This window comes from Martes martes (assembly GCF_963455335.1).
Source record: "Martes martes genome assembly, chromosome: 17".
Taxonomy (NCBI): Eukaryota; Metazoa; Chordata; class Mammalia; order Carnivora; family Mustelidae; genus Martes; species Martes martes.
The window spans coordinates 46,755,138-46,827,071 of NC_137905.1; the positions used below are offsets into that span (position 1 = coordinate 46,755,138).

A 71,934-nucleotide genomic window follows, 5' to 3' on the forward strand; every position below is an offset into this window, starting at 1 on the left:
TGTGGCAGTGAAAACACTTGCATTTGTCTCAGGATATGGGAAAGGGGGATCTGGGTTCAGGGAGGAGTGTGAGTGCCCTCTAGTGGATTGCTCCTGCTGAGGGAAGAGCAAAGAGGGCCTGGAGAAGAGACAGTAGGGATCAGCCGGGGCAAAGGGCATGGTCAGGTTCCGAAGGAGGCGTATTTAAGGGAGATTAATTTATGAGTGCCTGTGGCTCACCAGCTGGACGACTGGTTTTGCAAAGAGTGTAACCACAAATCAGAAGAACACCCACTGGGTTATACTGCCAAGTCAGCTGAAGGAAAACTAGACATCGGGATGCAAAAATATAACATGAACACAAATCTATCCGCAATGTCATTAGACCGTGTTCTCTGATGTTCTCACCATTTGAGAGGCATCTTAGCAAAGTCATACTATCATTTGGAAGGAATAACAAGAACATTAGGGGCACCTGGGTGCCTCCCGTGGTTAAGGGGCGGACTCTTGATTTCCACTCAGGTCATGATCTCAGGGTTGAGACTGAGCCCCCAGTGGGCTCCACGATGGGCATGGAGCTTGCTTAAGATTCTCTCTCTCCCTCTGACTCTCCCCCTTCCCCTCACGTCCCAGGTGTACTCTCTCTCTCAAAAAAAAAAAGTACATTATATCATAGGAGTGTCTCTTTATCTTCAGAATCATATACCTTGGCATCATTCCTTAAGTACGAATCTACACCCCACAAAATGGACTTTAGTCAGGGACTGGCCAGTATGGGTCTGGTTCCCAGCACCCGTGCACTGACAGTGCCCTACCCTCCAACCTGGGCCGATCTCTGAACCACAGGAGCCTCTGATGCTCCATAACTTAAGGGAGCGATCTTTTCAACGTCTTCACCAAATACCCGTCCACCTCTGGACTCCGCGGGCGTACAGGGCACAGGTTATCCCTGCGAGTGGGTGGGTCCGATTGGTGGGGCCCCGGGGAGCTGCTTTGTGGTTCAATTTGCACCATCACCGCAACCTCAAGTTCCTGGATGTGGGCTGGGTCCACCAACATAGATCGAGAAGTTCTGGAAACTGAATCTCTTCCAGAAAGCACCAACCCACATTCAGCTCTCAGGGAACAGGCTGGAGCTCCAGAGCACAGCCCGCACCGGTTCTGCCCAGACCCTGTGACCACCCATCAAGATGCGGCCGGATAGAACACGGGAGTCCCAGCACATGGGGGTCACCTTGGTGTGGAGGCACTTTCCCAGGAGGCTGCCCTGATCCTATGCTGGACCCTTCCCTCCCAAAGGTTATGTGAAGCACAGGGTTTGGTCGGCTGGAGGCACCCAAGAGGGCCCGATCCCTGCACCAGGGAGGCTGTGCTGAGGCACTGGGAAGACAAGGTGTGTCAAGGTACCAGACAGGAGAGCAGCACTTGGAGCTGGGGCACAGGTGATCCGCAGCTAAGCCCCTGATGAGAAATGGGGAGGTCCTCTCCTCATGCCTGTACTCTGAACAGACACTGCTCTAGCGACAATGTCTTGGAGGATGAGAAGGCAGCCAGGTCGGATACCCAGGCGTCCCTGTCTGCACCCAGCAAGAGAAGCTCCATAAACACATGTGAAATCGATAAGGAAAACAACACCATAGAAGCATGTCACCCATATGTAATACCGGCGGTCAGAGTCTGTTCCCTGTAGACACACTGGCATCAGCATGGGAGCAGGTCAGTATGTGCCCAAGGCTGTCCCAGGGACAGGTCTTTACCCCTCCTAGATTCAGGAGGGAGGGGACAGAGGCCTAACAGTGAGCATTGGATACCCACTCTTTCCCAGACACAGATATCCCCCACTCCGTCTCTACCTTGTGAGTCGCTTCTTCTCTCCCCGGGGATCCTGGGTGGGCAGCCTGTGTCTTCCCTCTTCTCTCAGAGATCTGACCTAGAACAAACTCTCGATCTTGACCCCAGGTGGAGTTACCATCAGGGGAGGTCAGGGTCCCACTCTGACCCTAAAGGAAGTCAGGAGGTGGCTCCTCATCCCTAGGGTCTCTGGTCTGTGGGGATACCTGGCTATGGTCCCCTGAAGATATCTTACCACCCCAGGAATCCTGGGGAATGAGGGGAACTTCCCATGCAGGATGGGACAGGAGAACCCAGTATCTGAATTTATTTCCATCTCAGAGGGGCTGAGGGTTGTCCCGTGGCGGCCAGACTCCCTGGTTGAGTCTCCAGGTAGAGCTGCTCCAGCTCCTGGGTCCAATAGGGAGGCCTAGAGCAAAGAGAAGACACCTATGACTTGAATGCAACAGGTCCCAGTGTTGTGATGGGGGAACAGGGCATTCTGACGTGCCCTCTCCCAAAAGCCAAAAGAGACCCTTCATTGGCCCTTCCTGGAAACAGAGAGCACCACCAGAGGCAACACATCCCCTAGAGTAGACAGTTCTCCTGATGTTGGATCACGGATCTTCTGGACAACAACTGTCCTTTCCTGGGGCTTACCCCGCAACTGGGATGAAGTCAAGAAGCCTGGGACCCACAAAGACCAGGATCAGGGCTGACCAGCCCCTTAGCCTCGAGGTCAGCTGATCTCTGCCCAGGGCTCAGGGCCCCTCACTTCCTTTAGAGCCTGGTCAGCATCCCTGGTGCAGCCCCTGACATAACCTCCAGGGGGCGACATTGGGACGTGCAGACAACACAGGAAATTCACATATGAAGCTGGTTTTGGCTGAGGAGGTGGGAACAGGAGTCTGACTTCTATCCTCTGTTCCAAAAGACACTTATGGGTCCCTACCATGCGCCTGTTCTGTCCTGTGTGTTCCTTCCTGAGGCCTTTAAGGACTCTGCTCTGTCAAATGTCCCTGTGCAGCTCCCCACTCCCTGCCTGGCACCACCCATGGGCAAAGGCAAGTGACCACAGGAAAGTCCCCCCAGCAGAGGACAGAGGCTGCCCAGGATGGTCAGAAGCCTGAATGATAGTCTATTGTGTTTATCCATTAATTCGGCTGTTTATTGTGTTTATCCATTAATTGGGTCGTTTCTGCATTTTGGCTATCGTGAATAGTGCTGCTACGAAGATGGGTGTACAAATATCTCTTTCAGTTCCTGCTTTCGTTTTTTTAGCGTATATACCCAGAAGTGAAATTACCAGACCATATGGCGTTTTTATGTACAGTATTTGGAAAATCACAATACTGTTTTCCATTGTGGCCATTTTACTGTCCTGTCAAACATGCACAAGGCTCCAGCTTCTCCACATCATCTCCAGTAGTTGTTTCCTGGGCTCCTTTGATACTAGCCATTTTAATTGGTGTGAGGGGTAGCTCAGTATAGTTTTAATTTGTTTCTCCCCAATGACTGGTGATGTTGAGCTGCTTTTTATGTGGTTTTTGGCCATTTGTATATCTTCTTTGGAGAAATGTCTATTCAAGAGCTTTGCCCATTTTATTTATTTTTTTATTTTTATTTTTTAAAGATTTTATTTATTTATTTGACAGAGAGAGAGATCACAAGCAGGCAGAGAGACAGGCAGAGGGAGAGGGGGAAGCGGGCTCCCTGCTGAACAGAGAGCCCGATGCGGGGCTCGATCGCAGGACCCTGAGACCATGAGCTGAACTGAAGGTAGAGGCTTAACCGACTGAGCCACCCAGGCGCCCCAGCTTTGCCCATTTTAAAATCAAGTTTTAATTTGGTTTTGTTGTTGCTGAGTGGTAGGAGTTCTTTGTATATTCTGGTCATTAACCCTTTGTCTGATACATGATTTGCAAGTTATTTTCTTTCATTCTGTTACTGGCGGGAGGTAAGTGCTATGTGTCTGGAGGTCTGGGTTCTTGGATTCCCCACAAAAGGTTTACAGAAGGACCTGTGCTTGAATAAAGATGGACCGAAGGAAGGAAGCAGGCACAAAGCAGTTTATCAAGGACAGAACACTTGTGAGATGGGAGAGTGGGCAGACCCAGAAGTGGCAACTGCCCCAGGCTCAGGGGTGTCTCTTTATGTTTGTATAGGTTATATGTCATAGCTAGGGTTGTTCCCCATCACCTAAGAGACTCCCTCCACCAGTTAGGAGGAGGAGTTTTTGGCCTACAAGATTCTTGCAGGAACTGCCATGGCCACGGGGTGGGGTGGGGTGGGGGGAAAGGGTGTCCAAATGACACTGTAAATATATTATAATGAAGCTACAGGTTATTGTAGGACACAGGCTGGACAGGAGAGTGCATGCTCTGCACCTGCTGCTCTTGGCCCCGGGAAGTGGGGAAACCATGAAACCACTGTTTACACCATCCTGGCCTCCAGCTCATATCTAGCTAACTGCCTGCTCTAGCAAGTCCATAGGTTGCCTCCCACTCTGTTAATTGTGTCCTTTGATGAATGGGCTTTTTTCTTTAATGTTGATCCAAGTTTGGCTTATCTATTTTTTTTCCTTTTTTGCCCGTATTCTCAGTGTCCTATTCAAGAAATCACTGCCAAATCCAATGTCATATAGGCTTGCCCCTATCTTTCCTTTTAAGAGTCTTATAGTTTTAGGTCTTACTTTTAGAATTTGATCCATTTTGAGTTAATTTCTGTAGGTGGTGTGAGGCAGTGGCTCACCTTCATTCTTTTGCATCTGGCTATCTAGTTTTCCAACACTCTTTGTTGAAAATATGGTCCTTTCTCCATTAAAAGACTTGGTACCCTTGTCTGAAATCATTTCATCAAATAATTGGGGCTTTCATCTGGCCCCTCTATTGTATTCCATGGTATCTATATGTCTGTCTTTATCCCAGCACCATACTATTTTGATTCCTTTAGCTTTGTAGTAAGTTTTGAAATTGGGAAGCATGAGACCTCCAATTTTGTTCTTTTTTAAAGATTGTCTTAACTATTTGAGATTCCATATGAATTTTAGGATGATTTTCCTATTTATGCAAAAAAGTCACTGGCATTTTTCATGGGGATTGTACCAAATATATATATATAGTTTGGGGTAACGTTGACATCTTAATATTAACCCTTTCAATCCATGAGCATGGATGTCTTTCTACTTATTTGAGTCTTCTTTAATTTTTAATAAACTTTTTAAAATTCACATATTATGTATTAATAAAAATTTTTTAAAGATTTTATTTATTTATTTATTTATTTATTTATATGAGAGAGAGAGAGAGCATAAGAAGGGGGAGGGTCAGAGGGAGAAGCAGTCTCTGCCGAGCAGGGAGCCCGATACAGGACTTGACCCTGGGACTCCAGGATCATGACCTGAGCCAAAGGCAGTTGCTTAACCAGTTGAGCTACCCAGGCGCCCCTTTAATTTCTTCTGAACGCCTGGTAGCTTTCAGTGTATACATCTTTCAACTACTTGGTTAAGTTTATTTCTAAACATTTTAGTCTTTTTGATGTTATTATAAATGGAATAAGCTCCATCCCTCCATTGTCAACTCAGTTCCCCAGAGAAGCCTGAGGCCAAGACCTGGGTCCAAGAAATATACAGGATCAAAGAAAGGGGAAAGAGAGGTTGGGGGGAAAGGGATTAAATGGGGTCCATCTGGGCCCTGCAGGTTCTCCCACCCAAAGGTATTCCTGGGACACTGTCCAGAGGAGGTGCCTTTGCCCAGCCTTCCCTGCTCAGGTCACTCACTATATCCTTCTCATCCCTGACATGGCTGGACCCCCTAAGGACGTAAATTTGGAGGAGCCAAGTCCTTTGGATGTGTGTCTAAGAGACACATCAGAAAATATTTCTTATCTCCAGGACTGGGAAAGGAGGGCTCTCCCATGTCTTACAGGAGGTGCTGACCCTGGTTTGCCATGACTACTGCCACGTGTCCATCTGCCAAGGGTCCAATCCTAGTCACCCTGGAGACCCTGGGGGCTCAGGCCCTGCAAGGGCAGCGCACCCTGAATAGAGACTGGGCGCAGGGCAGTTGTTCCTCTGTGCATGGGAGACTGAGCCACACAGCTCATATTTGGTACTTGGTTAAAAATATACTTCTAGCAAAACTTAAGGGACACAGCTAAAGTGGTGCTCCAAAGGGAATTCATTACCATAAATGCTGATACTGGAAAAGGTTGGTTACAAATGAGTTCATCATTCAGCTAAAGGAGTTGGGGAAGAACAAAGGGAAAGAGGAAAGTGAACATAAACTTGAGAGGAAAAAATAATAAACTAGAGGACATACACAGAATCAAGAAGATCCACACATCCCAAAATTCCTTTCTTGAAAAAGCTTACCGGGACGCCTGGGTGGCTCAGTTGGTTAAGCAGCTGCCTTCAGCTCAGGTCATGATCCCAGCGTCCTGGGATCGAGTCCCACATCAGGCTCCTTGCTCAGCAGGGAACCTGCTTCTGCCTCTGCCTACCACTCTGTCTGCCTGTGCTCGCTCTCTCTCTCTCTCTCTCTAACAAATAAATAAATTTTTAAAAAAATTTTTTTAAAAAATTAAAAAAAAAAGAAAAAGCTTACCAATTTTTAACACCTCTGGGAAAATGCATCAGCAAAACAACAGAGGAAGCACAAACCAGCTTCATTAGCCGCGGGGAATCGTGGCCATTGTTAAAGCTTCGGTGGAGACTGAAGAGTCTAAAACATCTTCACAGCCATAAACTCATAATTTTGACAGAATTGACAATGTTCCTAGTAAAACCAGAAATCACATAAACTAACTCATGAAGAAACAGGAAATCTGACCTGTACTATAACTATTTTTTTTTAGATTTCACTTATTTATTTGACAGACAGAGATCACAAGTAGGCAGAGAGGCAGGCTGAGAGAGAGAGGAAGAAGCAGGCATCCTGCTGAGCAGAAAGCCTGATGCGGGGCTCGATCCCAGGACCCTGGGATCATGACCTGAGCCAAAGGCAGAGGCTTAACCCACTGAGCCACCCAGGCGCCCCTGTACTATAACTATTAAAGGAAATTTAGTTAATAGTTAAAATGGTTTTACACACACACATACACACTCATGCACACACACATACATGTAGGTGCCACATGTGTGCACACTCACAGAAAACACAGATGGCTTTAAAATGAATATGCGGGGGGCACCTGGGTGGCTCAGTCAGTAAAGTGTCTACCTTCAGCTCAGGTCATGATCCCAGGGCCCTGGGATCTAGCCCTGCATCGAGCTCCCTGCTCAGACAGAAATCTGCTTCTCCCTCTGCCTGCTGCTCTTCCTGCTTGTATTCTCTCTCTCTCTCTGACAAATAAATAAATAAAATATTTAAAAACAATAAAATAAAATGAATATGAATATCTCTATGGAGGAAAAAATAGGCCCCTAACTCACACCATACAATCTCTTAGAAACTGATTTAAATTTATTAAAATTAGAATTTCTGGCCTTCAAAGACACCCAGTTCTCTCTCCCTCTGTCTTTCATAGGTATACAAGTTACACATAGGTTGTGTGTGTATCTGTATGATGATGAAGCCATGTCCGAAGTGCATTACAAAATCCTCCAAAAGCAATAAGAAAAAGACTGACAGTCCAGTTTTTTTTTAAAGATTTTATTTATTTGACAGACAGAGATCACAAGTAGGCAGAGAGGCAGGCAGAGAGAGAGGAGGAAGCAGGCTCCCTGCTGAGCAGAGAGCCCAATGTGGGGCTCGATCCCAGGACCCCTGGATGATGACCTGAGCCGAAGGCAGAGGCTTAACCCACTGAGCCACCCAGGCGCCCCGACAGTCCAGTTTTTTAAGATGGCTGATAACTCTAAGAGACACTGAACAGTAGAACATGGGAAAACAGCCAGCAAGCATATGAAGAGCTGCATTTGCTTTATTGTTTATCTGGGAAGCACACAGTAGAACCAGTGGGAACTATCCTGTCAGCCACACAAGAAGCGCTGAAATTAAAAGGACTGACAATACAAAGAACTGAAAGATTGGAATGTGTAAACACTGCTGGTGGGGCTAAAGATTGGTTCAACTGTTCGGCAGTAGGATCTAAAATTTCTATATATTTTAGAAGATGTTCCAGTGAATACCGTGGTACCTGCCCCCCAAGGAAATGAGTTAGACACACATGCATGAGAATATTCCTATCAGTATTATTCAGAAGAGCCAAAGAGTAGAGGAATCCAAATGCCCAACAGTACAGTGGGCAAATACTGTGATGTAGTCAAACAAAAGAATAATTAAGCGACATGAAAACGGAGTGAATTGAGGCTACAACACAACGTGGATAAATCCCACAACACAGTGCTGAAGGAGAGCAGCCAAATGCAGAAGGGAACAAATTGATTCTACTTTTGTAAAGTTTCCAAAGAGGCAAAAACCAGTCTTTGGCAAAACCAGTCTTTGGCAGTAGAAGTCAGAATGGAGGTGATAGTGGAGGTCCTAATGGCATGAGGCATTGGGGAACGTTCTCTACTTTGAGCTGGGCAATGGTTTCATAAGCACACACCTATGCAGAAATTCACTGCAATGTTCATGTTACGTAACAAAAAAAGAAGTATAAAATCTCTTCAGGCCACACAAAAAAAGCAACCTCCACAAAACAATCAAACCTTCAGCCGTTTTCCAGAGAACAGGTCAAAGAAGGAATATTCACAAACTCATTTTATGTGGCGGTATAACCTCCATGTCAAAACCAGACCAGGAAAGAATGAGGAAGTAAAGGTGTAGGCCTTTCTCATGACCAGGGATGAAAAATCCCCAAATAAAATGCTAGCAAAATGGATCAGGAATTACCAAGCTAAATTTCCTGCCCAAAATATTATATATATTTACTTCTTGTCTCCACTCTCTAATTCCCAAAAGGCCAGCCAAGTCACTGATGGAGCTAACATACCATCCCCAACACACACTTCCAAATGCTCTGAGTGGAGGGAAGTGCCATCTTCTGTTGAGAAAAAAACTTCTAAATCTTTAACAGGTCTGTGACCCACTGTGGATCACCTGGAAAGGATCTGAATAAAGAGAGCTCTTCGCCTCATTTGTTGTTTTTCTGCTTGTGGAGATTTTCTCTTCGCAGAAATTCACCTCAAACTGTTCTTTCCTTGGGCACGCAGGGAAAATATTATGTCTAAATTATCCTCTCTGCACACCTAGGAGAGGGGAGTTGTGGTGGTGGGATGTTTTGGGGGACAATATCAAGAGGAAAGAATGAGATTCACAAGAGCCCCTACCCAGTCAGAAGAGCACTTGGCTGGCCTCACAGTGCCTCGGAGACAAAGGGACCACAGACAGCTCCCAGTTTTTTTCTCTTTGCAAGCAGCAGTTGGGACACAGGAAGACAGAAAATGGGGCCAGCTGATATGAGCAGAGAAGCAGACACATCGCGGGTGTATCTTCTCTCAGCCACCTCTCCCAGTGTCCTGAGCCCTCCTGTCAGGCTCTGGTGGAAAGACCCAGAAAACACACCAACTCTTCAGATAGGCTTCTCTTTTGTCTCACCTTCCCCCATGATCGGCTCCTTGTCATCCCATCTGTACATATACGGCCCCTCATAATTCTTGGTCCACCAAGACTTGTTCTTGCCGCTCTGTATTTGCTCACATCGTCCCTGACTGGGGTGCCCTCTCCCCCTTTTTTATGAATCTGCTCCTTCTATATAGCCAACTTCATTGGCCATCTGGCCACAAGGTCATCCCAACCTCCACAGGTAGACACAGTGAACCCCCTCAAAATTCCCACCTCTGACTCTGCTATGCTAACACGTTTGGGGGCAGCTACCTATGCTCACATCATGTGTCCTACGGATCCCTGAGTTCCCAAGGCAGAGACAGGATGAGCCTTGGTGTATTTCTCAAAGACCCCATCACAGGAAAATGGCTATCAGTGTTCAGAGAATAAATAAGGGAAGAAAGATAGATAAACGGGGGGATACCCACTTCTACTCTCACATAATCACTATGGGCGTGCAGAGCATATGAAGAAATGGACATTCACACGCACGCCCAGTGGTGTGCTGGTGCCAGCTTTACACATGGTGATATGTAGGTTTCTTTCCCAGGCTTTTTGTTTGAGATAAAATTCACACAACATAAAATTCAGTATTTTTATGATTTTAAAGTGTGGGGCCAGGAGACTGTGGCCCATCCAGTCCCACCAGAGTTCTGTGCCGCAGGATAGCCCCAGGGTGGCTGGAGGCCTGCACTGACTGTCCTGTAGGCGAGAGGTGAGAGCCAGTCTCTGCCAAGGGGTCCGTGTCCAAGGCACTGATCTGAACCCTGGTCAGGTGCCTGGTGTTAAGCCTGATGAGGGTACAAATCCCCTCATGTCCACCACAGGGCAACATCAGGACACATGAAGGTGTCTGTCTGTCTGTCTGCTCTCTTTCATGCACACACACACGAACTGTTGGGCTCACTTGAACCACAAATGTTCTCAAGTACCCTGGGCATGGATGGAATCAAGGTTTTGGGAGGAAAATGACCAACATGCCTAGATAAAATGATAGACATGCTTTTGCCAGAAAGAAGATCCCGTGCCCAGGAAAAGTGACATCACGTCCCAGATGCACCTCCCAGGGAGAGCTATGCTGGGGAGACATGTGTCCTGCCTGAATGAAGTAGGGGTGAGTCTCCAGTTAGTGCAAACACTGTAGATTTCATTCTCCCCATTCTTCCCCCGCAGATGGACCCACCTCAGAAACTTCAGCACTTTTCTCCCCGCTAGAGCCATCAAGGGGATCATGGTGCGGCCCAAGCTGAGCTGACTCTGACCTGGAACCGTTGGATATCTTCTGCTTCCAGAAAACAGTGGGGTGATGGGACCCTTCAGCTCAGGCTTCTCCTCTGCTGGGAGGAGACAGAGGGCCTCCCCTCATCTACAGATGAGTCTCCCTTCCCATCCTTATTTCTCATCCCCCATCCCATGACATTCTCTTGCCCTCAGCTAAAGAGGATGACTTTTCAGTGGGCCTTTGACCAAGGCAACCCCAGATACCCAGAATTTCCCCTAATTCTGTCATGTGAGCTCCAGGAGCAGCTGGGGATAAGGGCGCCAAGGACACCCACATCCTCTATAACCTACTTCCTTGCACGGACTTCTCAGTCACCTGGGCCTGAGTTCCCTTCAAATCAAAAGCTTCAGCACAAAGGACCTCACACTCCCACCAAAGCACAGAACATTCCTAAGGAACAGAGACACCCCAAGAGAGGAGACCATCCAGACTGACCATGTCAGGCCTGACCAGAGGGTGCATGTCCATGGGTATTTCCTCACCTGGCTCACTCCCCTCAGCCACCCCAGGAAAATCGGAGACTCTGTGTGGAATAGTCTTTCCCTCCGCTGGTGTTCCATGGACAGACACCTCTCTGAGAGAAATATCTTCAGACCCTGCCCCAATCAGCTCACTAGGTCACTGCTCAGTTCTGCCTCTGTATCTGTTTATCCTGACAGACCCATGAGTTCTCTGCATCAGAGAACAGCCCTGAGACTCAGAGGCAGAGGAATGGATCCAAAGGCTAAGGAGATCGGAATGTGGTGTGGACTTGTCATTTAAGACCTGCTTGCCCACACTGGGAGGATCCAGAGGACACACCTTTCTCGTTCATAACTGTGAAGTATACATTTATAAGGGAGTCACAGCACACCTGAAGAGCTCTGTGATTGCTCTTCTCTGTAGGTCAGAAAGTACAGTGGGAGCTGCTGCCACTGAACTGGGAAACCTAAATTCAATGGAGGTAATTGGATCCTGGAGTAGTAGGGACAAGAGGCCACACTTAATCACCAAAAGCAAGCTGGGCCATGGTCACCATCATGAACAGCAGATCCAAAGCAGCCATCAGAATAGTCTGATTCATGGAGACCAATGACAATGGCAATGACATTGGCTAGTTGATCATGGTGTTCGTAGAAATGAAATAGATGGGAAGCTACTAAATTCTTACTTGGTCTGTATAAGTAGAAGAGTTCTAGGGCAAGTGAACAAAAGTCTATCTTGAATCATAGCAACTGAGTTTTATGGCCTCTCAGTCAATTCCCAGACTTGAGGCAATTTAAGGAGCCAGGACCCCTCGAATAAAAGAGAAGCCAGGTCCCCTTGAGGAATGACCCCAGTATGCTGCTAAAAATTTATACTATCAACCTTTCTCCAAGCCTTCCCAGAGGAACCTGTGACCTTTACCAAGTTGACGGTCACTGGGGAAAAGCAAATAGCTCTTTGGGGCACCACTAGACATGGGCTCTAAACTGGGGACCAAAATGTCACAGTGTCCCACCAATCAGAGGAGGGGCTTATGGAGCTCAGGTGGCCAATGGACTCTGAGCTCAGGTCCATCTCATAGTGAGCCTGGGCAGGCAGGGAGGGGCGGTATCCCTGAACCAATCCTATGGTTATCTCCCCGTTTGGTGTAACTGGAAGAGTCATACTCAACAGCTAGCAGAATCCCCACATTGGTTCCCTGCCCCATAGACCAAGGACTATTACTTGGGAAAGGCCAAGCAGAAAGCACTAGAACTGCCTCTACTTAGTAAAACGGTAAACTGGAAGCAATACCACATTCCCGGAGGGACCAGAGAGATTAGTGCAACATCAAGGACTTGAAGGATAAAGGGGTCTTGGAGAGTGACAATGGATTATCCCAAGCTTAACCAGGTGGTGAGTCCAATTGCAACTGGTATGTGTTGTACCAGATGTGGTTTCCTTGCTTGAGCAAATTATCACCTCCCATGGCACCTGGTATGAATCTATCCATCTGGCAAATACTTCTTCCTCCATACCTGTTAGTAAAGACCCACTGGAGTCAGTTTGCTTTCAGCGGGCAAGGCCAGAAATGCACGTTCACCGTCCCCTGGGGCGCAACAACTCCCCAGCCCTGGGTCATAATTTACCTCACAGGGATCTTGATTGCCTTTTCCTCTCACAAGCCATCACTCCAGCCTACTGCATTGATGACATTATGCTAACTGCCCCCAGCGAGCAAAGAAGTAGCGGCGACCCTAGACTGCCGGGTAAGGCATTTCTATGCCAGTACAAGGGAAATAAACAAAAATTCAGGGGCCTTCTACCTCCATGAAATTTCTAGGGGTCCAGGGGTGAGGGGCATATTGATCTCTTCCAAAGTGAAGGATGAGTTGCTGCATCCTGCCCTTCAAACCACCCAAAACCAAACTGCAACACCGAATGAGCCTCTTTGGATTTCAAGGCAATGTGCTCCCTGTTTAGGTAGGTGTGCTACTCTGGCTTATTTATCGAGTGACCCAAAAAGCTGCTAGTTTTGAGTGGTGCCGAGAATAAGAGAAGGCTTTGCTGCAGGTCTCCCTCTATGCAAATTGCCCTGCCATTTGGGCTAGAGAGCCCAGCAGGTCCAGCGGTGCTGGAGGTGGTAGGAGCGGCCAGGTTTGGTGTCTGGAGCCCTTAGCAGGCCCACAGAACTGAGTCACAGGGCAGGCCCTTAGGATTGTGAAGCAAAATCTTGCTGTACTTTTGGGAAACAGCTTTTGGCTTGCCACTGGACCTTAGTAGAGACTAAATGCTTAACCACAGGCCGCCCAGTTACCATGTGACCTGGGCGGCCTATGCGCTGGGGAAAAGGGAATATACCCAGGCCCTTTGGAGGTTACTGGACACAGGCTCTGCACTGACCCTAATTCCATCATGGACTGGGAGACATACCAGGCCCTACAGCCAGGCATACAGAGCAGCACTCCATCATCAAATGGAAGTGGGAAATGAGATGATCAAGCGTGGCCAGGATCTGAAGGCACATGCAGTATGCGAAGATGTGGCCCAGATGCCCACACTCCCCACTCCTGCAACACTGCCTTCTCTCTCCCAGCCACATCTGTGGCCTCATGGCGAGCCATCTATGATCAGTTGATGGAGGAAGAGAAACCTCCGGCCTGGTTTACAGATGGTTCTGCATGCCAGGCAGACACAACTCCAAAGTGGACAGCTCCAGCATGACAGCCCCTTTCTGGAACATTCCTGATGGTCAGGGTGAAGGGAAATCCTATCGGTGGGGAGAGCTTCAGGAAATATACCTGTTGTTCATTGTGCTTGGAAGGAGACATGGCCTGGATATGGTTGTGTACCGACTCACGGGCTGTGGCTGATGATCTGGCTACATGGTCAGACACTTGGAAGGAACATGTTTGGAAAATCGGTGACAAGGAGGTCTTGGGAGAAGGTATGTAGATATAACTTTCTGAACGCTCACCATTCACTTCAGCATGGGAGGATTTTAATACTTAAGTGGATTAGTGGCCTGTTCTGTGGCTATCAATCATTCAGCCTCTTTCCCTAGCCAACCTTTCATTCCCTGAGTGGCTCATGAACAAAGTGGCCACAGTGGAGGTGGTTTATGCACTGGCTCAGCATTATGAACTTCGGCTCACCAAGGCCAACCTAGCCATGGCCACCGCTGAGTGCTCCATCTGCCAGCTCAGAGACCAATGCTGGGCCCCTGGTATGGCCCCATTCCCCAGGGTGACCAGACAGCTGTCTGCTGGCAGGTTGATGACAGACCATTTCCAGGATAGAAGGAGCACTGTTTTGTTCTTACTGGATAGGTACTCACTCTGGATACGGATTTGCCTTCCCTATACACAAAGCTCCTAACGAAACGACCATCCATGGGTTCACAGGATGCCTTCTCAACTGCCACAGCGTTCCACACAGCACTGCTTCTGATCAAGGGACTCACTTCAGAGCAAATAAAATGCAGCAGTGTGTGCGCGCATCCATCATAATCCTGAAGCAGCTGTCTTGAGGGAAAAGTGGGGCTGGCCTTTTGGACACTCAGTGACAGCACCAGCTAGGGTTGGAGGGAAGGACTCCAGGAGGCTCTACATGCTCTGAGTCTACATCCAGTCTGTGCAGTTTCTCCCACAGCCAGGATTCTCACGTCTAGGAATCGAGAGCTAGAAATGGGAGTGATACCGCTCACTATACCTCCCGTGATCCAACGGCAAAATGTCGTTTCCCGTCCCTGTGGCATTATGTGCTGCTGACCTAGAAGTTAGTTAGTTCCAAAGGGAGGAATATTTCTACCGGGAGATACAATAATGATTCCATTGACACATCACTCCAGGCCATCCAGAGAGTACAGCGCCTAGGAGAACAGCGATCTCAGCTTCACTTCTCTCCGCCCACACATGATGGCTAGTGGGCCCAGAGACTGTGAGGCCCCAGCGACCTCAGGAGCAGCTGCCTCGAGCAGGAGTAGGTGGGACCACTGGCCGAGGCTAGCCACAGAGGCCCAGAGAGAAGGTGGTGCAGGACAGAAACCCCAGGGATGGGGATGGGGAAGGGGGAGAGGAGAAACACAGGCCTTAAGGTGGGGGTACTCCTAGGTGCTGGGTGAGATTGTGAGTGTAAAGTCATCTCAGCATTGTGAGGCCCAGGAGGCCCAGATCCTGATGAATAGGAGGGAAGCAGCTCAGCTCCCACCTCACCTGGTCCGGGGACACAGAGAGGTGTGTGATGCTGTGTGTTCCCAGGTCGAGGACCCTGTGCTGATGCCAGGTCCTGGGAGTGAGAAGGAAAGTTGACTTATCCATCTTCTTCCCTCTGCCCTCTTGACACAAACCTTCCCCTCCTGATGCCCCCAGCTTCCTGCTTCTCCTCCTTCTCCCCACAGACCCACCACCCAGCATTCCAGCCACATAAATCACTGCTGCCCAGGGACACACACAGTATAACTTAACTGGAGACAACACACATTGGTACACAGTCCTGGAAATCTGTTTGGTGACAATTTACTGAGGGAAGAGGCAGGGACAATGTACTTACAACAGCAGAGACTGGGACTCAAAGAGCCGGAAGATGATGGAGTATTAACACGATATGTGATCCATGTGAAATATCCACAGATTAATGTTGAATAAACATGAAGAATGGCTTGGCACCCTGACTTGGTCTTCTACGTTTCCCTCCTTGTCCACCAGAGGGCGGTAGAGCTGCGCAACAGCCTGGAGCCTTCCTCAGCCCGCCCACAACTCAGCAGGGTCTGACCCTCCCCGGCCTCACTCACTCACAGTCCTCCTGGCTCCCCAGGCTCCCCGCACTGAACTCTGTCAGCACCTCTGGCCAGCCAGGCATCTGCCCGCTGAGACTGGTCCCTCTGTGGACAGCTCGTCCCTCCACACTCTGTCTTTCAAGGGGCGAAGGGGCGAAGGTCCACTCATGCTTCCAGTCTCAGCCAAAAGGTCACTTTCTCAGGAGTGCTCCATGGGACCCCCATCAGCTAAGACCCCCTGACATGCTCCAGACGCACCAGATACTTTCCCTTCCTGGCCCTTCTCTTGATTATAATTGACTCCTCAGTGCCATGATTTTCTGAGCACCGGTGGCCCTGCTACAGGGTAAACACCACAAGTCCAGGGCCCACATCTATCCTGTTCTCTGTGGAGTTCCCCGGATCCAGCCCAGGGCCTGACACGTCACAGATGCCCAGTAAATACTCGTTGAAGGCATGAGGGAGAGCACACGATGTGAACCTGGGATCAAGCCTCTTCCCTGCAGACTGAGGCCAATAGCATCAGCATGGGAGGAGGCCAGCACGTGCCCAAAGGTGCCCCTGTAAGATGTCGGGCCTTTACCCCTCCTAGATTCAGGAGGGAGGACAGGGGCCTCCTACAGTTAGAGGTCGGACCCCCATTCATTCCCACAACATGGACACCCCCTCCCATCTGGCTCTTGTGAATGACTTCTCCCCTTGGAAGGCCTGGGTGGGCAGCCTGTTTCCTTCCTCTTCTCTCAGAGATCTGACCTCGCACAAATTCTGGATCACAAACCCAGGGGAGTTCAGAGCCCCACCCTGACCTCCAAAGACATCAGGAGCTGACTCCTCATCCTGAGGACCCCTGGTCTGTGGGGACACCTGCTATGTCTCCCTGAAGATGTCGCAGTGGCCCAAGGTGTCCTGGGGAGCGAGGGGGAACTTCCCAGGCAGGTGAGACAGGAGAACCCAGCATCTGCTTGTGTTTCCCCTGGGGCTGAGTCTCTGGGTAGGGCCGCCCCCAGCTCCTGGTTCCTGTGGGGAGACCTAGAGCAGAGGAGAGACAGGGACACAGATGGCTCCCCTCCCTGTTGTGATGGGGAGACAGGACACTGTGGGGTCCAGCCCTCAGGCTGGCGCCTTTTCCCCAAAGGCTCAAGAGACCCCTACGAGGCCATTCCTTGAAATCTCGAGGACAGAGAGCGCGTGCTGAGGGAGCAAATCCCTCTGGGTGGACAATTCTCCTGCCACGAGAGCAGGAATCTTCTAGACTGTGCCTGTCTTCTCCCTGGGCTCATGATGCCCTGGGATGGAGTCAGGCAGTCTAGGACCCACAGGGACCAGGACCCGGGCTGACCAATCCCTCACCTCTGCCCAAGGGCTCAGGGACCCTCACCCTTTGGAGCCTGGTCAGCAGTCCTTGTGTTGCCCCCAGACTCGCCTCCAGGGGGCAACATAGGCACATGCCAACAACACACAAGACATTAAACCCTGAAGCTGGTTTTGGCCGAGGAGGGGGAGGCGGAGCCTGGTTTCCATCCCTTTCTCCCACAGACCCATCGGGGTCCCTCCCACATGACTGTTCTGTCCTGCCCACTCCTTCTAGGGCACTAGGAGCACAATGATCTGTCAGGGGTCCCCCATGCCCTGCCTGGCACCACCCATGGGGGAAGCAGGGTGACCACAGGAAGGTCCCCCTATCAGAGGACACAGACTGCCCAGGACGCTCAGGAGAACACGGACTGTCTCCAGGCCACAGTTCAGCCAATGGATTGAAGAGGGAGGGTCTCCTCGAAACACTTCCAGGAGCCGCAGCCGCCTGACCTCCCACCATCTCTTCTCTTCCCAGGACACGCAGGAAACCCCCTTCCTACCTGGGAATGGAGCTCCTGAGACACCTGGTCCTGCGTCTATGTCTCTGGAAGCAGAGGCCGGGCTGGGGACACCCAGGGACAGACCGGGGGTCCCTCACCTGTCATTACCCAGCCCGCCCCTTTCTCACCCCCAGAGTCATCTCTGGGACCTTGCTGCCAGGAGTCAGTCCAACCTCCCGAGAGCCTGTGAGAGCACTGGGGAGACCGGTGCCCAGCTGGCCTTCCCTGTCACAAACGGAAATCATCCCCAGGATCTGGCGACCCTGGGGCTCTGTGTGTGGTGCCCACAGACTCAAGGCCAGGACACAGCAGGGGAGTGGGGAGAAGGGCCATCCTCTAAGGGAACCGGGTCCCCCTCAGTCTTGCTATTCAGAGTGTGCTCCCCGGGCCAGGACGGTCAGCATCACCTGGGAGCTTGGTAGAGGCAGACGCTGGGGTCCACTCCACACCCGCTGAGTCAGACTCTGTATTTCCACAGGATCTGCAGACCCTCCGGGGGCACAGGAGGGGGAGAGGCGGCCCCACCCCCACATCATAGGGTCTCAGCCTGGCTGGGCATCTGCTGAAGCAGCATTTCTAGGTGTCCCCTGGGCATTCACAGTCTTGATACAGTTCCACAGGTGGTTCCAACGCACAGTAGGGGTGACATCCCAGGGACAGGAGTTCCTGAGGCAGCCCCCAGGCTCCTGCTCCGAAGGGGAAAGCCACAAGGGGAGGAGAGAGGGCTGTGGGGGCACTGACCCTGTACCTTAACCCCAAGCTGTGTGGGTCACTAGACCCCAATGCCACAAGCTTGTGCTTGTCCCAACAAGGGCATGTGTGTGCTCTCCCATATGCTGGGAAATCACAGCTGAAGAGGGAGAGGCCTCAGCCTTTCCCAGGGAACCGAAATGTAGACAGAAATGAAAGGGGAAGAAGGGGACAAGGGAGTGGGGAAGGAGGTGAGGGGAGGGGATCTAGCAGAGACCCCGCCCTGGCTCACGTGACCGGGCCCTGTGTCCCTGCCCCCCAGAGGCCTGAGCTCAGAGGCAGGAAGGACGGCAGAGCTGACGCGTTGGGACAGCAGTGCCTGGAGCATTTCTGAAGCAGAAGCTCTTCTCACAGAGGGAGGGACAGAGCGGGCAGCAGGTACCATGGAGCCCACTTCAACCCCTCCCCGAGGAGGACGGGTCCCCTGGCTGGACCTCCTGCTGGCAGGTGAGAGGGACAATTCCCTGGGAGGGGGAGGCAGGTTGGGAGAGAGAGGCTGGTTGGGGTCTCCGGGAGGACAGGGCTCTGAGAGGGGACAGAGGAGCAGGGCAGGACTGGGGGAGGCGCTCAGCGACAGGACTGTCTCGGGATCTGGAAGTGGTGAGCCAAGGGCTATTTCCCAAGTTACTCATCACTGAGGACTGAATTTTGAAAACGTATGATAACAACAACCCTAATGGGGTCCCTATTAGGGACCCTAATAGCTGTCCCTTCCCGCCAACCTGAGATCTTGACAAGCGCCAGACTTGGAGGGCCCTAACGACACATTCATTCAGCCCCGGTATTTGCTGCCTGCCCCACCACCGGGGTACAGCACAGATCAGACGAGTCCCTGCTCCCGGAGCTCACTACTGTGGGGAGGAAGACAGACACCCAGAGACGTCTAGAATGTGAGGTCAGGTACTGACAAGTGTCATGAAGGGACCAGAACAGGGAAAGGTCAGGACGTGAAGACAGAGGGTCGTCAGAGGAGGCGGTCAGGGCAGGCTTCTCCGGAGGACCCCCTGAGCGTGAGCAGGTATCTGAGGGCAGTGAGGGAGTGAGCGACAGACATGGGAGGAAGAATGTTCCAAACAGAGGAAGTAAGTTCAGAGGTGAAACAGTGTGGTCATGCCACTGACCTTGACCAGCAGAGACACACACAGACACACACCCCAAGGCTGGGGGATGAGGACTTGCTCCGTCTGCAGGGCCCCAGCTTTCCCTCCAACACCTAGATCCAGACACTGATCCGTCGGCTTCCTTCCCTCCTAGTCGCCCTCTTAACCTTCTGGAACCCGCCCACCACTGCCCAAGTCACTGTGGAGTCCGTGCCGCCCAGTGCTACTGAAGGGAAGGACGTCCGTCTGCAAGTCCATAATCTGCCTGGGGGTACTGCACGGTTCGACTGGTTCAAAGGGGCCACGGTAGAGGCCAACCGTCGTATTGTATCATATATAGTAGATATACAAGAAACTATCCCAGGACCTGCACACAGCGGCAGAGAGACAGTGTACCCCAATGGATCCCTGCTGTTCCGGAACATCACCCTGAATGACACAGGAGACTACAACCTACGAATCATAAATAATAAAACTTATGAAGTTGAACAAGCAACTGGACAGCTCCGTGTATTCCGTGAGTAATTCCCTCTCACCTCTGGTGCTGGGTGGGGTGAATTCTACTTCACCCACTGGATGACAGGCCGGGGCTGGGCCTCCATCCCCCTCTGCATTATGTCCCGTGTTGGGGGAGAGGGTTCCAGCATTTAGTGCAGGACACACACAGTGGAGACTAACTTCCTAAGATTGGAATTCCTTTCCTGGAATCCAGACCCTGGGATCATCCGAGAAAGACTCTGCAGGGTCCAGCCAGGGCCAACCTGAGGGACCCCCTGGGATCCTCACCAGAGCTCAGCCCAGAAATCCCCTGCCCAGACTCCTGTCTCAGGGCTCCTGACTCCAGTGACTGTGGGGGGGTCCGTGACAGGCTTGGGTTTTGGCATCCTGGCACGGCTGACTGGGAGCAATGATTTCCCAGCTGCCCGAGCCGGTCACCAGCGAGGGCTCGGCACCAAGAGCCACATCTGGGTAGTGGCAGAGCCTGGTCCTTCACCTGTGAGTTGGGGTTGAAAACAGAGATAGGGAAGGTCCCTGGGCTATTGTATGATGGCCCTGGTGGGATGGAGACCCCAGAGGAAGGTCAGTACCCCCAAGGAGGAACAGAGGAGAGAAGGTGCTCCTGGCAGCAACATCCATAGCAGGGATCAGGCTCAGGGAGCCGTCTCTCATGCAGGCACGTAACAGCTGTTTATGGGGCAGCTCCTCTCTTCCAAGCCTTAGGTGAGATAATTGTGAAAGGTTAATAACAGACAACATGGCAACCCTGAGACCACTTACTTCATTTTATTGAAGGGAAACTGAGGCATGGGGCAATGCAGACAACTGAATCAGAGTCACACAGGCAGATCACAATCCTATAAGGTCTGTCTGTAGCCACAGCCCTGTCTTCTCCACCCAGGCGGCCTTAGTAAACATCTATGGACCCTGAGACCAGCTGTTGGATCAGACCTTTCTTCTTAGGGATCCACAGCTCAAGGTAGATTTTCTGGTCTGGGAAGTGAGAGCAAATGGAGAATTAATGTTTTTACTCAAGAACTAAATTACCTTCAACAATGATCAGAGTCAGTGCAGGGAATGCCCAGGCCTCCCCTCAAGTGGCCAATCCACAGCTCTCTGCATTGGACTTGGAATCACTTACTTTTTCCTGATGTGCTGATATTATCCCACTGGAGTATAAGGGAAAGGACTCTGCCTGCTCCTCCCAACTGTGTACCCCTAACTGGCACAAGGCCCAATGACTCAACTGCTCTTTAATGAAGGAGGAAAGGAATGAATGAATGATTCATGATCTCTTCAGAGTCTGGTCCCTGGATGCAGAATTCTAGGAGGTTCTAGACACACTTGCTCCCTGTCCCTCCAGGGGCTGAGTCTCTGTTCTGTGAGACCCATGTTCTCTGACCACCAGCCCTTTAGGCCACTCCTAGAGAGTCTCATGATGACTGTGGTGTTGCTCAGCCATGGGAGGATCCCGTCCCTGGGTCAGCTGTGGGCTCTCAATGCCTGGAGTCTTTGGAGTCACTTGTAACCCTCACTGCTCACAGCCTGGAACATTTCTGGCTCTCTGCTCTGTCCATGTTCCTAATCTTCCTCCTCCTCCTCCTTTCCAGCCGGGACTACCCCTGCTCTGCACACTCTTCTTTACCTTTAAGCCTTCCCTGGATTCTTCCACTAACACCTGTGGCTAGGCCCACCCTCCCAGGCAATAGTAAAGGACACAGAAATCAGTCAGAGCAGCAGCCTCTGCTGGGCTCCATCAGGAGCCAGTTTCCCCAGGTCACCAGGAGAGTGAGCTTTCGCTGTGCCCTCATCCAGGGCTCTTTCCCTCCATGACGGCAACAAGTGGGACACACCACATGACAGGGACATGTGACCCCTTCATCTACTCTCTACATGACTCCACCAGAGCGTCAAAGACAGAAGGGGCAGGTCTGCAGTCCCCAAAACTCATGGGCTCATTTCATGCCTTTACTCCTGATTCATATCCTCATCCTGGCAAGGCTCTCGTTCTTCCCAGTGGCTCCCCAGACCCTCCCACAGTGGGGCTGGCCAGACCCTGCGCCATCTGACTGGTCCATTGCCTTTTCCACACACACACACGGGTGCTCCTGAGAACACCTCTACCTCAGGGTGGGATCCTCTCACATGGCGAGATCTACCAGTCACTGTCCTTTCACTTAGATGCTGCCCAATTTGGATAAATTTGATCAAACTTGTGTTTCCTGAGAACAAAAGAAAGCCACATACAAGCATTGGGTTTCTTCCCATTTTGACTGTAGAAATTAGTGACAGGGACTTTCTTTCCTAAATTTATTAACATAACGCATATCATTTCTACTAATTTGGTATCATTCCTCCCTTTACATAACAGAGGCACCTCAGACTATTCCCGAATCAATTCTGTTCCTTAACAGGACTCATGTGTCTTTCTCTACCCAGAGAGTCACTGATTTCAAACCCACTATAACATCTTCCTTTGCTCATAATGTGATCCTGATGGGACCGCAGAACTTGGTCTACAACATACATCTGTCTCATAACTGTGTTTACGAATAGTCCATGAAGGCCAGATATCCTCACTCCCACCTCCCCACCTCCCACCAGTCACCCCTTCTGCATTTGAAAACAGCCACTTATATTTCAGGAAAGACGAGCATCGTCCTCCCCGGCCTCTGCAGTGAAAAAAGAGACTTTAAAGACCAAGGGCAGAGCACACAGTTCTCTGCCAAAGCCAGTCAGGCCCTGCCTATCCCCCTGACTCTTTTCTGGATCATTTCTAGTCTTGACTCTGCTCCACCACCATCTCAGGTCAGTCACCGTGGAACACCTGGGGAGAACTGCCCTACTTCGTGGCCCTGCAGCCTGGGTGCTGACCTGCCCTCCAGGCTTGCCCCTGGTGTCCCCAGGTATTACTTCTGCTGAAATACTCCCTTCCAGGACATGCTGCCCGGTGTTCTCTGGGCTTATGAACTCTGGAAAGGCCCATCATGACCCATCTCTAGGACAACCCTGGAAAGCAAGGCCTCAGGGGAAAAACACCTGTAGGCTGACTGGTGGAGGTCTGTGCCATAGAAAGGGCCTCAGCACCTGCACTTTCCAGGTGAGGCCTCTGAGGCTGGTCAGTCAGGGAAGAGCCAGAAGAGGTACAGGGTGGTCTCTGACTTCCTGTCCTGTGTCTTTCACAACCAAACCCTGATGCTTCTTTGACCTGAAAGAGCCTGTGCTTGCTCTTGGACAGACAGCAGGCAGCCTGTGTTCTCTGAGGCTCAGATCCCTCATGCATTTGTCTTGAAATACACAGATCTGCCTTATTCTTTGAAGGACTCCGGTTGGCTGAGAGGTGAGAGATGCCAACTCTGATTCAAGATGCCTGTGGAGGAATCACAGGTACCACCCAGGGCAATGTTCTTTCTGTTGTCTGCGCAGCGGAGTTACCCAAACCCAACATCACAAGCAACAACTCCGACCCCGTGGAGAATGTGGATTCTGTGCTATTAACCTGTGAACCTCAGACTCAGAACACGAGCTACCTGTGGTCAATAAGCAGTAAGAGCCTCCCGGCCAGCACCAGGCTGGAGCTGTCCCTGGACAACAGGACTCTCACTATACATGGTGTCACAAGGGATGACACAGGACCCTATGTGTGTGAAACTCGGAACCCAGTGAGTGACGGTCGTAGTGACCCATTCACCCTGAATGTTCTCTGTGAGTAGCTTCCATTCCTCCCAAACCCGGGCTGCCAGCCCAATCCACACAGCCAGGGGCCAGGCCGCATCCATCCTTCTGGGGTCCGAGTCCATGACTCTCAGCTGGACCCCCAGGCTGGCCACGGCGGCTTGTCCCAGGCAAACCTGGGCAGGCCTGGCCTAAGCCAAGACTAGGAGGGGACAGGCTGCTCCTCCCTGAGAGGGTCACCAGCCTGTGAGGGGAAACAGGTGAATGTCTCAGACCCAGGCTGAACACAGGGGGCTTCTGGTTGGGACTTTTTAAAATGAGGTTGGGACCCAGCTCAGAGGGACACTGTGGCTCTTGTACAGACCAGGAGCTTCCCCTTCCCTTGGATTGCATCAACTGTGGCTTTATTCTGTTTGCTCCAGATGGCCCGGACGCTCCCACCATTTCCCCCTCAGACTCCTATTACCATCCAGGGGCCAACCTCAATCTCTCCTGCCACGCAGCCTCTAACCCGCCTGCACAGTATTCTTGGCTTATCAATGGGAGGCCCCAGCCATACACACAGGAGCTCTTTATCCCCAACATCACTGCGAATGATAGTGGATCCTATACCTGCCTCGCCTCTAACTCTGCCACTCGTCTCAATAAGACCACAGTCAAGACTATCACAGTCTCTGGTAAGTGGATCCCTGGAGCATCTGCATGGATCGCTGTGGTGAAGGTCTGTCTGGCTTCCAGAAAAGAGCCTAGAAGTTATTTCCCATTTGCTTATGTCACAAGCAAATACCAAATCTGTCCCTGAACTCTCCCATTACATGTCTGCAGACGCTTCCTCCCCTTCCTCTCTGATTTCTCCAGGTAGACCTTGGGTCCGGCCTGGAATGTGGGAACCCTGGAATGTGGGAATAGGGTTCTCTCAGCCCCAGAAAGCCCCATGTGGTGGAGGGGGCTTACAGAGGAAGAAGGAAGGTCCTTTTGCTCCTGGCTCGCCCTGTGACTGACTCTGCTCTGATGTCATCTGTGGTGGGACAGGAGCATATGGAGAAGGTACAGGAGAAGCCTGTCTTCAATCTGGCCAAATTGTGCTACCAGTTGTGCCAGAGTCTCCCTCATGTGAGGCCGCCAAGAAATGGGCAAAGCGAACCCTGAGGCAGACCCTCTGACTGTGTCAGGCTCCGAAGTCTACCAGTTCTAGAACCCTCCGCGAAATCAGCACGTCTGATACACCAAACGAGAGCAATGAGTAATGGTAGATTCCCCAACAGAGTCCCTTCGTGGGACAGAAGGAACAATGCCAAAAGTATTTATTTATTCCTACAGCTAAGAGTACCAGCCTTCTGTTAAAACTGTGACCATTAATCTAAAGATTTCCTTTCTGTAATATTCAATCCACAGGCCAGGAAGTAAAAGTCTCATTCAGATTGAGAAACCCTTTAGATTGGAACTTCTCCAGGTCCTAAGCTCACAAAGACTGGCTGGCCATTCTCATTTTCTAATAAATTATTTAACAAAAGGGAAATGCCTTCCCTTTCTATGTAAAGCTACCATACTAGAGAGGGGGCCTGATCTTTTCAGAAAGCTCTAGAAAAGGGTCACGAGAAAGCCACTGTGTAAAAAATTCCACCTGGTGATGAGGATGCTGGACACATGGGCTTAGAAGAGGTTCCTGGTGCTGATACCACAGTGATGTCTGGGTGGAGCAGACACATGACGAAGGACCAGAGGGAACCTGAGGGTCACAGGGCGAGGGACAGCCCTCTCCTTACAGATCATCACCTGAACAGAGACACTCATCCTTCTGCAGACAGCAGGGCCATCCTCTGGGGCCCCTTTACAGAGCTCGCCGGGGCCCTCGGACTGGCTGGCATCTCAGAGGAAGGAGTGTGGCTCCATGCCCCAGGGGCCCATTCTCATCAGCCACCTCCTGTGTTTCCCCACAGAGCCCTTGGCCCAGCCCACTCTCCATGCCAGCAACACCACACTCACAGAAGACGACTCTGTGGTCCTGACCTGCTCCACAAATAACACTGGGGTCTCTATCGGGTGGCTCTTCAATGGCCAGAGTCTAAAGCTCACGGAGAGGATGTCGCTGTCCCAAGACAACAGCACCCTCACCATCCGCCCTGTCAGGAAGGAGGATGCCGGGATTTACCAGTGTGAGGTCTCCAACCCAGGCGATTCCAGTAAAAGTGACCCTGTCAGGCTGGCTGTGGAAGGTAACTGACACCTTTCCCAGTGTTACATCCTGGGACAATCATTCTACCAATGATGTGCAAAATGGATAGAAGTCACAGGGGGCAGAAGAGCAGAATAGAATCAAGAGACCATTTCAGTAAACAGGATGGCAGAGTTAAGAGCTAAGTCTCTGAATCAGATATACTCAGTTTCTTATCCTAGGTCTGGCATTTACCGTGTGACCTTACACAAGATTTCTTTTTTCCTCTGTTACCATTTTTTTTGTGCCGTATAATACACATAAGGTTTATCATTTTAACCATTTTCAGTTTACAGTTCAGTGGGAATAGTACATCTGTATCGTTGTGTAGCTGTCACCACCATCCATTAAACAGTCACTTCCTACTCCCAACCTGAACCCCATAACCACCATCCTACTTGCTGTCTCTAGAACGTGACTATTCTAAGATTAAGTGGAATCATAATGACATTTATTTTTTTTGTGTCTCTGGATTTTTCCACTTAGCATAACGTCTTCAGGGTTCATCCATGTTGTAGGGTGTCAGAATTTCATTCCTTTTTTAAAGCTGAATAATATTCCCTCGTGTGTATGTATCACATTTTGTTTATCATTTATCTGTCTATGAACTTTTAAGGTTTTTTTTCACCTTTTGGCTGTTATAAACAATGCTGCTATGAACATGGGTGTACAAATATCTACTAAAAGCCCTGCTTTCAATTTATTGGGGCATAGACCCAGAAGTGGAATTACTGCATCAAATGGTAATTCTTTGTTCAATTTTTTGACAAACTCCCATACCATTTCCACAGTGACTGCATCACTTACAGTCCCACCAGCAAATGCAATGAAGTTTCAACTTCTCCACATCCTCGCCAACACTTGTTTTCTCTTTTTTTGCTTCGTTTTGTTTTGTTTTGAATGACATCCATCCTAATGGGTATGAGGTGATATCTCATTGTGATTTTTACCTGCATTTCCCTGATCATGAATGATGTTGAGCCTCTTTCCACGTGCCTGTTGGCGATCTGCATCTCTTCTTTGTAGAAATGTCTGTTTAAGTCCTCTGCCCACCCCCCTTTTTTTTTTTAAGATTTTATTTATCTGACAGAGAGACAGCGAGAGAGGGAACATAAGCAGGGGGAGTGGGAGAGGGAGAGGGAGAGGGGAGAAGAAGGCTTCCCACTGAGATGGGAGCCTGATGCATGGCTCCATCCCAGGACCCTGGGGATCATGACCTGAGCTGAAGGCAGATGCTTAATGACTCACCCATCCAGGTGCCCCTCATTTTTTCTATTAGGTTTTTTTGTTGCTGAGTTATAGTTTTCTATTATGGATATTAACCCCTTATGGGATATGTGATTTGTAAATATTTTCTCCCACTCTGTGGGTTGTTTTTTCATTTTGTGGATAGTGTCCTTTGATGTACAAAAGCTTATAATTTTAATTGAAGCCCAATTTATCTAGTTTTTTTTATTGTCTATGCTTTTAGTTTCATATCCAAGAAATCGTTGCCAAATCCAAAGTCATGAAGTTTCACCCTGTGTTTTCTTCTAAGAGGTTTATAGTTCTAATTCTTATATTTAGGTCTCTGATCCACTTTGAATTAATTTTTCATATGTGGTGTTAAGTAAGCATTCAGTTCTTTTGCATGGATGTCTAGTTTTCCCAACACCCATTTGCTGAAAAGGCTGTCTTTTCTCCATTGAATAGTCTTGGCACCCCTGTCAAAAACGGTGTGACTGTGTATGTAAAGTTTTATTTCTGGGATCTCTATTCTATTTCATTGGTCTGTTTGCTTGTCTTTATGCTAGTACCACACTGTTTTGATTACTGTAGCTTTGTAGTAAATTTTGAAGTCGGGAAATGTGAGTCCTCCAACTTTGTTCTTTGTTTTGGATATTTGGGGCCTCTTGAAGTTACATATGAATTTTAGGATAGATTTCTCTATTTTTGAAAAAAAAAAAAAAAGTCATTGGGATTTTGACCAAGATTTCACTGAATCTGCAGATCACTTTGGGTAGTACTGTCTTCTTAAGTCTTCCAAACGATGAACATGGAATGTCTTCACATTTATTTAGGTCTTTAATTTCTTTCAGCAGTGCTGTGTAGTTTTCAGTGTATAAGTCTTTCACCTCCTTGGTTAAATAAGTTCCTAAGTATTCTATTCTTTTTGATGCTGTGGTAAATAGAATTTTCTTAATTTCCTTTTTGGATTATTCATTGTTAATATATAGAAATATAACTGATTTCTGTGTGTTGATTTAGTATCTTGCAACTTTGCTATATTTATTAGTTATAACAGATTTTGTGGACTCTTTAGTGTTTTCTATGTGTAAGTTCATGTCCTCTGTGAACAAAGATCATTTTATACTTCTTCTTTCCAATTTGGATACCTTTGCCTAATTATTGCCCTAGCTAGAACTTCTAGTGCTATTTTGGATAAAAGTGACAAAAGCAGGCATCCCTGTCTTGTTCCTGATCTTAGAGGGAAAACTTCGAGTCTTTCAACATTGAGTTAGGTGTTGGCGGTGAGTTTTTCATCTGTGGCCATTATCGTATTGAGGTAGTTTCCTTCTATTACTCCTTTTAGGGTTTTTATCATGAAAGGATGTTGAATTTTGTTGGATGCCCTTACTGATTCAATCTCCTTACTAGTTACAGGTCTTTTCATATTTTCTATTTCTTCATGATTCCATCTTGGTTGGTTTTGTGTTTCTAAGAATTTGTCGATTTCATTCAGGTTATCCAATTTGTTCGCAATTATTCATAGTACTTTTATAATATTTATTATCTTATAATATTTATTATTTTATAATATTTATTATTTCTATAAAATTGATAGTGATTTCCCCCACTTTCAATTCTGATTTTAGTAATTTTAATCTTTTTTTAAAATTAAAGTTTTGTCAATTTTATTCATCTTTTTTAAGAATCAATTTTTGGTTTCATAGATTTTCTCTATTGTTTTTCTACTCATTATTTTATTTATCCCCACTCTAACTCCTATTATTCTCTTCCTTCTGCTAGCTTTGGGTTTAGTTTGTTCTTCTTTTTTCAGTTTCTTATAAAGTTAGGTTATTGTAAAGTGGAAATAATGTCTGTCTGAAAGGGTTATTATATGGATCAAATGAGATATATGTATTTACCACAGAGCCTGGTACATACTAAGTATGCCATAATAGTAGCTAAACATTAATATTAATACATCAGGCTTGAGTTGGCTGGTGAAGAAAACAGAAATAAAAAAAGAAACAGATGCAAATGTATTATATATGGCTGTAGAAGGCATTAGGCAAAAAGCCAGTGGGACATAGTTACTGACTGAACACGGGAAAGGATAAAAAGGAGTCCAATGCAAAGTTTCAAGCCTAGTATGTTAGTTTTTATCCCCTGAGATGTGATCAAACTGGAACTACTTATTTATTTATATTTATTGGGAAAAATCTTTATTTATTTATTGGGGAAAATGCCCGTGAGGGAAAGACAGGAGTAGGAGGAGCCTGGGAGGTTGTTCAGACCGTCGTGCAATTGTGACAGAATGAAGTTTTAGATCAAAGCGCAGTTCTGTAAGGGTGCCTGTCTGCAAGGCTGATGTGAGGAGGGGTCCTTGAACTCAAGTCACCCTTCAGAGGAAAATGGTTTCTCACCAAATTGGGCTTATTTCATATCCTTTCCCCCTACTGTCAGAAGTATGGGCTCTGTGCAAAGGAGATGGGTGAATTCAGAATGCACTCTCCAGGTCTTCCATCACTTAAGTCCTCACCACAAGAAACCCGAGGGGCACATACTTGTCGCTGCCACAGCTGGCACATGAAAAGGTGGGAAGTTATAGAAAAATAGCAATAAGTCTTTCTCACATTTCCAAAGCCTTCAAAAATATCTGAGTGCAGACAGGCCAGGATGGAACTGAGGTAAGTCTGATCACCAGCCCAAAAATACAGTGAGAGAAAAAAATCGAAGGATGAAATCAGCTAATCACCGCACAGCAACCTTCCCACAGAAAATGTATTCCTTGAAGGAACGAGTAGAGACTACTACACATTGAGAGTTGTCCCCCAGGGGACCCCACTATGAAATAATGTCACTTTCATTCATTCTTCTCTCTTCTTTCCATGACAGGAGATTTAACGCAGTCAAATTCTGGCCTCCCACCTGGGGCTATTGCTGGCATCGTGATTGGAGTCCTGGCTGGGGTTGCTGGGATAGCAGCCCTGGTGTACTTTCTGTTTATCAGAAAGACTGGCGGGTATGGTGACCTTTCCTCTTGTTCTGCTTTCTCCAAGGCTAACTGCCATGCTTGGGAGAGGGAAGAAGACTTTGCCCATGTCTCTGCACCTGGATCTGCTCCTCCCTTCTTTCTAAACCCTTGCTTCCTGGCACTAATTCCTGTGGATCTCTTCTTCATGCTTCCTGGACCCCACTCTCTCTTGAACACAGTTATTCCCATCTGCATCTGGCTTAGAGGGGAAGATCCCCCTATGTTTTTGTCTCCCAGTCAGGGAAGACAAGGTCCCAGGAGGAAACAAATGAGGAAATGAAAGGAGGAGCAGGAGAAAGTGAGTCGCGTGCTCTTTTGACAATTGTAGGAGGGGGGGATAGGACAGGAAGAGAACCTAAGAAAAGGCAAAACAACCAAAGGCCTCTTGGACAATAAGTAAAGTGAGAAAAAAGCCAGCCTCTAACCTACAGAAGGGAAAAGGTGTCAAGAGTACAAGTAGGCTCCGATGCAACTGATAAGCAACGGACCCACATGTGGACATCCAGCAAACAGGAAAGGAAAAAATCCTAGAGGGGATCGTAGGTAGACTGAAGGAGGAGGCCCTAAGAGGAAAGGCAGTACCAACCACGGTATAAATGAACACTGAGGAGCCCCCAGGAATTACCTGATGACCATGTCCTTCCTAATTCAAGAAGCAAAGGTCCTATGCTTGGGAATGGCAGTCACAGTGTCTGATATTTATTTAGGGCAAATGACCTGCGTGATGTCACAGAGCACAAACCCTCAGCCTCCAACCACAGTAAGTAAAGCCACTCACCCAGTGAGACCTGCCATGTGCCCTGCCATAGCAGGGAATCCTGGATTCCCAAACTACTTCCAACCTTCTGAACTTTCGGAAGGGGATGTCCATTTCCTAACCTTAGGTTGGCATAGGTCCTCACACCCTTCTAGCCACAAAAGATTCCCCTGAGACACAGCTCTGGGAGAAATATTCACTCTGCCTGGGCCAAGCAGGCCTGAGCAAGATGGACCCATTTCCAGGAGTCATTTCCTTGCCCGTACTCCTCCCCTCCTGCCTCTATGATGGATGTGGGCATTCTCCTTTGGTGAAACTTTCCCTGTCTTATGGTGCTCTGGGTACTGTGGGCCTCAATGTCCCTCCTTGCCACTAAAGCCTGTTGCTGAGAAATACATCCGGGTGAAAATTAAGACCCTGTGAACTGGAAGAAATCGTCAGAAGTGGACTGGGGCCTCCTGTGGCTCTACTTTTGCCCCTCCTCTGGTACCAGTGCCCTGGGTCTGGACCACAGACTCTGAGGAAAGTGAATTCCTCAGGTGTTCATAGGCCGCTTCCTTACCCCGCCCTCCTGCCAACTGCGACCTCCTTCAGCTAGAAATCACAACAGCTTAGGACCCACCTCCCCACTCTCTCGCTCTCACCCCCTAAACCCCCATTTTACGGCCGTAAACGATCTTTGCATTTTCATGGATTGGGAACTCATCTTCTGTTTCCCCAGGTCAGGACCACTCTGACAATTTGTCTAAGGTAAGCACAGCCAGTTTCAATGTCTCATGGAAATATCTCTGTGTAGAATGGGTTATTCTTGAAGATGTAAAGATGAGATCAAATTTGGGTCAAAATTCCTCAGTGCAGCAACAAACAAAGGATTACTGGTTAATGTCTCCCTGGAGTCTACCTCATTAGAATGTGGACTTTGGGGTGCCTGGGTGGCTCAGTTGGTTAGGCAACTGCCTTCGGCTCAGGTCATGATCCTGGAGTCCCGGGATTGAATCCCACATTGGGCTCCCTGCCTGGCAGAGAGTCTGCTTCTCCCGCTGACCTATCTCCTCTCATGCTCTCTCTCTAATAAACAAATAAGAAAAATATTTAAAAAAAAAGAATGTGGACTTTGGAATTAACCCCATCCAGTATTTAATCCTGGCTGTGACTCTCAGTAGCTCTGTGACCTTGGACAAATAACTTAAGTTCTTTGAGCCATGGTTTTGCCATCTGTAAAATGGGCATGCTGTCTACTTCAAAGAGAAGTTGAAGGAATCAAACGAGACGACCACTGGAAAGCACCCAGCATAGCGCCCAGCATAAGGCACGAGATGGTTCTCCCTCCTCTACCCTCACTGACCCTGCTCTCACCAACAAAGGATGATATCCATTCTAATGGTTCTGAGGTCTTGGTTCCTTTACTTTACAATAATTTAACCAAATTTTTCCCAACCTTTCAGTAGAATACATATATATATACCAAAAAGTACTTAAATCCTAAATATATTTTAACAATGTATAAATTTTCACGAGTTAACCACAAAAGCCACCCAGGTCAAGAAATAAAACATGTCATCCTCCCCTTCCCCTCTTCAAAAGACCCTCCAGTTATTTCCTTCCAAAGAGTAACCACTATCCTGGCTTTCAATGCACTAGATTACTTTTGTCTGTTTATGCCCTTACAAAATGGGATACACAGTACATCCTTGTGTGCGTCTAGCTTCTTTCATTCAAAATTGTTTTGTGAGATTCATGCATGTCCTTCTATGCATTTGTAGACTGTCCATTCTCTGTTGCTGTATCACTGCATTCCAGTATGAATAAATACTGTAATCTACCTCTTCTAATGATCATTCAAACGGATGTTAGCAAACAGAGTAATCTTGGCTAATTAAAGCCCTTCTCCAAAGCTAAAAGTTTCAAAATGGTGATAGCACATGGTGCTGAATCACAGCACACAAGGTGAGGGTCTGACCTATGCTCTGATTTAACTACCACACTGCTCATGCCTTTCAGAGTGAAGAAGTTGCATATTCTTCCCTGAACTTCAGTGCCCACGAACCAAAGAAATCAACTTCAGCGTCCCCATCCCCAGCAGACACAGAAACGGTGTATACGGAAGTACAAAAGAAGTAACGTGACCAGTCCTGCTTGCTGTGCTGACTCTTTCCAACCTTCTCATCCCCATCCTGAGGAGTCCCCTTTACCCTCAGGGAAAAGGGGAAGAAGCCTCTTTCCCCACTTTATTCCCTAAGGAGCACCTCCAGGCCGCCAGTCCCTCTCTTCAGTGTCAATACATGAGAAGGTACATCCGGGATCCCTAGGAAACCCAACCTTCCTTGTCATTGAAATTTGGCAAAGCGGACCTTGGGAAGTTGCCACAACCTCTGCCCCTCCTCCTTTCCTTTTTTAAACTTCCCTATTCAGAGCATAGTCATTCCTTCTCGCCCCAGTCCTGTCCTATTGGAGTCTAACTTGAATTTGCCATAACCTTGAGAGTCCTCTCCTGACCCAATGAAATGCATGTGCCAGGAAAGAAGAGAGAGAAGAAGTAAAAGTAAAAGTTTCGATCTCCCCAAAGCCCCCTGGGAACCCCACCCTGCACAGGAAAACAAATATGCTAACCTGGGAAATTCTACACCTTTGTCTATTGTCAGAGTTGTCTACCAGGGCCTAAACACCTTAATGCTTAACTAGAAAGCCACCTAAGCCCTTTGACAAGCCTGTCTTCAGAGAACCCACTAGAAACAATTAGGAAAATTATTCACCGTGGTCAACAGGTGATTCCTAATGGAAAATGCAAAAAAAAAAAAAAAAGAATATATGTTTCATAATTTTCTTCTTCAAGGAAATGCCTACGGAAGGAAGGCTTATAACGCTTCAGGGAGCAGTCAGGCCTTAGTAGAGATAATCAGCTGGGAGTTTGGGAAAGGAGTCAGAGAGCTACCCTTCAGAGATTATTTAAATAATTATTAAAGAATGCACTGTTTGGTGTGTTGGGTTTTTTTCCCTGAGATATTCTGCCATTGCAGTTTTTGCAAGTGCTTGTTCATGTGAAAGGGGCTATTTCTACTTAGCTATATAAGCCGATCTGACTGCCTTCAGTCAAAGAAGCCACCAAAACCCCTCAAGTCCCCTTGGCCAGGAGTTCCTCAAGGTGCTCATGTCGGGGGCTCCAAAAAAGAAGAGGAGCAGCAGCAGTTTTCCTCTTTTGTGGCTAGAATGGGTCTAACTCAGTTTCCCCGCATCCTAGGCCAGTCTTCAACCACCACCGCTTTCCACGTCTCTGCTGTGCGTGGTGTCTGCCCCACTCACTTTCTCAGGAGACCTGGCCTCTGCTAAGGTGTGACTGGTCCTTGAGAAGTGGGGTGCCCTGAAGGGAACACACTCACACCCCTGTTGGCACTGCTCACTCCCCAGAAAGCTGCCCTGTTGCAGATGCTCCTGGGAAGCAAGGATGAGAAGAGTGTTAGGACAGGGGAGGGGGATAACTGGTTCAGAGGCCTCGTGAACAGACTCTGAAATGTTTTTCCCCATGGGCGTCTAGGAGTCCCAGTGTGCAGAACAGAAAGGAAGGACAGGGGAAGGAGAGGCAACATATTTCCCACCCAGCCTCCTTCCAGACACAGTCTCTTTGTGGCTGTTGAGAAAAGGATTTCATTCGATATTACTTGATGTCATGCTGTGTCTAAGAGGCCCCTCAAAGAGGGCGAGTTGGGAATTCTGTGCACTCAGGTACCTCTTTCAAGGGTTTTCTAACTCTGACACAGTCTGTATATACTTCCACTCATCCATGCTATTCTGTGTTATTTAATTTTGTCTGGCTAGGGCCACTTCTGAATTATTTGTAAAATCTGCTTTATATTTATAATAAAAATTATAAAGTCAACATGAAGATGCTGCCTCATGGTTAATACTACTTTAGACAATATCTTCTTTACAGGCAGAAGAAAGAGAACTTGCTGAACTGGGAGTCAGAGTAAGCCTAAGTTTGCAGATATTTGATCCAGCGACCAGAAAATCAGCTAAAGTCATTTGCATGCTTGCTGATGAAGTGAGTCTATCTAGAATGACAGGCTATAGCTTCAACCTGCTTGGGAGAAATTGCCTATTTTCTTCTGAGACAGATAATTTCAGGAGTAAAAGATCTCCGGGCCTCATTATTAGGGACAAGCAACACTTCCTGCACAGGTGGCCCTGGTGAATGAGACGCAGCAGTACAGCTCAGGCTGAGCCTCCACAGGTCCAGTCACACAGACCCCTCTCAAGGGTATTCTACCTGGAATAACCTTCATTTATTAATGCCACTAAGTATTAGCCTGTTCTCTCATCTCCTTCACTTCCAAGCTGTGGAAGCACGTGTGCTGCATCCCCTGTCCTTGTCACCTGCTTTATCCTGTCCCCTGTGCAGTGGTGCCTCCACGCCGAGACCGCTAGATGCAGCAGAAAGTCAGTATCTGTCCTTAGCCCAATTCAAAGGTATTTTCACCATTCTCACATTGTTCGCTTTTCCAATGTCTAAGACCATGGACAACTTTTCCTTCTTGGACAATCTCCTCCTTCCGCCCCCAACCTTTGCGTCACACCCCACGCCAGATTTAGTAGTGAGACCGGGACTGGATACTTCCACCACCACCCTCTTCCACAGCTTCGATGACCTCTCTGCAGGTGGCTCCTGCATCTGTATCTCCAGCCCCTATGACTCCCCAGAACTCCTGATACTCACACCCAAACACCTTCTGAAATTCCTCCTCATTTAAGTTGCACTCCCCCATCCCCACCCCTACAGCCCCACCCAGGGAGCTCACTCCTCTCTTTCTACATCTTTCCACACCACCACTATTTCCTGTGTTGCTCTTTGGTTTCCCAGATTTGATACATCACAAAGCCTGATGGTTCTTTAATACCTCTCAGTACACTGTTCTGTCGATTCCCGTGACCCTATACAACCCAGGCCCTCAACAACTCTGCTGGAAGTACAGCCTGACTCCTTGTCTCTGGTCTCTCTATTAAAATCTTTCTTGCTCACTCTTGCCTCACCACCTTCCTAAAGACTGGTTCACTCTCGTGCTCAAGGGTCTGTAGTGGCCTACACTGGGCTATCGGGTAAGCTCAAATTTCTTCCTCTTTACTAATATTTCTTACTTTCTTTACCACAACTCTAGTATAACTCCCCCATTGTAATTATATCTGTCTCCTTACCTGACCCTGCTCCTCTACCCCATATACACATATAATTCTTATTTCCAGTGATATGCCTAAAAACAAATACCAAACAGGGGAAGGTTCTGTTATCTCACAGAGGAGTTGCCCCCACTGGTCACCACAACTCCAACCCGAGGGAGGACAGGGACTCTGAGACTCAGAATGCAACCTAACTGTGACTGCCATCTTTTCCTGATGACCAATTCATGTGTTCGTGAAATGCTTATTGAGCACCTACTGTGCTACAGGTATAGGTGTCAGACCCCATGAAAGACATAGAAATGAGAAAGGCTAGGAACATAATGCCTAAGACAGGAGATAAGACATGAAAAAGTATTATAATATGAAAATAAAAAGGTATAAATGCTACAAGAGAAGACAGAAAGAAATCCAATGGGAAATGTGATTGCATATTAGAACGACAGGGAAATTAAAAAAAAAAAAAAAACAGTTGACACTCAGGCCCCACCCCCAGATTCCAACTCCATTGGCGTGGTCTGGAACCTTGGAACTAGTGAGTGTTGAAAGCTCCCCAGATCCTGTTGATGTGTAGGCAGGATGAAGAGCCTCTGTTATCACAGGTAGGACTTGAGCCTTGAAGCAGTGGTTTTTAGCTAGGAATATAAATCAGAATGACCTGGGGAACTTCTCCAACATACATATTGAGCCCATGAACAATCCCCGAGAAAGCTGCTGGTACAGTGTGTCTGCAGGAGACCTGGGCTATGTTGGAAAGACTCCAGGTGATTCTCACGTATATTCCGTGTCAAGAAACACTGACCTAAAACATAGGTAAAATTGAAAAACTGAGGAGTTAGGAGTATAGTCCACGTGAGGGGCATAAAATGAATAATCTCCTCTGCAAGGCACAGAGAAGTACTCAAAATAAAATTATCGGCAAGTAGCTAAACTTTAAGAGACTGCTGATACCACCTGTTGTGAGGATGGGAAAAAGCTAGTATTCTTCATATTGCTGGTGAAAGTATAAAATGACACAACCACTCTGGAAAAGAGTCTGACATTTTCTTATAGACTTAAATACATAGTCCAGCAATCCCATGTCTGGGTGTCTACCCAAGAGAAACGAAAACAGATATCCACACAGAGTTATACATGAATGTTTCTTTTTTTTTTTTTAAGATTTTATTTATTTGACAGAGATCACAAGTAGGCAGAGAGGCAGGCAGAGGGAGAGAGGAAGGGAAGCAGGCTCCCCGCCGAGCAGAGAGCCCGATGCAGGGCTCGATCCCAGGACTCTGAGATCATGACCTGAGCCGAAGGCAGAGGCCTTAACCCACTGAGCCACCCAGGCGCCCCTACATGAATGTTTCTAACAGCATTATTCACAATCACCAAAAACTGGAAACCACAAATATCCATCAGTATGTAAATGGTTAAATAGACTATGGCATGTCCATACGAGGGAATGCTAGTCATCAATAAAAAGGGCACAAACTACCGCTAAAATGAGATGCATGAATCTCCAAAACATTATACTACACAGAAGAAGCTAGACACGAAGGAGTACATACTATATGATGCCATTTAAATAAAGCCCAAGAATAGGCAGTGATAATTAAGGATGTTAGGATTCACCATACGGGGTAGAATTAGCTGCAAAGGTGCACAAGGGAACTTCTGGGTCACGTTTGACATCTCAATTCAGGTGGTGAGTACATGGATGTATACATTTACCAAAAATCAAATGGTACACTTAAGATCTGTATGCATTTCTTTCTTTTTAAAAAGATTTTATTTATCTATTTGAGAGAGAAAGAGAGAGAACACAAACACGAGCGGGGGCGGGGGTAGTGAGTGGCAGAGGAAGAAGCAGACTCCCTGCTGAGCAGGAAGCCCAACTTAGGGTTTGATCCCAGGACCCAGGATCCTGACCTGAGCAGAAGGTAGCAGACACTTAACCGAATGAGCCACCCAGGTGCCCCAGATCTGTATGCATTTCAATGTATTTCAATTTTATCCCGATTCTTAAAAATAAAGTAAGTGAAGGAGGAACCAATTCAATTCATCAGGTACAAAACCTACCACCACAATGTGAGCTCTGTTCATGCTCTCAAGGAACTCCTTCAGGGTCGTCCCTATTTTGAAGAAATAGCAAAAAAGCCAAACATGGTCAGTCCAAACTCAAAGTGAAATAGAGACTAGAGACAAAAAACAGGGACAAGAAAACCTGGTCCATTTCCTTCTAGCATGCAAATGCCTGAGTCACAGACACATTCACTGTCCTCAAACCTTTAGTAATGGCTGATAGTAGCCAGCATCTAAGTTAATTGTTAACTAAAGTACCACAAACCAAACGCCAGGCCAAGAAACCAACCAAATATGACAGTAAGGCAACACTCATTCAACTAGGGCATTTTATAGATCTCTGATGAATCATTCATTTACTAAACATTTACTGAGGATTTCTATATGTCAAGCACTAAAGCCAGGTGCTGATGAGAACATGAAACATGAAGAGTAAAAATAAGGCCTTTACTTGGATTTTTATTCAAATAACTCTGCCTTTTTTTTTTTTTTAAGTAAAAGAGGGGTAGGCAAAGAAGAACTAAAAAAACAAAAAAGGCTGGAAGGAAAGAGAAGGGAAGGGAGGGGATTATGAGATAATTGCAGAAATTAGAACAGTGAATATTTTATGACATTAAGGAAGTATTAATTTTTAGTGCAATAATGGTATTGTGGTTATGTTTTTGTAAAAAGATACCTTATATTTTAGTAATACAACTGGAATCTTAATGAAATTATCTGATGTCTGAAGTTCGCTTCAAAATAATCCACGTTTGAGGAGAGGAGGATAAATGAAATGATACCGGCCACAAATAATTGTCAAAGCTGCATGATGAGCACATATAGATTTGTTTTATTATAGCTTTACTTTTGCAAAAAAGTAAAAAAAAAATTTTTTGAAATTTTCCAGAAAAAAAAAGAAGTCCCTGCTCTCCAGAAGCTTATAAAGAATCAAACATTCCAACAAACACACTACTGTGTAGCTTAATAAAATTTGACCAAATGCAGTCAAGCTCCAAGGGCAGTGACTGCCCCCGGGGATAGGCAAAAAAGTCCGAGAAGATGTTAAAGGAGCGAACTCCCCTTGACCAGAGTCTTTAAGAAAAAAAAAAACTACAGTGCTCGCTTTGGCAGCACATATACTAAAATTAGAAAAAAAAACCACAGGCCAAAGGGCAAACCAGTTGTACAAAGGCAACGCAGATGGGAAGCAGCAGACCTCATGCACACGCATTGGATGACTTGCTAGAGAACATGTTATCTAGGAGCACACCTTCTGGAGCCCGACTACCTGCACTGAAGGTCCTGCTCCTAAAGACATAGTCGGAGATTTCAGGCGAGCTACTTGTAATGTCTCTGTGCCTCAGATTCTTTACCTATAAACAGGGATTATAACAATACATACTTCACAGGGCTATTGTCACAAGTCAATGAGTTAATACACATGTAAAAAAAAAAAATGAGTTAAGGGGACGCCTGGGTGGCTCAGTTGGTTAAGCAGCTGCCTTCGGCTCAGGTCATGATCCCAGCGTCCTGGGATTGAGTCCCACATCGGGCTCCTTGCTCGGCAGGGAGCCTGGTTCTCCCTCTGCCTCCGTCTGCCAGTGCTCACTCACACTCTCTCTCTCTCTCTCTGACAAATAAATTAAAAAAGAAAAAAATGAGTTAATACACATGTAAGAAGCTTAGAAGACAGTGGGCAAACTATAAATTTTGGCTGCAGGATACGGAATTAATATACAGAAATCTGTTGCATTTCTACAGAATAATAATGATGTATACCAGAAAGAGAAATTAGGAAAGTAATCCCATTTACAATCACATCAAAAGGAATAAAACACCTAGGAATAAATTTAACCGAGGAGGTAAAAGACCTGTACTCTGAAAACTGTAGACATTGATGGAAGAAACTGAGGATAAATGGAACAGACGGAAAAATATGTCATGCTCATAAAGTGGAAGAATTAATATTAATTAATATTAATTAATTAATTAATTAATTAATTAATATTGTTAAAATGCCCACAATACACAAAGCAATCTACAGAGTTAATGCAGTCCCTACCAAATACCAAAAGTACTTTCACAGAATAAGTAATAAGTAATCCTAAAATGTGTATGGAACCACAAAAGACCCCACGCGGCCAAAACAATCTCAAAAAAGAAGAACAAAGGGGCGCCTGGGTGGCTCAGTGGGTTAAAGCCGCTGCCTTCGGCTCAGGTCATGATCCCAGGGTCCTGGGATCGAGCCCCGCATTGGGCTCTCTGCTCGGCAGGGAGCCTGCTTCCTCACTTCTCTCTCTGCCTGCCTCTCTGCCTACTTGTGAGCTGTCAAATAAATAAATAAAATCTTTAAAAAAATCTTAAAAAAAAAAGAACAAAGCTGGAAGTATCACAATAAATATCACAAATAAAGTATCACAAATAAATAAATAAAATCTTTAAAAAAATCTTAAAAAAAAAAAAAGAACAAAGCTGGAAGTATCACAATCCCAGATTTCAAACAATACTACAAAGCTACAATAATCAAAACAATATGGTACATGCACAAAAACAGACACATAGCTCAATGGGACATAATGGAGAACCCAGAAATGAGCCCAAGCTTGTATGGTCAATTACCTGCAAAGGAGGCAAAAGTATGCAATGGGGAAAAGACAATCTGTCTCTTCAATATGGTTCTGGGAAACTGGACAGCTACATGCAAAAGAATGAAACTGGACCACTTTCTTAAACCATACACAAAAATAAACTCAAAATGGATTAAGAACCTAAATTTAAGACATGAAGCCATAAAACCCCTAAAAGAAAACATATCACCCTCAGCAATATTCTTCTCGATCTGTCTCCTGAGGCTCGGGGAAACAAAGCAAAAATAAACTATTGGGACTACATCAAACTTTTTTTTAAAAGATTTTATTTATTTATTTGACAGAGATTACAAGTAGGCAGAGAGGCAGACAGAGAGAGAGAGGAGGAAGCAGGCTTTTTGCTAAGCAGAGGGCCCGATGCGGTGCTCGATCCCAGGACCTTGGGATCATGACCTGAGCTGAAAGCAGAGGCTTTAGCCACCCAGGCGCCCCTACATCAAACTTTTTGCACAGCAAAGGAAACCATAAACAAAATGAAAAAGCAACATACTGAATGGGAGAAGATATTTGCAAATGCTATATCTGATAAGAGGGTAACATTCAAAATTAATATAAAGAACTCATACAACTCAACACCAAAAAAATTAATAATAATAACCCAATTAAAAAACAGAGGAGGGGGCAGAGGAGGGGCACCTGGCTGGCTCAATCAGTGGAGCATGTGACTGTTGATCTCAGGGTCATGAGCTCAAGGCTATGTTGGGTATAGAGTTTACTTAATAAAAGAAAATAAAAAATAAACTTTGAAAAAAAAATGTGCAGAGGACCTGAATAGGCATTTTCCAAAGACAACATACAGATGGCCAACAGTCACAGGAAAAGATGTTCAGCATCACTAATCATCAGAAAAATGCAAATCAAAACCACAATGAGGTATCACCTCATACCAATCAGAAAGGCTAGTATCAAAAAGACAAGAAATAACAAGTGGAAAAGGAAGTGGGAAAAAGTGAGCCCTTGTTAGCTGTTGGTGGGAATGTAAACTGGAGCAGCCACGATGGAAAATAGTATGGAGGTTGCTCAAAAAATTAAAAACAGAAATACCGGGCCGCCCGGGTGGCTCAGTCGTTAAGTGTCTGCCTTCGGTCAGATCATGATCCCAGGGTCATGAACCCAGGGTCCTGGGATCCAGTCCTGCATTGGGCTCTCTGCTCAGTGGGAGTCTGCTTCTCCCTCTCCCATTCCCCCTGCTTCTGTTCCCTCTATCACGGTGTCTCTCTCTGTCAAATAAATAAATAAAATCTTTAAAAAAAAAAAAACAGAAATACCATATGACCCAGCAACTCTACTTTTAGGTATTTACCTGAGAAAAAACACTAATTCAAAAAGATACATGCATTCCTATGTTTATTTGCAGCATTATTTATAATAGACATGATATGGAAGCAATCCAAGCGTCCACTAATAACTGAATGGATAAAAAAAATATGATGTGTGTGTATATATATATATATATATATGTAATAGGATATTACTCAGCCATAAAGAAGAATGTAATCTTGCCAGCATAGACGGACTTAGAGGGTATTATGCTAAGTGAAATAAGTCAGACAGAAAAACACAAATATGACATGATTTCATTTATATGCAGGATCTAAATAAACAAAACAAATAGATTTATAAATACAGAGGACAAACTGGTGGTTGCCAGAGGAGAGCGGTGCACAGGGGGGTTGGGTGAAAAAGACGAAAGAGATTAAGAAGTACACACTTCCTTGGAGGCCTGGGTGGCTCAATTGGTTAAGCAGTCAACTCCTGGTTTCAGCTAAGGTCACAATCTCTTGGTCATAATCTCCCAGTCCTGATCAGCCTGCATCAGGCTCCACACGGATCATAAAGCCTGCTTAAGATTGTTTCTCAGGGGCGCCTGGGTGGCTCAGTCCTTAAGCATCTGCCATCAGCTCAGGTCATGATCTCAGGGTCCTGGGATGGAGCCTTGCATCAGGCTCCCTGCTCAGCGGGAAGTCTGCTTCTCCCTCTCCCATTCCCCCTGCTTGTGTTCCCTCTCTCACTGTCTCTCTCTCTCTGTCAAATAAATAAATACAATCTTAAAAAAAAAAAAAAGATGCTTCTCCCTCAGCCCCTTCCCCACTCCCACTCCCCCACCTCCCCCCATGTGCACACACTCTTTTTTTTTTTTAACATAACTTCAAGATTTTATTGTCTTCATAATACAACAAAATATGAAACCTCGAAATAGATCACTTGGCCCTTTCTCTTCTTATCTCCTCCCAGTTAAAAACTCTTGCATCTCTTGGGGCACCTGGGTGGCTCAGTGGGTTAAGCCTCTGCCTTCAGCTCAGGTCATGATCTCAGGGTCCTGGGATCGAGTCCCGCATCGGGCTCTCTGCTCGGCGGGGAGTCTGCTTCTCCCTCTCTCTCTGACTGTCTCTCTGCCTACTTGTGACCTCTCTCTGTCAAATAAATAAAATCTTTAAAAAAAAAAAAAAACTCTTTCATCTCTTAATAGCCAGCATTCTCTTAGATCTACAATTGGGCTCAACACATTCAAACCTCAGCACAATCTTCTTTGTAGTTTTAGCCTTTTTCCAAAAAAATTGGCTTAGTTTGCTCATCATAGCCACTCTGCTTCCTATCATAACGCTGCTTTCCCTGGGCATAAAGAGAATCTTTGCCTTTCTTGTACTGTGTTACTTTATGGTGTAGGTGCTTACCACACTTCTTGGCAGAAAGCCTGCCAGATTTAGGAACATTTACCATGTTTGTGAGAGCGCTATCAGAACAGAAAGAAAGGGCATGCTCCCTCTTAAAACAAACAAACAAAAAACTAAGTACAAACTTCAAATTATAAAATAAATTAAGTCATAGGGATGAAAAACACAGCATAGGGAACACAGTCGATAATAGTGTAGTAACTTTGTATGGTGACAGATGACAACTCTTCTTACAGTGCACATTTCATAACGTATGTAATTGTCAAATCACTACGTTGTACACCTGAAACAAATATAATATTGTATGTCAATGTAAAGATTTTATCTATTTATTTGAGAGAGAGAGTGTGTGAGCACAAGCAGAGGTAGGGGGGCGCAGAGGGAGAGGGACAAGCAGACCCTCCGCTGAGCAAGGAGCCTGGAATCAGGACCTGAGCTGAAAGCAGACGCTTAAACAACTGAGCCGACCGGGCTTCCCTCAAATCTCATCATTTGTACTTGTTATCTTCTTTTTGTTAGAATATACACTTATAAAGTAGGGACTATATCTTATTTATCTCTATATTCCCAGAACCTACCCTAAGGCCATGTCCATAGTAGCTACTAATCAAGCAACTCTTTCAGGTACTAGGGAAGGGACCATCAAAAGCCTTTGCCTGCCCCCTTTTATTCCCCGATGGATTATACCCTCAATTCCTGCCAGAATTCCTGCCTGCTTGAGATTCTCTCTCTCCTTCTCCCTCTGCCCCTCCCCTTGCCCTCTCTCTCTAAAATAAATAAATTTTTTTTTTTTAAAAAGAGCTGCTTAAGCATGGTTTGTTTAAAGGTCAAAGTCTTGTGAAGCATGCCAGTCTCCCTTCACTGCCTCTCTATGTCAACGCTTGCCCCAAATGAACCCAGAACTCCTCCTGTCTGGGGACTAGAGCTAGAAAGGAAAAGGGGAACTGGGAATAGGAAGACAAATAAATACAAGCAAAGTGGGAGGCCCCCCAACAATACTAGATGTGATTATTAAGGAAGTGAAACATCTTCTTATAGGGTTCAGACTGGTTTTGAGAGAAACTACACAAAATACCAAAATGTTTTGAGTAACAACTAAACTCTTGGAATAAATATATAGCCACCCAGAAAAACTATACTTTTTTTTTCCAGGGCAACTACTTTTAAGGTGCCTGTATTTATTTGGATAAGAAATACTTGTAAAAGAAACCCTAGGGGTGCCTGGGTGGCTCAGTGGATTAAGCCTCTGCCTTCAGCTCAGGTCATGATTCCAGGGTCCTGGGATCAAGCCCCACATCGGGCTCCCTGCTCAGCGGGAAGCCTGCTTCTTCCTCTCCCTCTGCTGCTCCCCATGTTGTGCTCTCTGTCAAATAAATAAATAAAATATTTTTTTTAAAAAAAAGGAATCCTAAAACTCACATTGAGTCTCAAAACTTTATTGTCTTAACTTAAATAGGACCAAGGAACAATTTGTTACTACCAGGAGGCTGAGGAGAAAGGAAAGAGCAGGGAGGACAGGAGTGTATATGGCCGCAGAGATGTTGAAGAAAAAAGAAGAGACAAAGAGAGGTATAATACAAAAGAAACAATACATTCCTACTGTAATACAGAGGGAAGCAATGACTTAATTATGGCTAAAATCAGTCACTAGGCCAGCTTCCCCAGTTGAAGCTTCCTGTGTGACTCCATCAGGAAGCCCTGTGTGGTCCAGGGGTATGGGGGAGTGGGAGTGGAAATGGGCAGAACCAAACACTAACTTCTTCCACTTCCACTTGAACCCAAGAAGGGCTTTATTCTCCTGCACAGGAGAATAGGACTTTGCACATTCATTGGCTATTTTACATTACATAGAGAAATTTAATTAATGTCAATTCTTCAGAGTCAGTTATAAAACTTGCCTGCCAGTAAATCAATAAATTAAGGAGCAAGAGTTATTAGTGCTTCATGTGTTTGTGAGCTTATTCTGTAAAGCAACCTCTGTTTTTCATTTTTATTTTTTAAAAAGATTTTATTTATTTATTTGACAGACAGAGATCACAAGTAGGCAGAGAGGCAGGCAGAGAGAGAAGAGGAAGCAGGCTCCCCGCTGAGCAGAGAGCCTGACGGCTCAATCAATTGCAGGACCCTGGAATCATGACCTAAGCTGAAGGCAGAGGCTTTAACCCACTGAGCCACCCAAGCACCCCTGTTTTTTTTTTTTATTTAAAGATTTATTTATTTAAGAGAGAGAGAGGAGAGGGCATGTGTGCGAGCAGCAGAGGTGGGTGGCATGGGGGTGGGAAGCAAAGGGCAGAGGGAAAGAGAATCCTCTAGGAGACTCCACTCTGAGGAAGAAGTCAATGCAGGGCTCAACCCCAGAATCCCAGGACTGCAGGACCCCAAGACCACGACCTGAGCCGAAACCAAAAGCTAGGTGCCCAACCGACTAAGCCACCCAGGCACCACTACAACCTCTGTTCTTTAGAATCTTAAGTCCTGGGCCACTTGGCTGGTCCAATCAGTAGACCGTGGGACTCTTGATCTCAGGGTCATGAATCAAAGCTCCAAAATGGGCGTGGAGCCTACTTAAAAAAAAAAAATCTGAAGTCCTCCATATGACCTGGCAATTCCACTCCCAGATAAAACCTAAGAGAATTAAAAAACTATGTCAACACAATACAAGAGCTTGTACACAAAAGTTTATAAGCAGCATGATTTGTGCTAGCCTAAAAGCACAAACAACCCAAATATCCATCAACTGATGGATGGATATACAAAATGGGGTGTGTAGTGGAATATCATTCGGCAATAAAAAGAAATAAAAATAAAATAATGATACTTGATACAACATGGATGAATCTTAAAAACATCATGCTAAGTGGGCACCTGGGTGGCTCAGTGGGTTAAAGCCTCCCTTCAGCTCAAGTCATGATCCCAGGGTCCTGCGATGGAGCCCTGCATGGGGCTCTCTGCTCAGCGGGGAGCCTGCCTCCCCCTCTCTCTCTGCCTACTTGTGATCTCTATCAAATAAGTAAATAAAATCTTTTTTTTAAAAAATCATGCTAAGTGAAAGAAGCAAGTCACAAATACATTATATATATATATATAATTTTATTTATATGAAATATCCTGAATAGGCAAATTCATAGAGACAAAAAGATTAGTGGCTTCCAGGGGATGGAGAGAGGAGATGGAGATGAGGAGTGACTGCTAATGGGTATGGGGTTTCTTGTTGGTGTGATGAAAATGTTCTAAAATTGAGGTGATGGCTGTTATGCCATTCTGTGAACTTGTTAAAAACCACTGAGTTACACACTTTAAGTGGATGAATTGTATGGTATATGAATTCTTTATCAAGCTGTTACTTAAAAAGAAGTCTACAGGTGTGGAAGAGGATGGTGTCAGCCAGCTGGAGTGTAGGGTTCAGTTGTAATATTCCCATCAGCCCATTAAGACCCATAGCCAGCCTGTAATACTACAAAAATATGAACTTTTGCATTTTTTTAAGATTTTATTTGTCAGAGAGAGAGAGAGCAGCCAGAGGGAAAAGCAGGCTCCCCACTGAGCAGGGAGCCCCATGTGGGACTCGATTCCAGGATCCAGGGACACGACCAGAGTCAAAGGCAGATGCTTAACCAACTGAGCCACCCAGTTGTCCCTAAACTTTTGCTTTAATTAAAACAAAACAAAAAACTGATATCAAGGCTTTGGACCTCTTTTGTGCTCTCTCCCTACCAGCATTATACCACTTATTCAACTGACTTAAGAAGAAAGGCATCCTAAGTAACTATGGAAATCATTCGTTTATACTACAAGTATTTATTGAACATCTATGATATGAAAGGTACTTTTCTAGGCCTCAGGAATTTAATACATTGTCCCTGCCTACAAGATACTGACAGTACATTCATCAGATGGTCTCGAGAGAGCAAAGTAAGTGCTACAAAAGGGGTAAGTGCTGGGGACTTCAGGAGCACAATCCAAGGTTGGTGTGTTAGGGTAGTAGATCACAGAAGTAAGGTACAAACCAAAGTCTGAAAGATAACTCGAACTGAGAGAAAAATAAATAGACATAACAGGAGTGTTCTAGATAGACAGAATAAGTACAAAGGCCCAGTCTCATAGAAAGCAGGGACTATCAGGAATTAAAGAAGTTTGGTGTGGCTGGAACATAATGTGCAAGAATTGGGGTGGGGGCCAGGACTGGGACAGAGGAAGCTGAAGAAAACTGAGGTCGTTTAAATTTGTAACAGGACAAAAAACTTGGAAGCCATGCTGAAGAGGTCAAAGTGCAGCCTGAGAGCAACAGAGAAGGACCGGAGGACTTTAATAACAGATAAGATGTGATCAGACACTTGTTTGATAGGGCCACTCCAGTTGCACTGTGGACAGGGGGCTGGGAGGGGACCCAGAATTAATTACACAGAGGCAAGGAAGGGAGTCAGAGAGAAGATGTTGCAGGGATCCAGAGGGGATGATGGGAGCCTGAGTTAGTAGTGTGAGTTAGGTTGGAAACGAGGGGACAGGTTAGAGATACATAGGAGATGGCACTGTCAAAACTGATGACTGAGCAGATGGGGGAATGACAAAGGGAAGGGGCAGGGTGGTGGCAGTTTTCTGGCATAGATCACTGTGGGTTAGGGTATATATTATTATGTAATGTTATGTTATATTATGTTATATTATATTATATATTATGTATTATATCATTATTATTACAATGATATATATTATATATATTATTATAATTATAACTGTTGTTATTTTTTAAAGAACCAGGTTTTGAGGTAAGACAGTTTGGGACATGCTGCATATTCAAAAGCAGATACCCAACAGACAATAGAAATACACGACTCAAGAGAAACGGATTATGACTGAAGGCACAGAGGGCCTGGTGAGTACATATAGGAAGAGAGGAGGGCACAGGACAAGACAAACTCTAGAGACCAATGGCATTTAGGGGATGGACAGATCAGAGAAGGCAGCAAAGAGAACTGAAAGGACTGGCCAGATATATGGGGAGCCACCAGAGTGGGGGCCATGGCAGCGGTCTGAGTGAAGCAGTGGCCAACAGGGGCAAGGGCCCTGTGACATCACGTAAAACAAAGGTGAGAAGGGTTTATGCTATTTGGGGATAACTTCACCATTGGAGACCTTGGTTAGAGCAGTTTTTGTTGCACAATGTAGGAAGAAAATCAACTCTATGATGCTGAGGAGAGGATGGGAGATAAGCAAATGGAGATACTGGTTTAAAAAAAACACTTTTTAGAAGTTCGTCTAGGGGGGCACCTGAGTGGCTGAGTGGGTTAAAGCCTCTGCCTTTGGCTCAGGTCATGGTCTCAGGGTCCTGGGAACAAGCCCCGCATCGGGCTCTCTGCTCGGCGGGGAGCCTACTTCTTCCTCTCTACCTGCCTGCCTCTCTGACTACTTATAATCTCTGTCTGTCAAGTAAATAAATAAAATCTTAAAAAAAAATAAAGATCTTATTAAAAAAAAAAAAAAAAAGGAGAAGTTCGTCTAGGGGCGCCTGGGTGGCTCAGTGGGTTAAGCATCTGCCTTCAGCTCAGGTCATGATCCCAGTCCTGGGATTGAGCCCTGCATCTGGCTCTCTGCTTGACAAGGAGACTGCTTCCTCCTCTCTCTCTCTGCCTACTTGTGATCTCTCCCTCTCTCTCTGTCAAATAAATAAATAAAATATTTTTAAAAAAAAGAAGAAGTTCGTCTATACAAAGGAAGATAGTGCTAGAGCAGACGTCAACAAGAGGAATAGGGTTCAAAAAAGAGTTTTGGTTTTTTTTTAAGATTTATTTATTTGAGAGAGAGTGACAGGAAGGGACAGAGAGAGAGGGAGAGAGAATCTCAAGCAAACACCGTGCTGAGCATGGAGCCTGATGCGGAGTTCAATCCCATGACCCCGAGATCATGACCTGAGCCGAAACCAAGAGTCAAATGCCCAACTGACTATGCCACCCAGGCGCCCCAAGAGTTTTTTTTTTTTAATATGAGGAAGACATAAATACATTTAAATATGGAAACAGATGCAAGGAGTTTGTAGTTTTATATTATGATCGTGATCTTTCCCCTAAATTCCCCTCTTCCTTCTTACAGGAAACCTGGAGAGAAGATCTGTCTTGTAATAGGTGAGGCGCTAAGTATTTTAAGTATTTTATTTAAGTATTTTAAGTATACTTATATATAATATATACACATATTATATATAAGTATACTTATATACACATATTATATATAAGTATACTTATATAAGTGTATATAAGTATATATAAGTATATAAGTATATATATATATATATAAGTATATATAAGTATTTTAAGTATATTTAAGTATTTTAAGCAGCTTCAATGCTGATGTGACTAACCAACATGTTTGCCAATACGGTGCCTCTCATGCCTCCACTGACATCTGCTCTCCTGCCAAGTCTTTATTTATGGCCTCATGTAATATAAAACTACTTATTTTCTCATCATCTTTAAAGTAGTCTATATTCTGGGGCACCTGGGTGGGTCAGTGGGTTAAGCCTCTGCCTTTGGCTCAGGTCATGATCTCAGGGCCCCACATAGGGCTCTCAGCTCAGCAGGGAGACTGCTTCCCCCGCCCCCGCCTGCTGCTCTGCCTACTTGTGATCTCTCTCTGTGCCAAGTAAATAAATAAAACATTTTAAAATAAAATAAATAAGTAAATAGTCTATATTTTTCTAAAATGAGCATTTCAAAACACTAAGTTTTTTTTTTTAAGATTTTATTTATTTATTTGACAGAGATCACAGGTAGGCAGAGAGGCAGGCAGAGAGAGAGAGGAAAGCAGGCTCCCCAGAGAGCCTGATGTGGGGCTTGATCCCAGGACCCTGAGATCATGACCTGAACTGAAGGCAGAGGCTTAACCCACTGAGCCACCCAGGCGCCCCTCAAAACACTAAGTTTTTGCTAACTTATAAAGATCTAGTGGAGACATTCAAATGGTTTCCCTTTTCTCTCCCTCCCTCCTTGTGCAGGCAGCAGAGTCTCCACCCCTTGTTTCTGTGGGAGTGCTTACTTGCTATTGTTCTTAGAGAAGCTGTGGTTTCAGAAATGGGAAAGGGAAGAATCTGCCAAAGCAGCAAGTGCATAGGAGGTCCTCACCCTAGGGCTGACCTTCAGAAGGCTGTCCTGCCTGCCCAGCGGGAAGTTACTCAAAGATATCATTTCTACCCTGCCTAAAAATTTCACTTTATTAAATTTACATAAATTTAATAAATTTATATAAAATTATATAAATTATATATTTATAATTTATAAAATAAATTATATAATTTAATAAAATTTATTAAATTCTGCTTTATTAAATTATTTGATATTTCACCCAATTCATTTAGAAAATGATTCTGAGAAGGTTAGAGAGCTCTCAGCTAAACATGAATCACTTGAATGGTCAGGCTGCTTTCCCCCACCACCTTCCTTGGACCTACTATATTGAGATGGGGCTCTGATGGGGTGTGGTTGGGAAGAGGACTCAAAAGGTAGGAAAATTTGGGCCTTACATGAGAAGCAGGGTGGGCCTCGATCAGTACTATAATGGAGTGCTAATGGAAGTGTACAAATCTCACGTGGCTGAAATCTTGGAAAAGGGAGAAGAGTTCATATAAGAAGTGCTCGGGAAATGAAAAGATACTAAAGGTAAGTATCATTTAAAAAGTGGCCTCACATACCTCAATATTATCAAAGCCATCTATGAAAAACCCACTGCAAATATCATTCTCAATGGAGAAAAACTGAAAGCTTTTCCGCTAAGGTCAGGAACACGGCAGGGATACCAATTATAACCACTGCTATTCAACATAGTACTAGAAGTCCTAGCCTCAGCAATCAGACAACAAAAAGAAATTAAAGACATCCAAATCAGCAAAGAAGAAGTCAAACTATCACTCTTTGCCAATGATATGATACTATATGTGGAAAACCCAAAAGACTCCACTCCAAATCTGCTAGAACTTGTACAGGAATTCAGTAAAGTGTCAGGATATAAAATCAATGCACAGAAATCAGTTGCATTTCTTTATACCAACAACAAGACAGAAGAAAGAGAAATTAAGGAGTCAATCCCATTTACAATTGCACCCAAAACCATAAGATACCTGGGAATCAACCTAACCAAAGAGGCAAAGAATCTATACTCAGAAAACTATAAAGTACTCATGAAAGAAACTGAGGAAGACACAAAGAAATGGGAAAATGTTCCATGCTCAAGGATTGGAAGAACAAATATTGTGAAAATGTCTACACTACCTAAAGCAATCTACACATTCAATCCAATCTCTATCAAAATCTCATCCATTTTTTTCAAAGAAATGGAACAAATAATCCTAAAATTTATATGGAACCAGAAAAGTCCTCGAATAGCCAAAGGAATATTGAAAAAGAAAGACAAAGTTGGTGGTATCACAATTCCAGACTTCAAGCTCTATTACAAAGCTGTCATCATCAAGACAGTATGATACTGGCACAAAAACAGACACATAGATCAATGGAACAGAATAGAGAGCCCAGAAATAAACCCTCAACTCTATGGTCAACTAATCTTCAACAAAGCAGGAAAGAATGTCCAATGGAAAAAAGACAGCCTCTTCAACAAATGGTGTTGGGAAAACTGGACAGCCACATGCAGAAAAATGAAATTGGACCATTTCCTTACACCACACACGAGAATAGACTCAAAATGGATGAAGAGGGGCACCTGGGTGGCTCAGTGGGTTAAGCCTCTGCCTTCAGCTCAGGTCGTGATCTCAGGATCCTGGGATCAAACCCTGCATCGGGCTATCTGCTCAGCCTGCTTCCCTCCCTCTCTCTGCCTGTCTCTCTGCCTACTTATGATCTCTCTCTCTCTCTCTCTGTCAAATAAATAAATAAAATCTTTTTTAAAAAAATGGATGAAGGACCTCAATTTGAGAAAGGAATCCATCAAAATCCTTGAGGAGAACACAGGCAGCAACCTCTTCGACCTCAGCCACAGCAACTTCTTCCTAGGAACATCACCAAAGGCAAGGGAAGCAAGGGCAAAAATGAACTATTGGGACTTCATCAAGATCAAAAGCTTTTGCACCGCAAAGGAAACAGTTAACAAAACCAAAAGACAACTGACAGAATGGGAGAAGATATTTGCAAACGACATATCAGATAAAGGGCTAGTATCCAAAATCTATAAAGAGCTTAGCAAACTCAACACGCAGAGAACAAATAATCCAATCAAGAAATGGGCAGAGGACATGAACAGACATTTCTGCAAAGAAGACATCTAGATGGCCAACAGACACATGAAAAAATGCTCCACATCACTCGGCATCAGGGAAGTACAAATCAAAACCACAATGAGATACCACCTCACACCAGTCAGAATGGCTAAAATTAACAAGTCAGGAAATGACAGATGCTGGCGAGGATGCAGAGAAAAGGGAACCCTCCTACACTGTTGGTGGGAATGCAAGCTGGTGCAACCACTCTGGAAAACAGCATGGAGGTTCCTCAAAAAGTTGAAAATATAAAAAAAAAAATTAAAAAAAATAAAAAATAAAAAAATAAAAAAAAAAAAAAAGTTGAAAATAGAGCTACTCTACGACCTAGCAATTGCACTACTGGGTATTTATCCTAAAAATACAAACGTAGTGATCCGAAGGGGCACGTGCACCCGAATGTTTATAGCAGCAATGTCCACAATAGCCAAACTATGGAAAGAACCTAGATGTCCATCAACAGATGAATGGATAAAGAAGATGTGGTATATATATATATATATATATATATATATATATACACAATGGAATACTATGCAGCCATCAAAAGAAATGAAATCTTGCCACTTGCGACGAGGTGGATGGAACTAGAGGGTATTATGCTTAGCGAAATAAGTCAATCGGAGAAAGACAACTATCATATGATCTCCCTGATATGAGGAAATGGAGATGCAATGTGGGGGGTTTGGGGGGTAGGAAAAGAATAAATGAAACAAGGTGGGATCGGGAGGGAGACAAACCGTAAGAGACTCTTAATCTCACAAAACAAACTGAGGGTGGCCGGGGGGAAGGGGGTAGGGAGAGGATGGTGGGGTTATGGATATTGGGGACGGTATGTGGTATGGTGAGTGCTGTGAAGTGTGTAAACCTGGCAATTCACAGACCTGTACCCTTGGAGCTAATAATACATTATATGTTTGTAAAAAAATAAAATAAATAATAAGTGGCCTCATGTTAATCCAATTCCAGGAAAGGTAGATCAAACTCTTTTCCTTTCTCCAGAATATTTCTAAAATCCAGGATCTAGGGGTGCCAGGGTGGCTCAGTCGGTTGGGTATCTGCCTTTGGCTCAGGTCATGATCTCGGTGTCTTGGGATCAAGCCCCACATTGGGCTCTCTGCTGCTCATCAGGGAGTCTGCTTCTCCCTCTCACTCTCCTTCTGTGCTCTCTATCTCTCAAATACATAAATAAAATCTTTAAAAATAAATAAAATAAAATAAAATTTAAAATAAAATAAAATCTAGGACCTAAGTATATTAGTCAGAGTTCTCCAGAAAAACAGGACCAATAGGATGGATATAAATCTAGATACAGAGATTAGATAGACAGACATGTAGATACAAAGAAAGAGATTTATAAGGAATTGGCTCACTTGACAAAAGAGGTTGACAATCCCACAATCTGCAGGGTAAGTCGGCATGCTAGAGACCGGGGGAGCCAATGGTGTAGTTCTGGTCCAAAGGCCAGTAAGATCCAGACCCAGGAAGAGCCAATGTTTCAGTTCAAGTATGAAGGCAGAAATAAGCTGATGTCCTAGACAGCCAGGAGGAATTCTTTCTTACTCAGAGAAGGGTCAACCTTTTTGTTCTATTCAAGCCATCAGCTGATTGGATGAGTCTACCCACATTAGGGAGGGCAATTTGCTTTACTCAGTCCACCAGTATAAACATTAATCTCATACAAAAACACCCAGAATAATGTTTGACCAAATATCTGGGTACCCTGTGGCCCAGTCAAGTTGACAGGTAAAATTAACCATCACACTAAGCCAGTAATATGGTTCTGTCAACATTTGGTTCACTCAACATTTACAAGGCCCTGTGCTATGAAATACACATAGCTAAATTAGATCCCTTGCTTCTAGTGAGAATAGGAATGATAATTCTATCCATATATAATTCTAGTAATATCATTAAGTACATGAGGGGGTCTAAAAGCTGAGATGTTCAGGGTAGGGAGAGACTATTTCTTCCATAGGGTTTCAGGGAAAGAGTCTAGCATTTCAGGAGGGAAATAAAGAATAATGATAATGGCATAAAGGAGCAGGGCCTTCCTAATGAAGAAAAGAAACGGAAAGACAGGGACACCTGGGTGGCTCAGTGGGTTAAGCCTCTGCCTTTGGCTCAGGTCATGATCTCAGGGTTCTGGGATCGAGTCCCACATCGGGCTCTCTGCTCAGCGGGGAGCCTGCTTCCTCCTCTCTCTCTGCCTGCCTCTCTGTCTACTTGTGATTTCTCTCTCTGTGTGTCAAAAAAAAAAAAGAAAGAAAGAAACGGAAAGACAAAGAATCAGGAAAACATGCTGAGTCATCTAGTTTAACTGTAGTTTAAAATACAGGAGGAGAGGGAAGCCTAGGTGGCTCAGTTGGCTAAGCATCTGCCTTTGGCTCGGGTCATGATCCAGGGATCCTGGAATAGGGTCACATGTTAGGCCACCCTGATCAGCAGGGAGTCTGCTTCTCCCTCTCCCCGGTTTGTGCCCTCTTGTACGAACGCTCTCTCTCTGTCTCTCAAATAAATAAATAAAATCTTAAAAATTTTAAAATAAAGTATATGAGGAGAAATGAAAGCAATCTGTAGAATGGTAAGTGGTAAAGGGAACCCAGAGCTTCCCAATCTCCCCAATAGGACTTTCTAAGAACTTAACTTTTGGCCTAGGACTGTTCTGAATTGTTTCAATTCAGCTTTTAAGTATTTCTGAGAAATAACTTACTTCCCATCCTGCTAACTTCACCCATCTCCTAGTTCCTTTCCTCCAGTCCTCGATATGCCTAGTTAACCATTAGGCTACAGGTTTAAAAGATTTTTGAGGGGCCAAACAAGCAAGGGCTGTCAATGTGGCGGGGGAGCAGGGCCATGAACAAGCTGTGGCAGGTCCTGAGTGGCCAGGACGACGGAACTCACAAGTCCTGGATGCCTCATCCCTTAGAGTCAACACCAGGTTGAGTGGTTTTTCATATGCTTCGTGTGCTGCACTTTCTTCTCTATCCTTGAAACTGGATTGCTGTGGCTTCCTGGTGTCATAAAGCTTTTTGCAGCATTTTATACTCTTGGAAATACTGCTGCATTAGCCAGGATGTGCTTTTCAGTGGGACCCATGAAGCAACTGAAGAAAACGTCTGAAACAACAAGACTGCTTGCAACAATTATTATGCTCCTGTGTTTTACATTTACGCTGTGTGCTGCTCTTTGGTGGCACAAGAGGGGACTGGCCTTATTACTCTGTATACTGCAGTTCTTTTTTTTTTCTTTCTTTTTTAATTTTATTTATTTGTCAGAGAGAGTGAGCACAGGCAGACAGAGAGGCAGGCAGAGGCAGAGGGAGAAGCAGGCTCCCCGCTGAGCAAGGAGCCCGATGTGGGACTCAATCCCAGGACCCTGGGATCATGACCTGAGCCAAAGGCAGCCGCTTAACCAACTGAACCACCCTGCAGGCGTCCCCTATACTGCAGTTCTTGTCAATGACCTGGTGTAGTCTGCCATATAACCCACATGCAAGGGGAGGCTCTTTGAGTTCCATCTTGTTGCTTCTGGTCCTAAATGATTCTACACAAATACATACATTTTAGTATATGCACATCAAAATATGATAAAAAAGGCAAAATAAATAAATAAGTAAAAGGCTTTTGGAGGAATCAGCACCTAATCAACATTTACAACATATTTCATAAAACACATTTCAAGTCCAAAACAAGGAATTTCAGACTCATGAAATAAATATCTACTATCACCCACTGTGTATAAAGCACTGTGATAAGTCCTGGGAATATAAAAATGAATAAAAATACATTTCCTGCCCTAAAGGAACACACTGTTCACTTTGGAACAAAGATTCATCACGAGATGGAGAATGTCTTGAGAAAGGCCATGCAAAAGAGATCTTCAAGGTCAATCCTAACCTGGAAAGCAATTTTGCCTACTTTGTGACCACAGGAGAAAGGGTACCTGCCCTACCTTCAAATCAGTGCCCAGTAGCTGCTAGCACAAGTCATGCTGGAGCCAACCAATGCCCACTGAAAGCCTCTAAAAGGGAGAGCCACTGAGTGGGGCTCGGGTGGTACAAAGAAGAGTGAGATATCTAAGAAGCATTTCTGAAGTGCCTCCTGTTTACCGGGTGCTATGGCAGGAACTAGAGACCTGGTCCCTCAGGATGGAAAGGAGCATCCTAGAGAAGCAGGAAGCAGCAATCACCTACCTCACCTATCCTGTTCCTGGGCTTCCCTTGCTGGACTGCCCTCGTTGTAGCTCATCTTCCTCCAACACATAGATTCCATCTGTTTTCCACTTTGATAGTCAAAGTGATCTCCAAACACCAATCTGATCATGTCAATGCTCCACCTAAAATCTAGGTGTAGCTGTCCATCACCCTGAGGATAAAATCCAAACTTCTTTACCCAGCATGTCAGGCTCTTCCTAATGTTCCCTGTTTATTTCTAACCACCGTCCCTCTGCACCCCCTGTTACAACATATGCAACCACTTGCAGTTCCTTGAATATAGGACCCCTCACCATACCACTGACTTTGCACATGCTATTCCTTCTGCCTGGAAGGCTCGTACCTCAATTATTATTTTTCCTTTCGAATTTTGCTCTTGAAAAAAGAAAAAGGAAAAAAAAAGCCTTGTCTGACCAGTCTCAACACCTCCACCTTCATCTCAGATGAATTATAAGACCCTCTTCTGTGTTCCCGTAATAACCCATCTGTCCCTCAGTCACACTTGCCATTCTGCTCTGTAAATGCCTGTTTATCTGATTCACCTACAAGACCATAAGCTCCTTAAGGACCACTAATAAACTCTTCATTTTTATTCCCATTATATCCCTAATATAATGCTTAGTATCTCGTAGGCATTCAGGAGACTACACACTTATTAAGAGATTGAATGAATGAATGAAAAATATGAAGCACTTACTGGAATCTGTGAGGCATAGAGAAAAGCCTCCAACTTAATATATATTTATTGGGTACCTATGACAGTAGTTTCTTCTTTTTATTTTAAAGATTATATTTATTTATTTGAAAGAGAGAGAGAGTGCAAGCAAGCACGAGCAGGGAGAGAGGGAGAGAGAATAGGAAAAGCAGACTCTCCACTGAGGAGGGAGTCCAACATGGGGCTCGACATGGGGTTCAGTCCCAGGACCCTGGGATCATGACCTGAGCCAAAGGCAGACACTTAACCAACTGAGCCACCCAGGCCCCCCTGTCAGTAGTTCTTTGGCAGGTACTTTAAAGTCAGACATAGATACAGCTTCTAACATTAAGTTGCCTTCAGAGGAGGGGCAGAAGTTAAATATATACTCAGATAAAGAACAGAGCATAATGGCAATGCAATCATGCTATTAAAGTTATCAAAAGGGCAACGGGAAGGCAAGGGCACCACCGCATTGTTTTCCAGAGCTGTTCTTACAACCACGTTAGTTATACTGGCTAGGTAAGAACAAACCTTTTCTACTTAGTTCAGCCAAGACTAATTTTTCAATAGGAACAAACAATAGGAATAAGAAAAGAAAAAATACAAAAAAATTTTTTTCAAAGACAGACATCTTCAGCAAGGATAGCGGAGCCTAACCGGGGAATTCTCACTGGATACCACACGCCGAGGTCTGAACTTCCCTGGACAACAGATCCAGTTCCTCAAGCCCCTAACTGGCTCGCCAAGGATTTGGACCAACTTAGTTTTCACTCCCTTTCAGGAAACTTGGCTGGTGCTGTGTGTAAACTGGCAGGTCCAGACTGGGCGGGGTGAGGTGCGGGGGTGGGGGGGAGGGGCGGTGGGGACTTCCTTCTCTTTCTGCCTTCTAGGCTCCTCTCTTGAACTTTAGCCTGGCCTGAGCTTACTGGCAGCCACCCCTTTGCCCTACCAACCAATTACTTTAATTTTGAGACCCTGTAATTTCTCCTGAAATTCTGCCTGAAACTCACCTTTCTCTTTTTTAAAAAAACTTGTCCGGGGGGGGCACTTGGTGGTGGTGGCTCAGTTGGTTGTGTGTCCAACTCTTGGTTTCAGCTCAGGTCATGATCTCAGGATGGTGCGATCGAGCCCTACACTGGGCTCTGTGCTCAGCACGGAGTCCGCTTCTCTACCGCTGCCCCTCCCCACCCTCGTTCGAGTGCTCTCTTGTTCTCTCTCAAATAAATAAAAAATCTTAAAAAAAAAAAAATCCTGTCTGGAATATCTGCCTTTGTCTGAACTTTGTCAAGGATGGTTCTATCCTTTAGGGGTATTCAACTGATTTCCTCTCCTTCCCGTAAATTTATGCTGCTTGATCTCTTGGATATTTTCCTGGAATTCCCCTTTGCCGTCCTCCTAACCTCTGCACATTTGCACAGTTCACTTGTTCAGGAGGCGTTCTCTGAGCAGCCTAGTCCACAGGGCAGCTCTCCTATACCTGAACTCCAAAAGCTCTAATGTTTGTTATACTTGGGACCCTGTGTTTCATTATACGCTATTCCTATGAGGCTGTGATTTATATGTTTACCTGTCTCATTACCTCTAACCCCGCCCAGACTGTAACCTCTTTAAAGGCAAAGAATCGGGGAGCGGGGAGCCTGCTTCTCCCTCTGCCTGCCACTCCCTCTGCTTGTGCCCTCTCTCTCTCTCTCTGACAAATAAATAAATAAAATATTTTTTTAAAAAGGCAAATAATCGTCTTTTATTCCCCCCACCCCCCAGCTGCACCCACCCATGACTGAGAGCAGATACTGAGCACCTACAGTATGTGAGTTGCTGCTCTGGTGCTTCATGTATGTTATTTCATTTGATCCTCACAATTTTCTCACAAATGAAAAAACTGAGGGTCAGAGAACATGAATAAAAGGCCAAGGCCACCCAACTAAAAAGTGGCAGAACCACGAAGGGACTCCAAAGCCTTGTGGCCTCTAAGCCCAGCTGGCACCTCGAGTGGGGCAGGCGTACCAGAACCACTGGTTGCTGACCAAGCCATTCCCAGGGCCAGGCAGACAGCCAAGGTGCACAACACCAGGCAGCAGAGCCAGCTTCATACCGCCTCCTCTGAAGCCCACATCTGGGTCTCCCTGGCTTCCTGGCACTAACCCAACCCTTCACCTTCTGCCAGTTTAGGCAGTAGCCCCTCTCTGTTCCACAGGTGGTTTATTTGGAAGCCCTGATTAAACACCTAAGACATCAGGAAGCGAGAGTCAAGTTCCTCGAAGCCAAGTCAGAGAAGTGGTTCTTGAGCCCTGGCTAGCTGGGAGGGAGCCCCTCCCTATGGCCAGAGAGTTTCGGCTCTTATGTTTTCTTTTCAGGGCCTGTCCGGCAACTTTGGGATTACAGGGACAAGCCTTTTGCCAACAAGCCTTGTCTGAAAGAGACAGATCAGTAGAAACCCTGGCACTGTGGAAGGCCCAGGTCAGGAGGAGGACTCCGGTCTCTCCTGCCTCACCCAGACCCACGGTCACATCTGCCACCTGCCCATGTGGTAGCAGGTTTCTCCCCTCCAGTGATAACAGATACCATTTACTGAGTGCCTGCTACGGGCCAAGCACTATACCCAGTGCTCCAAGTGTTTATCTCAATGAATTCTTGTGAACATGCCGTGAACACGTCTAGTACAGTAGTTAAGGACAGAGACTCCGGGGTCAAACTGTCCAAGTTCAGAATCCCAGCTCTACCACTTACACATTGCATTAATTTGGTCCTGCTACTTAACTTCTCTGTGCCTCAATTTCTTCATCTGAAAAATGGTGACTACACTAGCACTTAATTCCTAGAAATGTATGAGGATTAGCTGAATTAATAAGTGTAAGGTGCTCAAGGCATTTTGCTATTATAATAACTATTATGTAGTCATCATCTCCATTTGACAAGAGTGTAGCAACTGAGTATTAAGAGACCTTAAGTCACTTGCCAAGGTCACCCAGTTAATGAAGAACAAAGCGTGAACTTAAATCCAGGTCTGGTCTACCTGACTCCAAAGGCACATGGACATTTCAGAAATCCCAGCACTTGAAACCTCTCTGTACAGACCAACCAGGCTGGCTAAAGAGCTACAAAAGGACCCAGGCTGGGGGCACCTGGGTGGCTCAGTGGGTTAAAGCCTCTGCCTTCGGCTCAGGTCATGATCCCAGGGTCCCAGGATCAAGCCCTGCATTGGGCTCTCTGCTCTGCGGGGAGCCTGCTTCCTCCTCTCTCTCTGCCTGCCTCTCTGCCTACTTGTGATCTCTGCCTGCCAAATAAATAAATAAAATCTTTAAAAAAAAAAAGGGGGGGGACCCAGTCTGGAACTAAGCTCTCAGGGTCAACCTGAAGAAGCAGAAATGTGCAGGGCCCAGAGCCAACCCCAAAAATGTAGAGTCGGGAAAAATTTCACTCACCCAACCCCTAGTAATATTGTACAAGTGACCAAAGGCAGTATGGAAGAAAAAAAGAGGTCATAAAAGGACATCATGAAGCCTTAGCAAAATGGTTTTTCGAGAGAGGGGAAGTACTAGCCAAGTTCACTTGGTGCTTTGCAAGGGTGGAAGGGATATGAGCTCAGTATGAGAGCCTCAGAAGGAGGCTTGGCACCAGTCGGTCTGAGCATTTTTTGCGCCTCATTCTCGTTACCCAACCCTTACGTACCGCCAACCTCCTGGTCTGAATGGAGTGAAGTAATTGTAGTTCCCTAAAGATAATTCTGCAGGGCCTCAAACTGCCTTTCCTTCTCACTGCTGATGATCTTTTTTTTTTTAAAAAAGATTTTATTTATTTATTTGTCAGAGAGAGAGAGGGAGAGAGAGAGAGAGAGCACAGGTAGAGGAAGAGGGAGAAGCAGGCTCTCCGCCAAGCAAGGAGCCCGATGTGGGACTCGATCCCAGGACGCTGGGATCATGACCTGAGCCAAAGGCAGCTGCTTAACCAACTGAGCCACCCAGGCGTCCCTTTTTTTTTTAAATTTATATTTGAGAGAGAGAAAGAGAGAAAGGCTGGGAGGGGCAGAGGGATAGAGGGAGAGAGAGTCTCAAGCAGTCTCTGTGCTGAACGTGGAGCTCAGCATGGAGTTCAATCTCACAACCGTGAAATCACGACCTGAGCCAAAACCAAGAGTGGAAAGCTTAACCAATTGGGCCACCCAGGCGTCCCTCACTGCTGATGTTCTTAGGAATAGCTAACCAATCTTTCTTCCAGGGTCCCAAGAAACAGACACTCATTGTCCATCTCTGGGAACACTTGAGGGCATTGTCTTGAGTCGAGAGGAGCTGAGAGACAAGATAAGGGACAGTCCAAGTTGCCACCCCCACCATGTTACCTAACATAACGTCTCTGAAGGGGCCCAGTTTCCTACCTCCCACAGTCACTGTGCTCCCGAAAGAGAGTCAGACAGTACAGGGAGCTGGAATCCTGCCCCTCTCTCCTGCATCCACCATTCTAGCATTGACCTCTCCCGTCTGGTTCTGAGAGCTCTCAAAGCTTTCCTGGTGAGAGAGTCGGGAACTAAGGGAATTGGGCCCAAAACGCCTTGCCCAAGAAAAGACCAACTATTAACTCAGACAGGGAGTGAATTTCATTTATCCTTGAAAATTTAGTTCCTGACAGTTGGTAGTAGGTGACAGTATCAGTGAAATTAAGTTAATCTTAAAGGTAGGAATGCTTAAAGATTGGTTAGAAATAAGCCACAAACTTGATCTGTTTCCTGCTTGTCAACTTGTCTCTAATTGTCCCAGAACAACGTAATACCTCTGTCACTAAAGCTCTCCAATCCTCGGGATCCTGCTCACAGATCCAAGGGTGGTAATAGCTACATGATCAACATCCAATTTCTGAGGACCAACATCGATTGCTCAGGAAGGTCCAGTGTTTCATTCTCCACCTCTCCACACCCTCACAGGTTACACACCCCAGAATAAAACAAGGTGAATTTCAGACCAGGTTAAGGAAATTTCTAACATCTTTTTAATCTGACAACAGTCTACCAGTGTGTTGCCAAAAAAAAGCAGAAACAGAGAGAGCAAACCAGCTCCTGAATCACTTCCTCTCAGCATCAACCACCTTGATGCCACAGTCTGATCCACAAGCACACACCCAGGCAATTGAAACACAGACGCGCACATTCACAGCACCCATTCTAAACTAAGTGGGAGACAAACACAAGCCATTTAGGACACCACACAACCCATGAAAGTGCACCACGAGCCCCCAGACAACATTGAGAACAGAAGCCCATCACACTTCAGCACAGATTAATGCTGGCAGCTAGAACATGCGCACGTTTCTCCATGGCCTGTGTGTTCTGTCCAGTTCTGCGGGGAAAGAGGAAAACATGAAGTGGACACCCTGATGGCTATGAAAAGAATTTCCTGCTGTTTGTTTCAGGGAACCAAAGGCAGGAAAGAACCAGGAAAGTCATCCAAACAATCATAGCCCACGCCGGAAACTGAATGTGATGTTCAGGGGAAAGTTGTGGAGGAGGTGGAAGAACGGGAATGGAAGTCAGATCAAACCAAACCAGGAGAATTCTGTGCAATGGCAGGGAACCCCCAGCTAGATCTTCCTTCCCCAGGGCTGAGGGGGTGCTCCTGGCTCCAGACTCTCCTCACCACAACCACAGTGGACATCTTCAGGCCACTGAAATAAACACAGAGCTGTACAAGAAGAGACACAAATAGAATTTCTACTCTGCTCATTTGGGGAAAGACAGGCATGTGAGATACAAAAAGCATTCACTGCTCTGCCACAGCTGCCCCATCTTCCTGCTACTAATCACAGAATCAGAACTTGAGGGCAAAAAGGAACATAAAAGACTATCTCAGCCAAAAAAAAAAAAAAAAGAGAGAGAGAGAGAGAGAGATTATCTCAGCCAAATTCAACTTCAGATAAGAAAACCAAGTCCAGGGGCGCCTGGGTGGTTCAGTGGGTTAAATCCTCTGCCTTCGGCTCAGGTCATGATCCTAGGGTCCTGGGATTAAGCCCCGCATCAGGCTCTCTGCTCAGCAGGGAGCCTGCTTCCCTCTCTCTCTGTCTCTGCCTGCCTCTCTGCCTACTTGTGACCTCTGTCCATCAAATAAATAAATAAATAAATCTTTAAAAAAAAAAAAAAAAAGAAAAAGAAAACCAAGTCCAGGGGCGCCTGGGTGGCTCAGTGGGTTAAAGTCTCTGCCTTCAGCTCGGGTCGTGATCCCAGGGTCCTGGGATCGAGCCCCACATCAGGCTCTCTGTTCAGCAGGGAGCCTGCTTCCCCACCTCCCACCCCGCTCTCTGCCTGTCTCTCTGCCTACTTGTGATCTCTGTCAAATAAATAAATAAAATCTTAAAAAAAAAAAGAAAGAAAGAAAAAGAAAACCAAGTCCAGCGTAGGTGAGTGACTTTCTCAAGTAACACTTAGCTCACACACTACTAAGAACCAGCTCTCCCCACTCCCAGTCCAGGGCTCTCCCCCTCCCTCTGGATCTTCTGGAGGCCAGTGTGGGAACATCCCCCAAAGTAAACTATATAAAACTCCCTTGTCCTCACTCAAGGTAGGGGTACAACTGGATCAGCCCTCCAAACTCACTAGGGGATGAGATGAGGATTGGCATTTCTTCCTGTTTTTCTGCATTGCCTGGCTTGGAGCCTTAGGGAGATTAACCCTCCATTTCAGAAGAGCCCACAGCCATGGATGATGGGGTCTCCACCTAGCATCCCAGGCTACGGCTCCATGGTCCCTAGTCTCACAGGTGGAGCTCTACCTGCAGTGGCGAAGCCCCCACAGAGCCCTGAGTCCCTCCCTGGTTCCCCTGCCCTCCCGGAGCCTCTGTCCCACCCAGGTGGCTTGAGCCTCTGTTCCATCCAGGTGGCAAGCCACCCGGGGGACAGACAGAGAAGTGAAACCCACCCTGAGGCAGGGAGAAGCAAATGAAGGGTGAAGAGAAAATGTGAGTAAAGGACACTGCCTCCAAATGCCTCCCTATCATAAATGTCAGTGTGATTTCATCCATTCTCGGGATGGAATGTCCCCTTCCAACACAGCCCAAAGGAAGAAAGCAAGCGTAGACTGCATTGTCGATTCACAGAGGAATGAGAACAAAACAGCGGGTGACTAAAGAAGCCAAGATTCCACTGCCTTCCAGAACCCAGACCTCTGGCCCTCCAGCCCAGTAGTCTTAACTATCAGTGTTTGAGAAATTCTGCTCTCGGTTGGTCTAGGGTGAGACCCGTCAGTCTCAATTTTTAACAAACATCCCAGATAATTCTCATACAGATATTCAAGGACCATCTCAGAGAATCTCAGAGAAGTCCTACCTTCTCACTGCCCCACCTGCCACCGAGTGGCTAAGAGCACAGGTGGTGAGGTCCCCAGACCCGGCCTCAGACCCTGGCTCTTGAGCACGAGCAGCAGGACAAATGACTGCACTTGAGCCCCCACTTCTGTGAAATGGGGCTCATAAAAGTACCCACCACATGTGCTGTTACAGGGAGCACATGAACTGATCTAATTATTTACCATGCTTAGCACACTGCCTGGAAGGTAGTAAACACACAGTATTTGCTGGGTACTAGCTGTCCTACTAGTTGTCAGTTGTACTATAAAATAGGAAGCACATCACATTGATTGGCTAGTACTATTTTATATTATAATTACTCCCAGTAACTTTTAAGCTATAGGGTTTCTTAAGCTAGCTGCTTTGCTATTAGCCTACTCCTAATTACCTCTTCCCTGTGCCCTGCTAGTCTCACCACTCCCTTCTGTCCCTGGATGCTGGGCACCAGGCTCTCAATGAAAGTTTAAACTTACGTTGTGCTTTTATGTTTTGTGATGAATGTCAAGTGTTTTGTAAGGTGTGTTCTGATTGCCTGTTCTTCTCTATTAACTTTCTCCAAAGCCATTCCTTGCCTTCCCTCCTTTCCACCTCTCCAGTCCTCTTCCAGAAGACTTACAGGCAGTTAATATGTGACCCCTAGACAAAGAATATCCATCTTGCCAAAACCCTGAAAAATCATTCTGATCAACAGAAAAAGTTGATGGAGAATAGCACTCAGGCCTGCGTACCTGTGGCCTTGTGCTGAGGGGACCGTGCTGAGCTGAGGAACAAGTGCTGGGCACACCCCCTCCTCTCCATCGCGGCCTCCACCAATTCCTGGCCCCAGCCCGTCCCTCTCTTAGAGCTTCTCCCCACTTCCCATAGCAATTCCACCTGGACAGTCCACAAGCATCTCATCCAAACCTACCCAAAACTGTGTTTAGCATCTCAGTCCCAGTCCAGCCTATCCCTCATTCTTAGCTCAGGGCTAATGGCACCCAATCCACCCAAAAGCCCAAACCAGACTCAGCTCCAAGTCATCCTCAGCTTTCCCCACCCACCATCACCACTTTGGTCACTCACCAAGCCCTGCCCATTCTTCAAATGGCTCTCCTGCCCCTGCACTCCCAGTTCAGATCTCGGACTCCCAGGCACACTCCCCACAGCTGCAACAAACCAGCTGCCAGAGCGTGTGTCCCGAAACACAATCTGACCAAGTCACTTCCCACTGAAAGCCTCTGGTAGTTCCCCACTCACAGGACTCCCAACTTTTTGGGCTGTTTGTCAAGACTTGCACAATTTAGGAGAGCCTTACCCCTCCTGCTGCCAAGGAGAGCCCCAAAATAAGGCCAGGCCAAAAATATCCACCACTCCACTGTAATCTAAGAGGCCAGCCACCCAGGGAACATGTCGCCTCTCAACCAGACATCAGCCAAATTTATTTTATCTGATGGTGGATCCTTGGGCCCTGAAGGGATGATATGGACTTCAAGGGAAGAGAAGAAAGGCATGGCCGGGCATTCAAGCCGCGCGGGGCCCGTGCTCTAGTGGCCAAAGCTCCTCATCATGCACGGCAAAACTAAGGACTAGAGAAACAAATCTACTTGTTGGAGGTCACAGCTTTAATCACCAGCACCACAGCCCAGGTCCCAGGCCCACAATTCTGCTGCTTCTGCTAAGAGCCCTAGAAGAGTCTCCCAAGCACAACCGTGTGGGATTCCCATAATCTTCCCTTTTTTTCTGGACATAACTCAGGACTCCCTACCACACCCACAGGCGTGCAGATTCCCAGATGACCTGGGAGGAACAGAACAGGAAGCTCGAGCCTTGGCACCAGTTCAGAGTGGAACTCCTAGGGCCAAACACTAGGGCCTTTGACTCTAGGGGGAGAAAAGGCCCATTGTCTGGGTGGGTGGAACCAAACCATAAGAGCAGCAAGGAAACCAGTTTTGTGCCCAGAGATGGGGACTTGGCCCTCAAATATCAGGGTGGAGAGGGGGAAGGGAGGAAGGAACACATACCTTAAATAAACAGAGGCAACTGCAAGAGTTCTTACTCACTCCTGGGTTTTGTTTTCTGTTGTGTGTTTGTTTTCCCTCACATAGACCTCTGCATGGCCTCTGAGGCCCCCAGAATCTAGGAGGACCAGGAAAAGGTGTGGCTCCCTGGAGGGTGGAGGAATCAAGATGAGATTTAGGTGACTCCATTATGAGACTGTTAGTGGAGAAAGGAGCCACTCTATCGTTTCCTTAATTGCTAGTGAAACAAAACAAAACAAAACAAACAAACAAAAAAACCTCAGAGTTAGCTACACATCAACAAAGGGAACAAACCCTTCCTGCAAGATACTGGGCACATATACGGGACAGGGGGACCCAGCCCAACCCAGTACTGCAAGAAGCAGGAAGGAAAGAGCAGAAAAACCTGAACCTTAAACAAATACTTCTATTTATCTATTTATTTGAGCAGAGGGAGAGGGACAAGCAGACTCTGTGCTGAGCACTGAGCCTAACTTGGGGCTTGATCCCACAGCCCTGGTATCACTACTTGAGTCAAAATCAAGCATCAGTTGCTCAACCAACTGAGCCACCCAGATGCCCCTAAACAACAAATGTTTCACGAGCACATTCTCCCCGGGCACCGAGTCCAAAGCTACTTGATACAATTCCGAGTTGCCCAAGTGTCTTGGCTTGCCCCATAACAGGTCTCTGACCTAACTCCTTGATGCCTAGAAATTTGTTCATTTGGGTTTGATCCACTGAGGTGATGGACCATTTAGATTGAAGAACAAAGTCTTATGCTAACCCTTAGGACAGAGTCTAGTGTTTCTAGGCTGAGAGGGTGGGAAGGGGGGGACCTACTGTTTCTTCCTTCCTCCCCTTGCACAAGCTGTTCCTCCGCCTCTCACACCTTTTCTTCTCCTGCCCTTGCCCTCAGCAAACTCAAACGGCACGCTCTCTCAGACACCTTGAAGGGCTCCTGCAGGCAGATGAATGCTTCCCGTTCCGTGATCCCACAGCACATGGATTTTTTAGGGTTTCCGCCAGATGGATATTCTTGTCTAGGGGTCACATATTAACTGCCTCTAAGTCTTCTGGAAAATGGGGGCTATGAGTCAATGAGGGGAGAGGTGGGAAGGAGAGAAGGCAAGCAATGGCTTTGGAGAAAGTTAACAGAGAAGAGCAGGCAATCAGAACTCACCCTACAAACCAAGCAGCCCTCACTAATCCATTCTGTGCCCATGTGCTACGTAGAGAGGTGAGTCAAGGCCCCTGTGCGCTGACCGCTCTCCTCCCTTTTCTACACTCTCCACCTGCACAGCTCAGTGCTGTGTGCTCCGATTTGGCCTCAAGCCCAGGAGGGGCTATTTATAAGATCCTGGAGTAATGATATTTAATGTTTTTATTTTTGAAAATCAAGGTGAAGTACTAAAAAGAAAATAACTAGGGGCACCTGGGTGGTTCAGTGGGTTAAGCCTCTGCCTTCGGCTCAGGTCATGATCTCAGGGTCCTGGGATCGAGCCCTGCATTGGGCTCTCTGCTTGGCAGGGAGCCTGCTTCCCCCTCTCTCTCTTCTGCTCTGCCTACTTGTGATCTCTCTCTCTCTGTCAAATAAATAAAAACTTTTTTTTTAAATCTTGAAAAAAAAAAGAACTATAACCCATACTCATTTTCCACCTGTAATCTAAACTTAATCATTGTTTAATATTCGTGCATATTTCTTCCAGTCTTTTTCTGGGTGGCAGACTGTAACCTTCCAGAATACTAAGACCAAACATATTCTTTTTCCAGTTCTTACACTTTTTCCAGTTCTTACACTTTTTCCAGTTCTTACACTTCTCGGCGTCAGAAGTCCAAATGGTCTCAATGGGATAAAATCCAGGTGTTGGCAGGCTGGTATTCCTTCTAGAGGTTCAGGAGGCAGATCTGCTTCGCCATTTCTAGGGACTCCCAGGTGCCTTCAAAGCCGCTGATGGCAGGGGCTCTTGCTCCTCCTCGCTGCTGTGCTCTAGACCTGGCTCTCCAGCTTCCCTCTGTCTCGCACAAGGACCCTGTGACCGCCCTGGCCCCACCTCAATGATCCAGGAAACTCTTACCAGCTTAAGATCCCTAACTTCGGCACATCTGCAAAGTCCCTTTTGCCAAATTCAGTAACAGTCTCAGGTTCCAGGGGTGAGGATTGGACATCTGGGGAAGGCCATCACTCTGTATACCACAGGCACCTTTTCTAAACTCTACAACAGAAATTTGCTTTGCCTTTCTTCTCTTTCACTTTTCTTCTGACACACAGGCAAGAGCACAAGTTTTGAGGTGAAACAGTAGCTTTATCGCTAACTGGCTGGATGACATCTGGACTACTCACTTCACCTCCTTGAGTCTCTTTCTCTCTCATCTGTAGCGCAAGGATAACACTCACTGCATTAGGGAAAGACAGGGACAGAGTAAGGTAAGCTAGTGCCTGGAGCGCAAACAGCCCTCACTAACATCCCTTCCACCCTTCCCCTCGCTGCCCCCTTTTCTTGTCCCCAGCCCCCCGTACCTGTTTCCTCCTTTGTCTTTCTCATCATTTAGCAAAGAAGGCCTTACTACCCACACCGCTTGTGACTCTGCTTCAGTGCTTCTGGGTATCTGACATCTGCTCAAAGCAACCACTGTATTTACATGGAGAGTCTGGGTTTTTTGAAATCCTTTTATGTTCACATGAAACTTACATAGAATTCCTCATAACTTACACGTGCCCATTCCAACTCTGCCCTGTGAATCTATACATTCATTTCTTTATTTCATCCTCCTGCAGTCCTTCTCTTTACTCCTTCTAAGCAATGATAGTGCAGAGACAGGAGCAGTGCCCAGCCATAGCAGGGAATTCTTTTGGCAGAGTGAATGCTGTTTGCAAAGACGACCCTTAAAGCCCACTTCTAGGCTCAGCTTCTAGCAACCCCACTGAACTCTAGAACACATTCCTAGGCCCCCAGGATCAATAATTGTGACAAAAGCCACACACCCTCTGGGGATCCCATCATTGAATTATGACACTTTCCAGAATGTTGTTCATGGGTTACTGTGACCCAATCCTTCTACTCTTGGAAATTAACTTTCCCTATAATTTTCATCTCCAGCCCTGCCAGGACCCTGGCTAAAAAGTGCATCCCCACACAGGTGACGAGGATGGTGTCTTTGCCTATTGCCCTAACTGTAAGAGCTCACACCCACTCAGCACTCACTCTGTGCCTGGCACCATCCTGTGGGCTGTTATGTAGCTACAGTCTTGACCAAAACCCATGAATGTTATCATCCCTGGTTTTTTTTTTGTTTTTTTTTTAAAGATTTTATTTATTTATTTGACAGAGAGAGATCACAATTAGGCAGAGAGGCAGGCAGAGAGAGAGGGGGGGAAAGCAAGCTCCCCTCTGAGCAGAGAGCCCGATGTGGGGCTCAATCCCAGGACCCTGGGATCACGACCCGAGCCGAAGGCAGAGGCCTTAACCCACTGAGCCACCCAGGCACCCCTATCATCCCTGTTTTAACAGATTAAAAAAACTGAGACAGAGAAGTAATTTACCCAACATCCCACAACTCATAATTTAACCTCATCTCCCACCCAAATAAATAATTTAATCTGGGAGGAGAACATCTTAAGATTTCAGAGGTCTCCTGAATGAAATCTACCTTCCAGAATGATTTTTGCTCCCTGACCCCATTTGCCAGATTCAATGGTCAGCATTTTGTTTCCTGTCTTGCCTTTCACGGATGCACCTGTTCCCTCACACCACACTCACAATTGCACATCCCTTATAAAAGCTTGCTTTTATGAACCTCAATCTTTTTTGGGAACAAACGGGGTCAGGTTCCCGGTCCCCATGAAAAGTCATTCTTACTGAACTGTCAACTATTTGCACAGCCATTCTCTGGCCACAAAAGATGTGCACTAGGGAAAGAAGATGTAATAAGAAGCAGGAGGTTGGGAGAGTTCTTGAAATGGTCATAAAGGGGAGGAGATTCTAAATGTAGAAACAGTCATAAAACACACCCAGAGTTTGTGGCCTTTGTACAGCGGCAGCCCCACCTGTCCATTTCCATGCCTTTTGGCATCTGACTTCCTTCTCAGTCTGCCCCTCCTAGACTTGTCTTCTCAGACCAATACTAGAGACCTGGGGACTGCAGCCAACCAGAGCTGCAGCACTGAGCTGTGCGGGTAGAGAGGGCAGAAAAGGGGGGAAAGTGTTCATCACACAGGGGACCTGACTCACCTCTGTACATGGTACTTGGACACAGAATGGATTAGTAAGGGCTGTTTGGCAGGACTCATGGCTTAAGAAGTTTAGTAAGGAGCTGTACTTCCTCAATGCTGTCTGACCAAGAGCAAAGGGAAGGGTGTGGGAGGCATCACCGCTTAGAAACCCATTGTCCCTCCCTTCTCCCTCTGTTGGGTTACATTCTTCTATCCATAGGTCACTTATTCACTGAGTTTGGTTCCAGGAAAACATAATCTCAGTTGAATTCCTTAAAGCCCCAAGCACTCAATTCAGCTCAGGAGTTTCTGTCATCTCAGGGATGACCAGAGGCAAATATGTTTTTAAAGGCCGGCAGAAAATTTTGACAAGAGCCTTTGCAACCACAATCCCTTTGAAGACTGCTGAGCTACAAACCAAGGCAGGAAGAAACCTCCTAGGTGCTGGAGAACTTTATGTTTAGACTTCATCGAATGCTCAGAATTGCCCTTTGACGTAAATGCTATTATCCCTATTTCACAAATGAGAAACCAAAACTTCAAGAAGTCACTTGTCTCCTCTCCAAGAACTGGTTAAAAATGGAACCAGGACTCGGACTCGCATATTTCTTAATCTAAAGCTCATGTTTTCACTCCACACCATCCTACCTACTATAATTCAAAGAAAGGAAAGATGACCGCTTCCAACAGAGATATTCACAAAGGGCTTCAGTGAAGAGACAGAGTCTGAGAT

The 71,934-nt window shown here is 46.1% G+C and overlaps 1 protein-coding gene and 1 pseudogene across 3 annotated transcripts; one reads left to right on the forward strand and one right to left on the reverse strand.

Moving 5' to 3' along the window:
• Positions 1–18,742: 18,742 nt before the first annotated feature.
• On the forward strand, positions 18,743–33,758 carry CEACAM1 (CEA cell adhesion molecule 1). Of its 2 annotated transcripts, XM_080827880.1 has the most exons (9): positions 18,749–18,915; positions 19,723–20,085; positions 23,493–23,771; positions 24,164–24,418; positions 25,682–25,957; positions 30,058–30,184; positions 30,904–30,956; positions 31,675–31,703; positions 32,955–33,758. In XM_080827880.1, exons 1-9 carry the CDS (start codon positions 18,852–18,854, stop codon positions 33,072–33,074), a joined length of 1,566 nt encoding a protein of 521 aa, XP_080684006.1. In that variant the 5' UTR covers positions 18,749–18,851; the 3' UTR covers positions 33,075–33,758. The 2 variants fall into 2 exon arrangements, with proteins under 2 accessions (XP_080684007.1, XP_080684006.1); XM_080827881.1 differs by lacking the exon at positions 30,904–30,956 and having other exon boundaries at positions 18,743–18,915.
• A 9,227-nt stretch (positions 33,759–42,985) lies between these two features.
• Positions 42,986–43,540, reverse strand: LOC308358905 (large ribosomal subunit protein eL42-like; annotated as a pseudogene). The gene is made up of 2 exons: positions 43,280–43,540; positions 42,986–43,070 (listed from the first exon to the last, which is right to left on the reverse strand). The product of its transcript is annotated as a large ribosomal subunit protein eL42-like (transcript).
• Between the last annotated feature and the right edge of the window lie 28,394 nt (positions 43,541–71,934).

Excerpts from the sequence above, each read along its gene's own strand:
- CEACAM1 (XM_080827880.1), top strand. The coding sequence starts at position 18,852 with ATGGAGCCCACTTCAACCCCTCCCCGAGGAGGACGGGTCCCCTGGCTG. Across the intron at positions 18,916-19,722 it reads GCTGGACCTCCTGCTGGCAG|TCGCCCTCTTAACCTTCTGG; the intron begins GTGAGAGGGACA and ends CTTCCCTCCTAG. Across the intron at positions 20,086-23,492 it reads TGGACAGCTCCGTGTATTCC|CGGAGTTACCCAAACCCAAC; the intron begins GTGAGTAATTCC and ends TTGTCTGCGCAG.